At 40.7% G+C, this 72,089-nt stretch overlaps 1 pseudogene; it reads left to right on the plus strand.

Annotated features, from left to right (window-relative positions):
• Positions 1-312: 312 nt before the first annotated feature.
• Positions 313-58,515, plus strand: LOC115912689 (annotated as a pseudogene).
• Positions 58,516-72,089: the final 13,574 nt, after the last annotated feature.

Here is a 72,089-nt window from a genome sequence, read left to right on the forward strand (position 1 = left end):
ATATTCTTGTTTGAGAGGTTGGAATAATGTGAAAAGCAAATACAAGACTGGGAAGCATCTTGTGTCCCTTTGGTTGCCAATCTGGGGTCTGGAAGAAATTTTCTTGCACTAGATATTGGCTGCATTTTAATTTTTCCTTGTGGCTCTGAGCAGGGATCAGGTGGGTCAAATACCACAGATCTCCTGCTCTTTGTTCCAGGAACAGAGTTCATATTGTTACCGTGTAGCTCGTGGTGATGTCCAGAACATGCCGGCTGCTTTCCAGACTGGAAGAAGGGAGCTGTACCTGCTTGGAGAGTTCACTTGTTCCGGATGACAGAGATTGAGAAAGTGTCCAGGAATAGCAGAGCTGTGGAGGAAGGCAGGTTGTGGCCGGCATGATGACCAGCAGTCTAAGCTGCAAAATGTTGAAATAACTGGTGCCACTGTTTACCAAAGGAGAGTTTCAAGAACGTGTGGGACAGACGTCTTTGAGGTGTGGTTTGAGTATAGCCCGTGCTGCTGTGGAAAAGGAAACCTCTGTGTCCTTCCAGCTCTCCGTGGAGCTCTCCAGTGCAAAGCTTTCTAATTGAAAATGCATCCATCAGCTCTGAGTGCTGTTCTTACCCACTGAAGTACTCCTCAGGAATGGTAATTCTAGGTCAGCTAATCCCCCTTGATAGAGTTACAGTGTCATCTGGGCAAAGCGGTCAAGGCCAGGCTCTATGCATTTCAATTTTTTTCCCCTCATTTTCTGTGTTCAGACAGCATAAAGTAATTCCTGATTTTGGGAATTTGGGGTTTCAGCAGCCAGAAGTTTATGTAGAGGAATATAAGCATTATATTCCTCTACATAATGAATCATAAACCAGATAGATTAGCACAATAAATAACAAACTGATCTAGTAAACTAGATTTATTAGTTAACAAAACAACTTAATTGGGATATTTAAGGGAAAGTTGGCTTTTTGTGTAAATCAATATATTCTGTACAGGCTGCAAGGCAAGTGATATATATCCATTTAATAATTTTTTTTGTTTTGCTTTTAATATTTAAGCATAAATCAACTCAAGAGGGAAATTTCAGAAACAAGCAGTTCATCAAGTGTATGGATTGGTCCAGATGGAGTCAGATATTCTAATCAAGCCTTCAGTCAAGGGGAGTTATGTGATTGATACTTGAGAAGAAACTCAACTTGAGGGTATATTAAAGCTTATTCACTCATAAGGCAGGTTTTCTTTAAAGTAATGTAATGCTCCATTCTGACATATCAGAACTAATTGAGACAAATATGCTGGGAAGATCCTGAGTTGCTACCTCTGAAAGGAAGTGGGAAAGGAGTCCTGCTCAAGTAGTCCAGTTGCCTTTCTTTGGTTTAAATCACTGCAGTTTCTCCTTATTTAGATCAGGATTAACATCACACAGACCAGACTGGAGAGAACATACATTCCTTGTTTTCCTGGAAGTGCCCCAGAGGCTGAAGCTATCACATAAACTCATTGCTTTTTAAAAATAAGATTAAGATAAATGAGAACTACTGCAAACTGCATTTTTGTTAAAGGACCTTTTAATGTTTTCTATCTCTGTATGTCTTTTCCTCTGTGTTGCAGATCTGTGCTTCCAGTTGAGGGTGGGAAGCAAGGGATCACATCACTTTTTAAACATGGGACTCATGAAGAATCTGGATGCACATCCCTCTGCATTGCTTTGGCATTTTATTTCATTCTTGGCTGTTGAACAGTGGGTTCTGGGCTTGCCAGTGGCCTGGTTATTCCTATACTTCACTTCAGTCCTGGTTTGTGCTCTCTGTATGAAAGGCCTGTGTCAAGTAGCAACAATCTGAATTGTAGGTTGAAACTTGGCAATAGCAAAGCACCAAGTGTTCAGAGGAAGCTGTACAGGTAGAACAGGATGGGTTGCTTCGAAAGAGATGCTAAATTGAGGAAAAGAATGAAGAAATATCATCTGAGAATAGCTGTGGAAGGGACCATAGCCAAAACTGTGGACTTTCCAAGTTTAGATTGTTTGAATCCTCTGGGGATCCAGAAAGAGTCTCCGCTTCTGGCTCCATCTCTGTAACTGTAGGACTGTGGGTTCAGATCCAGACTTTTCATCTGTTTCTTATGTATGTAATAGCCTGAACTTTAATCTTGGACATAACACCCTGAACTTTGGAGAAAACTGCAGCTGGGTCTTTGTCATAGCTTTTAGAAAGCTGTTGTGGACTAGAGCAAAGTTCTTGCAGTAATGCTGAGAGGCTTAATGTTCAGCAAGCAAGGGGTCATGGCTGGAGAGGGCATAATGCTATTCAAACATATTGGAAAAATATAGAAAGAATTAGTTGTGTGCACAACCTCCTGCCTTTGCTCTACCCCTGTGTATTCACCTCCAGCCCTCCCCAAAAATGTTGTCTAAATCAATTCTTAATATGCAGTGTTTGCTGAAACATGGTGTACTTGGCTGAATAGATATAGACAGTTAAGTCTGTCAGTCAGCACTCGTGTTTTTGACCTGACAACCTGATTTTTATAACCAGTCTAGAACTACATAGAGTTTTAAAAACCATTCCAGAACTTTATCCATCAATAAAATAGATCAGTTGTATGAATAAACAGGAAAAAGTGTAATGGTGCAAGATGATGCTCCTCGAATCACAGAATCATAGAATATCCTAAGCTGGAAGGGAGCCACTGAACTCATGAATGTCCACCTCCTGGGCCTGGACAGGATGCTCCAAGAGTCATACCATGGGCCTGAGAGCATTTTCCAAATGCTTCTTGGACTCTGACAGGTTTGGTGCTCTGACCGCTTCCCTGGAGAGCCTGCTCCAGTGCCCAAACACCCACTGGATGAAAAACATTTTCCTAATATCCAACCTAAACCTCCCCTGACAGCTTCAAGCCATTCCCTTGAGTCCTGTCACTGGTCACACAGAGAGGAGACATCAGTGTCCATCCCTCCTCTTCCCTCTCATAAGGAATTTGCACACTGCAATGAGGTCCCCCCTCAGTCTCCTCTTCTCCAGGCTGAGCAGACCAAGTGACCTTAGCCACTCCTCATCAGGCTTCCTCTTCAGACCCTTCACCACCCTTGTGACCTCCTTTGGATGCTCTGTAAGAGCTTAATGCCTTTTTTACATTGTGGTGCCCAAAACTTCTCACAGCACTCGAGGCGAGGCCGCAGAGCAGAGCAGGACAATCCCCTCCCTTGCCCGGCTGGCAATGCTGTGCCCCTAGGACAGGGTTGGCCCTCCTGGCTGCCAGAGCACTGCTGGCTCATGTTTAACATGCCACCAAGCCCTGGGGCCCTTCCTGCAGTGCTGCTCTCCAGCCCCTTGCTCAGCAAAATGGGATGCTGGAGAATGCGGGCATTGATCCCGCTGCCTCTCGCATGCAAAGCTAGCGCTCTACCATTTGAGCTAATTCCCCCTGTGCACAGGCTATAAAAGAAATAACTATATAATATACATAATAAAAAATGGCTATTGTACGAATAATAATAATAATAATAATAATTCTTGATTTCTGGGAAGTGAATGTACAAATCTCGTTCATTGTCTGACACTTGTGTCTGTATATCTAATTCCTTGCATTTGGGATGGAATGTTGTGTATCATATCAGCAACTACCTGCACAACTGTGCTACATTTTGGCTTAACTCTTCAGTGTAAGTTGGTTTGAGGACTCCTGGGTTCTCTTCACAACTTCATTCTTAGTTTTGTCCAAGTCATTGATACCTATTACTCCTTTTTCCCCATTTATTATATGACTGTAATATTTTACTTGCCAGGTTTATGGAGCGAATGCAGCCTTAATTTTGAGAAATTATATAAGACTAGAGTTCTAGAAGCGTGGCCTTTTAATCTGAAATATCTCAGTGTGTCTTTCTGTGACCTATACTTTTGACTTTTGCTATAAGGTTAATTTTATTGTGCTTGGAAAGCCATGAAGACAGTCATGCTTTTAGTCCTATTTCTTCAGAGTGTGGTAAATCTGGCAACTTCATGCTTGAGATTGGCATAAAGTAAATGGTCATACTAAGGAAGGTTGCTAGAGTTTTTGGTGGGAAAGTAGTTGCTACAGAATCTGAAAAAATTAATCTGGGATGAAAAGAATGTTAAAGCATTTGCAGAAAACATCACCACTGGCAAAAAGATTGTTTTTTTTCCTCTTATATCCAGGTGCAGAGGAGCTTTGTATGGCAGGATGATGGGTTTGATTCTTGTTTCCTTAACTGCTGTTCAAACTAGTGAATAGGGAGCATGGATTGATGCAGGTCTCTGCTGCCATTGGAGCTGCCTCATTTTTCAGAGGTGTTTTAAGACTGACCATCCCCCTCACTGTGATAATGGTAAGTATGTAGAGTTTTCAAGTATTTTTGTGGCCAAGGCTGAGTTGAGCTTTTGCTGCTGCAGCTAAATAAAGCACTGGTACCCTGTGCACATTGAACCAAAGATAAATAAAGTATTGACCTGTCTGTTTCTGGTTTGCCCAAAGAGGGTTTTTTGTTTTATCTGGGAACTTTTACTTGTGGGTTGTGAGTTTGGAAGTAACACTTTGACTGAGAAATCTGACCGTCTCTTGTTGTCATCTTGTTGTGAAGCTCCCATACCTTTGCAGTGATTTTTCATGGGCATCTCCTCACAGCACTGACCCCTTCTTCACAGTACAGCCAACAAACTCCAGCTCTCTCCTCACCCAGCTAACCCACTCTTTTGTAGCACTCGTCTTCTTATTGGACACAGCTGTGGCCTACTAAGATCAGGCCTGTTCCTAATCTTTGGTAATTAGTACAGCTGCAACTCCTCAGGTGTGAGACTACCTTCTGCGCTATCTTTATTTTCTTATATTCTATCCCTCCACAGTCTCTTTTCCTATTTTTAATTTTTTTGAGGTTACAGAAATGATAATGCCATCAGTGGTTTACAAAGAAGAAAAGGGGTTTCTGCTGGGTTACAAAACAGCTGTAGGTCACACTGCTTGCCTTGTGAACTCACTTCTGTAGGGGATGAGGGTCTTGTACAATTCATCTTTTAAAATGCTGGGGTTGAGTATGGCCTTGTGGATGGAGTAAGGATTTACAGGATAGGCAAGTGATCTAATGGGAAAACTCACAGGTCTCTCTGGTCAAGTTATGCCTCATAGATTTCAAAATTTTGGGATTCTTTTGGAACACATTTCACATTTCTGTTTCCCCCTCCTTTTGTAACAGAACATCTTGAGCCCATGCTACAATACTTTCCAGGCAAACTTCTGAAAGCTGAAGTATTTGCAAATAATTTTCTTTTACTTAGAGAGGGTGTTTTTGCTCTCCCTGATTGCAACACCTGGGGACAGCGAGTGGTAAGGCGCAGCTGAAATTCAGCTTAATCAACAGAGAAGTGAAGTTGAGGTCACAAGGGGGAAGTTTTCACCCTTCCAGGTCAGGACATTCAAGGCCTGTGAGTGTCAGTGTGTGTGGAAATTTCACCCATGACTAAACCCAGACTTGGCTGCCCAGCTGGTTTTGCCCAAAAGTATCTCATCGAAATCTTTGCAGATGTCAGAATTCACACGGAGTGACTAAGCCTGGATTTTCCCTCCTAGTGTGCTGTTGCACAGTGTTTGATAAAGGGGCTCTTCATTGGCACTCACACCAAGGGTTCCATGTTAGTCTTAGGTTGTGTAAATTCTGTAGGAAGCATTTCTTTTTCTTATATTCTAGCTTGAGAGGTGTTATGTGTGCAAGAAACCCTCTCTATTGTGAAATAATAATTAGATTGATTATGGAAGAAGTCCTCCTTCAGTGTCCTCTTGCTGCTTTAGCACTTACTTATCCATTAAGTAATTAAGTAAAAATGAACTCTGCTATTTCTGCCTCTGGTATTGCTGTTATGCATATCTTGGAAGTCACTGGGTGAATTGTTGGCCAACTAAGTCTGTAAGACTTGAAGAGGGGAAAGTTGATGCCTGCATACTAGATGTAAGTTTTCTGAGAGCCCAAATTATGACTAAATGTAATGTCTTTTCCAAAGTAGGCCTGGATTTTCTTGTAATGCCTCAGTACAATTTAAGTATAACTTGTAAACCATTAATTTACAGTCTTTCTGCAGGTATAAGTCTTTAGGGGCAAAAGCAGTTGATTGACATTTTCCTTACCTGATGAGGCTGTGCTCTGCCACGGAGAAACGAGAGGTGATCATATGCCAGGACACGTGCTGCTCTTCGATGCCAGGAACTGCTGTCCATTCAGCTCTCATACAGAGGAAATTCCTACATTTTCTTTCCTTCAGTTTCTCCCTACCTTCTCCACTACCTGTATTTGTTCTCTAAGTGCTTCTGCACATGCACATGCAGCGTATGCAAAGCAATATCTGGAAACTCTTAAGAACTGTAGGGAACCGAGTTGAAAAGGCCCTAGAAAAATGAGGAGGATTGCGTTGCAGTGCGTTCTGAATTCCCCTAGGTGTCATGTTCTAACCCTTCTGAGCCTCTCTCTGCACAGGCAGATTCTGTTTCAATTTATGTTCATCCAAGATAAATAGCTGCATTGCTTGAGGAAATATTAATTTTTGAGGAAAAAAAAGGTCTTGGACATGACAATGCAAACACATAATTAAAAGGTTGTGCCCTCAAACCATAAAATGCACATATTTTTCCTATATTGTCTGATGGGTTCAAAAAGAATTGGAAATGTTTGTTTTGGCTTTTCACAGCCTTCCATTTGGAAACAGTTATGAATGTGGGACTTGTAGTGAACAGGTTTGTAAGATGCCTTTTTCCTTTTTTCCCCTCATGGCAGACCCCACAGGCATCTGCCCACCTCTTCTTTCTTGGCTGCCTGTTTCTACCCCCCATGCTGACACTTGACCCTCATCCTCAGCTTTGTGTGGTAAAGGGTAGATGTGGTGACATTTTTTTTGGCAAGTACAAGGAACAGCCTTATGACTTGCCTTCCCACAGACTTCTGTTTCCCATGTCTTTTTAAGTGTCATGTGTCCTGGGCTTGCAGGCCTCAGGGTGCTCTAGACGTGGAAGAGGAATGGCATCTTTCTACAGTGTGTTTGCTCTCTGGCTAATCCTGTATTCTTACCATTCCTTTTATTTTTGCTTCTCAATAAAAATGTCTCACAAGTGTTAACGAGGAAAGGTGGCTCTGGGCTAGCCTAGTATCAGTGTCTGTGTCCAGTGCTGTTGATGTGCCTATGTGCAAGCTGAGAGAAGTTTCATCTGCACCAATTTGGATCCTTTGTCCTATGAGCTGTTTTTCCTTCTATTACACATGATAGAAAGCAACCCTGACTGTCTCCCCTTTCTTGCCTTTCTGTTCAAACAGAATTAAAGCAGCATATCACTTTATTGGCCAAATTTATTTCTTCAATAAATCTCTTCTGATGGATATGGGAAATGCAATTAATTCTGAAAAGGTTAAGACTCTAAACCCTTCTTTGAGTGTGAAACACTGGAATATCAGACTTTTGACAGATGCAGACTAAAGGAGAAAAGAGACTATTTCTTAGGATTTGGAAGTGGAAGTGCAATGTCATTATATAAATCAAAGGGAAATCTCCTCAGGGGATTAACTCTCCCAAGAGAGGCTCTGTCCCAGAGTTTCCTCTGGGAATGGTGGGTGTGGCTGCTGTGAATAAACAGGCTGTGCAAACAGGCATGATGTTGGTACTGAAATATGAAATATACTGATCATCTGATGGGGCTTCAGACCATTATGAAAAGCTGCTTGTTAATGTCTGTCTGAGTCTGCAATATGGCAGAAATAAAAAGCTTTTTTGTAAAATCATCTGGTTCTTAAGGCAGCAATGAAGGCTCAGAAATGAGGTTTGTTCATGCTTTCTGTTGTTTGACACCCAAATTAAAACAAGATAATAAACTACATTGCTATAAGTGACCACTGTCCTAGAGTTAGGAAATTTGATATGTCTTTGTTATACACATTCCATTAGTAATGAAAATGAACTTTTCTTTTTTGTAATTTGAATACCTCATTTGTAATATGTACTTCTGACATGTTCCACAGTATTGCCACAGGTCATCTGGACTAAGTGTGATGAAATAGCTCTGGTAGCACGTAGTAACAACTAAATCCTTACCTCTTCCCTCTCTGTATATTCCTTCAGTACTTCTAATTTCGGCAAAATGTACTTACCTGAAATTATAGACCGGATGGATTGTTGGAAATTTCAGGGTTACCCTTCTCAGTTCCTCTGAGAGAGACTCAAGAAGCTTTAGTCCTCCTTTCACAATAAATTTAAGAGGGGCATTGTTTTATGGGTGTGACTTGAGGATACAACACAGACAGCCACCCAATCCAGGTAACTAGAGGGAAGTTATAACAAAATCAGAATGGTAATATAAGATGTTAGAAAAATAAGCACAAAACTTCTAAAATGCATGTCAAATCTGCCTGGTACCAGTACAGGTTTTTAATCAGACAGCTGCTCAGTGGTTGTAGGATGCAAGATGCTTCATTTGAACCCTTTGCAGTGATGATGATGCAAGCAGGAGGGATGTTTTTGAAAATGCTGGCACAAATATAAGTTCCGAGTCTTTCCTTCTTGAGATGAGTAAGGTAATAGTGCATAGCTGATAGTGCATAGCTGATGTTTGAAGACCAAACAGTGAAAACAATCTCTGGCTGCTAAGCAGACCATCAGGAAGCCAAGAATCCTCATTGACTTAAATCAAGTTTCTCTTGAGGGAGTCCAGATCTAATGGTTGAGAGCTCTATTCTACAGGCAAAGATGGATAAATTGTACATTAACTGGGTATGAAAATAGTGATATGTATCAGGCTTGGATTAAATGTGAATATTAATTGGGTGTAAATTCTCTGGTTTCTTCTTGACAAATGGGATGCTAGAAAAAGTCTGTATAGATGTGCCTTTGAGCCTCGTTGTGGGTCTCTTCCAACTTGGGATATTCAGTGATTCCTCATTACAGTGAAACAGTGTGCCTGTTAGCCTTGAGCAGCCCCTACCTCCATTTGGGTGAGGGCTGTTTCTGCCGCCTTGACCTCCTGTTTTTCCCTCTTCCTCTCTGCTCCTTGGGCTGGAAAGTAGGGATGAAAGCAGCTCACAGTGTGAAACGGTTTGTCCCTCCTTGGTTTATAAGTGCCTGCTGGTGCTTGCTGTGCTGTGTAGGCAATGAGGAGAGCCTGCAAAGGGAGCTGGGGGTTACTGCAGGAGCTGCTCTGGCAGAGCTGGCCAGACTTGGGGGTGCAAAAAGTTTTCAATGCAAACTATGTCTTATGTGAGACTTGTTAATGCACTGGCTGCCTTAGAACTTGCTATGGTAAGGGGAAGGCCAAAGTCAGGTTGGATGGGGCTTTGAGCAACCCGGTCTAGTTGAAGGTGTCCCTGTCCATGGCAAGTGGTTTGGAACTGGATGATCTTTAAGATCCATTCCAACCCAAATTATTTTATTATTCCATGAAGAAAACAATAAAAATACTCTTCAAACAGCTGACTTTAGAGTTAACTAGAGTGCAGGTGCCTTTCTGTAATATATAGTTTTCACCTGCTTGGTCTTAAGCTTGGTTTTTTTTTTTTTTTTGGTAAATTATTCAATGGCTAAAGTGAGTGCTGGCACAAAGCTGGGCTTCTGTACCAGTGCCCTTATGTTGCAAATGGAGCAGCAGCTGACCCTGCAGTGGTGGGGCTCAGGAGCTGTGGCACAGCTGTGCTGTGAGATCAGAAAATGGAGACCATTCAATTTTGATCCAGGACAGGTTTCCAGGGCAGGTCTTATGGCATGAGGAATTACAGGAAACAGGATATTTTGCAAGATGTCAAATTAAATTTTGTTTTAATTGGTCCTTTTGGTATTAAAAGAAACCTCAGATTTTTTTTTTACAAAACCTTGGACATTTCATCAGAAAGCTGAACATCTGAAAAACCCAAACTAAAAGAAAAATTTAAAAAAATTACTTGTCTTGTTCAAACTTTGTTGTTCCACATTAACATTTTTCTTTAAGGAATGAAATATTTGCCTTGAAACACCAAAGAAACTCTCTTGGTATGTTCAAGAAGGAGGCCCAATACATGGTGCATCGTGGGAGATGTAGTTTAATCTGAGAGGCCAAGCCAAATCCAATTTTAAAATTCTCAAGAGATGAAAATATAGCATTCCAAATGAAAGCTTCTTGGGTTGTAACCTGAAAAATACTGCTCTGTAGGGATGATAAACAATTTGTCAGATCACTGGAACATTTGATAAAAGATGTATGCTTGTAGGGAAAGTGAAATGAACTCTTTTTTTCTTTCTGGATGGCAGCCTTGTGAACCCAGCCCAAAAAGGTCAGAACAAGTCCCCTCTGAATCCTTCATTCATCATCTGTATAGAAGAACTGCACCTATGGGACAGTTGGTTAGCCTGCAGGTAATTCCCAAACTAGAAGAGAGTCCAGCTTTCTCTCTAATATAGCTGTGTCAGCTTTGGTACCAGGTTTTATCAGTAAAATAAACAGACATGACTGAATTGTACATGGACTCAATTGGCACTGAAAGTTCTGTTGTGCATCTGAAATATTGAAATTGAGATTGCATCTCTCTTTTAAATACACACATTGGAAATGAAGTTGTAATTTGAGAAGATAACATTTTTATATAGTCATTTTTCTGGCTCTAGCTATCAGTAGCTTTAAAAGTATTTTATAAATAAAGGGTTGAAGTGTATTATAACATGAAATGGTACATTTGGGACATGTAACACAAACCTTAATGAAAGTTCACAAGAATTTAACATGCAAAAGTTATTTTTAATTCACAGTATCTTATCTGTTTTCAGTTCTTTTGAATTACAAAATGCAATTGGGATGTCTTAAGTACTAATTCTTTGCCAAATTTAATTTGTTTCCATATTAAAGGTATTTCCCAGTTACACTGACATGAAAAGCATCTGAAACCATTAAATTTTGCTATATTTTCAACTTTAAAACCTTCATAATGCTGCCAAGAGTGGGTTTTTTTTACAAATTTTGAGAAAATTATTTTTCTCTGGGACAAAAGTTACCATAATATTTTTTTTCCTGGCCTGATGGGTTCATAATAATTTTGAATGAAATTCCCCAAGTAACTGGGTGCTCTAATGAATGAGGGCTTGGGGCCAGAGATCCCCATTTGATTATTGGGCCCTGCTGAAACAGGAGCAAGTGGTTACAGAACACAGCAACTGCTGGGCTGGACACGGTGGGATGGAGGCTCCTACCCTGGGTCCTGAGAGAGGTAAATCCCTAAGGAAGCACCCTGGTCCTCACTTGGGCAGAGCAACATGTTTTGCTGCCACAGTTTCTACATGTCCTCTGTGTTTTTGGAAGAGAGAGGAATAAGGCTGGGTTCAGGACACACATGGTGGTGGCAGTGAACGTGGGTGGAAGGTGTACCGCTGTCATGAACAAGAGTGAATGGAGATGGGCATCAAGGGGAAGCTGTGAAGGCATGTGGAAAAGTAGAAGCATTGAGGAAAAGAGGAGCATAAATGGTGTCCAGTGGGACCTGTCCTAATGACAGCTCTTCTCTCATTATGAAATACCAAAGAGTGATGATGGAAAAACTCTTGAGTGCCTGATGGATGTGGTAGAGGAAAGCTTGCAGAGCCAAACCTGAGCTCTTTTCTTACATCTCTAAAACAAAACCCCACTAACACCCATACTGGCAGTGGCCAACCAGGTTGTTATCCATTGGTGAGTAGTGCAGCAGCAGGTGATATCTGCAGTCCCTGGTTCAACATGTGCACAGCAGTGCCTGACTTCAGAAAGGACAAAGTTGCACAGACTGTGGAGATAAATTGAGTTGTGTTGTCTGGTGCTTCAAATCATGTAGCAAATGGTTGACATCAGGTCACTCTAGTTATACTGCTCCCATTTCACCCTGTTCCTCAGTCTGACCCTTGTTTAAAGAAAAGATAATTTATTTGGAAGGCTTGAGTCATATTTTTCCCTTTCTCCCACTTGTTTAGCAGAGTGTATGCAATACTCAGGAGGCAAGAGAGGAAGACAAGGGAGAACTGGCTGTAACAAATGACTGCATCCTCACAGCACACTTTGGCAGCACAGACCTTGGGAGATTTCTGATTGTGCCTTCCTGTGACTTACTCAAGATGGAAGGGCGTGAAAGGGACATGGTGTTCCTGGAGCAGACATGGAGAGAAAATGATAGGGAGCACACTCTGTCAGGGGAGGCATTGCTGTGTGAGAATGCAGTAGAGGCTCATGACAGGTCATGTTGTGCTACATAGGGGCAGATCAGAGAAGATTTTGACCCTTGTTTTAGAATGAGTACACATGTGCATGCTCTGGATCAGGGAGCATTTTTTTGCAGTGCTGGCTAACGAGGCATGTGCTACAGAGTCCTCACCGAAAGGGCAGGAAGGCATATGTGCCCACCCAACAGGCAAGTTCAAATTGTCTCCTCCTTAGCTGCTTTAAAATAGTTCAAAAATAGATGCCTTAAATGCTGTTACTCCAGCAGGATTACTCAATAGTGAATTTAGCTTTGGATTCTCTCCATGGCCACAGTCTTAATTTTAACTCCTCATGAAAGAATGCCACAAGGCTGCTTTTCCATCTGATTTTGGTGGGGAAAGGAAAATCTTTTGCAGAACCTGGGACAAATGAGTAGTAGTCAAGAATTTTCACATTGTCTTTCCTTAAAAAAGGCAGAGGAAATGCATAATTATTTGGAAAATAATTTGGCAGGTTCTTTCCAGTGCTAGGCTGTTTAATGCATCAGCCCGTCACACTTAAACAGTTTAGGGATCACTTACCATATTTTGATTACACCTGAGATGGTTCACAGAAGTTGTTTTGACAGGGCCTAGCTTTCTGTTACTGAGCTGCCTGATATTTTTTCTAATGAAGAGATTAAACCCTAGTAAAACAATTTTTCAAAATCTTCAAGCCTGCAGATATTCCTAACAGGGTAAGCATTTGCTCTCCTTCCACTGCCTATTGTGAGGAGCCCAGTGTGTTTAAATGGTATGTTTTACACTTTTTCAGACTGCAACCTTTTTACAAAGAAGAAGAGATGCAGAATAGTGTGGTACAGACTCTAGCCTTGTTCAAAATAATCCCAAAATAATTGGAGTAACCAGGTGTAATCAGCAAACACCTAGTGTTCAATACACTAGGTCCTACTATTTTCTGTTGAATTTACTCCAACTAGGGGAAGAGCACTGTGTGTTTTTTGGCAGTAGCTTTTCTGGAAAATGAAATAAGTGAAACTATTCTCACAGAGAAGGGGATGGGGAATGGTTTCAGGACCTCAGATTTTGTAATGCAGTTCTTTTAGAAACTGGCAGTGAATGAATATCTAGGCTCATTTTAGACAACAGCAGGATTTTGTAAGTTTTGTTATTTAAGGTCTAATCTCCCACTGAAGTTAAAGTTGAAATTGGTTTCTCAGCCTGGGGTGTACAGAGTTTATCAAAAAGCCTCAGTAAAAACCTTGCATAGTCTGCAGCTGTCTGTTGTCAAGTGTCTCTTTCTTCTCCAGCCTTTTCTACACCTCAGGAGCTGGGAACATTCAGAATTCTGGCATTCTGAAGATGTTGGTTTTAGCTTCACTTAAATACAACAGAGATTCACTGCAGTTGTCTACTTTATTTAAAAAAATGCTCATGAATCATAATTAAAAGCATTCTGCAATACTGCGAGTTAAAGTACCATGTTGCTTAGCTGGGTTATTATACAGTTCAGAGCTTGTTTTGAGAAGATTTAATATGCGAGCCTACTGAATGTTTGGGCATATTCAGCAACACACATACACAATGCTGATCTTTTTATTAATAGAAAGTTCACTTGACACAACACACACCAGTGTTACCTTTCTGAAACAGATTTAGATGGCTTTGAAACCTCCTTTCACGGTTTCATGTCTGCTGTGTACATAGGGTGAAGAGCCAGCTTACAGAAAAAAAGCACTGATAGATGTCTTTCCAGGGGATCTTGGCAAGAGTCACTGCTATCACCAATATTGTTTCTGGTATCACTTGCATCCATTGCTGCAACCTGTCAAAACAGGTGTATTTATAGGCCTTGAGGGACTGAAGCAAGAAATCAAACATTTGCATAGCATTTTCCATCAAGTTCCCAAGGACTGAGACTCAAAGGATTTTGATATGTTTCCAGGGATTACTTAGCTTCACTGACTATTTCTATGTTCTCTTTTGCAGTCAATGTCCCGCTTCTAGGTCTTAGAAAAAAAAGAATTCTCTCTTCTACCAAAGAAATCATCAACAAAATGCTGGTTGGCTTCAGAAACACTCACAAAAATATTTAAATTCACATCAGAGAAAACTGGCATGAGAGCTTACTTAACACTACAAATTAAGTTAAATTAAGGAGTAGTGCACCAGTGTGATTAATTAGAACTATTTTGCTTAAAAAGTATGTGCCTTGCACTGAGATATTTTTTGTGCTCTGTCTTGGCAGCAGTTAAGCTCTAGGGTACGAGAGGCTGCCTACTCCTTGTAATGGCTTGGAATAGTTAATGGTGTTGAGTTCTGGAAGAGGAAGAATCCCACTAATTGTGCAATCCTCCTGGCATGGGGGTTTGGCAGGACATCCTCACAGTGAACCTACGCTGGGTGTGCCGCCCTTTGTAGAGTGTGATGCACAGCTTTGTGTGCCTCAGGCTGCAAAGAAATAATCATTTTCAGCAGGGTGAGGGAACTTGAGTGCATAACTTTTCAGGGCTAGCATGACAATCGTGACTTTTCAGGAGATTTATGTTGACTGTAATGCAGCATCCCACTTTTCCAAAAATTTTTAGCGGTGATGGTGGTGAGTGATAAGAAGACAGTAAAGCAAATTGAGTTAATGAATGTAGTCCTAAGACTATAAAGGATTTCTTTAAAGGTGAAGTGCACAGGAAAGGAATATTTTTCACTTTGTTTTAAAGAGAGAGATTAATTCAAGTTCAGGAAGGGAGTATTCAGTTGTATCGATATGTGAAGAAGGTGCCTCTTTTGGCATAATCCCAGATGGAAATAGTGGATCATGATAACAGCATTTTAATTCATGGTTTGTCAGGACATTATTAAGTGGCAATTAAAGTGACTCAAGTGTTCCAACACACAGGTTGCTGAGGGCCAGCAGATGATAAGACCAAGATTAAAGAAATTGAAATGCAGATCTACATTGTCTGTGAAATGGTTGTGAAAATACAAGTAACTTAGTCCTGTTTGATGTTACTTCCATAAACTCCTCAAGAAAGCTTCATGTGCAGCTCTTTTACTTCTGTGACTAGGGAATTGTAGTCTCCTTCCATTCTTTACATCAAATGATTAGCTTGCAGCCGTGCTCGTATTTGCTCCAGGAGAAGAATGATCAAAAGTTTTCTGCTGGCTACAAGCCCTCCACCCTTTGGAAATGTTCTCTTGACTGTGAACAATTTTTTCTTGGTGTCTTTTAAAAATAGGAGCAAAAATTTCCAAGGAGGGAAGTTCTGGTTGTACACGTGAGAACTGAAAGGTGCTTTCCAGGGGGAGTGCCTACTCTTCCACAAAATCTGGGAGAAGACTGGGAAACTGTGCCCAGAGGAAGAGTATTGTGCCAGCTGCAGCCTCAACTCCAAAACTATTTGGTTTGGCTGATACTACCAAAACTTCAAGTCCCTTCCCATCCACCCCCTTTTTAAACTTGCTCCCATACGTACTGTCTTGTACCTTTGTCCTGCAGCTACTTGTTTTTTCTTTTTCCTAAATGTTTTTGTAATTCCAAGTCTTTTGGTTTAGCGTAACCTTGTGAAAAATGACGAAATTATTTCTTCTGGGTTGTTTACTTCTTCCAAGGATGATGATTTTTATGTTATCTGAAGGAAGAGGATTTTGCCTTTTCTTTGTTCAGTTGGCCAGATAGCTCTTCTATTTGAACAAATCTTGAAAAATTAATTAAAATACAAAATAAATATTTTTTCTTTCTTTGATGGGCCCTCCCTTGTGCATTTGTCCTTGTAAGCTGAAAGTAGCAAGAGAGATCTCCAGCTAAGCGGGTTTTCAGTAGAAGAAAATTGATTTGCACTGTGTAGCTAGCTGATGATTTTTTCCTTTTATATTATTGGAAATATCAAGGGTTCAGGGAATATTCACTGTGTCAGCAGCCTTGCATCTAATGAGGTTGTTTGGACTCTGCTCTCTGAGCCAGAGTAAAATCTTTGAAACATATTAGTCACAATTTAACTGAAACTGGGGGAGGTTTTTAACAGTGAGCTTTAAGTAAACTGCATCTTTTTGAATTTCCTGGGCAGCTGCTTTTCTCTCTTTGATGTACTGTGCCTGGTGATGCTGTTAATGAAATGCATAATTATGTGTTACATAATAAAACAGAGCTAACATGAAGGTGCCTAATAGATTATAATGATGTGGAGGCCTGAGAAACTAAAGACTATTGGGGGCTGTTGAAAAGTTCCTCTGGTGACAAAGATGATGTCTAAAGAGGTTTGAATAACTGTGCTGATAAATTAATTGTGGTCTCTTTGTGTGTTAATGACATTTTTCAGGATTTTGTATATAGAGAGATTATTGAAAAAAAAAAGTACAATTTACTAGGCTGCTGATGTATGAAGTGTCAGCACTGAGTGCTTCCAGTGCCTATTAGAGCTGCTGGCTTTGCACAGACGGGTGCCCTAGGCAAAGACATTTTTGGCACAGCCTGTCTCACCCATAGGATCAAAAGAAACAAAAAAAAATAAATCTGGCAATATGCACAGAGAGTAAATTGCATCCTAAAGAGCAGCCCCTAGAATGCAGTCTTGGAATGAATATTGATAAATGAAACATCCCGCATCATGGCTGAAGAGTTGTAGGTGTTATGTGACTGCCCCCAACTTCCCTCCCTCCTTTCTCTGCTTTTGTCACCTACATTTTCTTACTCCCTCTGTAATAATCTGTATAACTTGTTCCTTTGAGAGAATCTTTAGGAACTGGTTTGTACACATAGGTATTTTTTAAAGGAGAGGGTGTGTATAAGCTTCCAGTCCTGGACCACATGGGCTCCTGATGATGCTGGGCTGTGGCTGGCCTTGCTTGGCTGCTGCTCTGGGCTCACAAGGGTCTGTCTGCTGGGAGAATTTGCATGCAGGGAGCTCCAGTGTGGATTTACAGCCTGCTAGTTACTTGGCACTAATTCCCATGGGTGGATGATTCTAGTACCTACTAAGAGTGCTTTTGTGCAGGTTAGCTTCAAGAGTGCTTTTGTGTGAGTTAGGCAGGCTCCTTTTTGAAGGTGAAATATGCTGTTTTTCACTTCCCAAGCACCAGAGGTACCCAAATGGGCAGTCAGTGCTGAGTAGCTAATATGCAGTAAATTCACACCCAGGCTCACTGAGCATGAACTTCCTCATGCAGCTGAATCCCGAGGCTCTGCACTTTGTCTCTCTCAGCAGGGAGCAGATGGCCCTTCTCTAAACAGGGAATACCAATAAAGCCTTATGAAGAGCACAGATATTGTGTGCATGAAGATTCGTGCCTGTCCATGTGCTTATATGAGATGACTTGAATTTATCACAGTTCTTGGGTTAACTTCTGCACCCGTGATTTTTGTTAAGATACTTTAAGGTGAACTTTGCTGCTAAACTGCCATCATCCTTGTCATTAGTCGACACTTTTAGTTGCAGGTTTTGATTTCTTCCTTATTCATCAGAACCAAGACACCATACTTGTTATATGAATGACTGCATCTTTCATGTGTGAATCTTTCTTTGTTGCAATTCTCTTTCCCAGAATCTATTTGAACTCCAATTAATGGCTTTCTCTAGGTCTCTAAGTACTAGGATGTGAAATCAAGTCAATTTTTAGATAAAACTTTGCTTTAGGCTGGGATTCATAAATAAGTTGATCTATAATTTCTGTACAACTTCACTTTATCTTAAGATCACACAATGGGTTAAATTTTCATGTTAAGTTTTCTTGAAATTTTAGAAATTATTTTATCTGTTTTTATGCTTATGCTTCAAATATATCATTGATTTCTAAGTCATCTGCATGTTTTCTTTATGGTTTTCCTCCAGTATTACCTATATCCAAGAAAATTTTGCATCACAGAAATTGCCTCTCCAACTTCCATCTACAGTGAGAGTTCTGAACAACTCCACCAGTATTATTGTGGCCAAAGTTTAAATTTACTTACGTACAAAAGATATTGCTCAAAATGCTTTTAACATGTCTTTTTAGAAATGACCTCAGCCATCCTAGCTTGCCAAAGATAGACAGCATTTCTGCTCGACAGGCATTAACCCCTGGAGGAAGTGAAGTCCAATGCTGAATGCAGAGGCACTTGCTCTGAGCATTCAGGGTGCTGTTGTGGAGAGGAGCCATCCAGATCCCAGCACTCAGGAAGGCTGCAGGGCTGAAGAAAATCAGCACAAACCTCAGGGTTTCTCAATCGCAGATGTAAAATGCTGCCGAATGTTTCTGACAGTAAAGGAGGAGGGTCTGGGCCAGGTCAGCTTGACTGTTCTTGCTAGAGGATAGAAGGGTAGGAGGAAGGGATAAAGTGGGATGAAAACCAAGAAGAGGTGGGTGGTGAGCCAGGCTCTGGTTGTTGATGTTCTGAAGGTATTCTGTATAAGTTAAAACAATCACTTGAAAGTATTTTTTAGAGTTTAAGTTTCAAGAGTTTTTATATTTAGAGTATCAGAGTGCTTTTATAGCTTTTTATAGTAATTTTTACTGTTGGTTTTATTCCAGAAGAGTTTCCTGTAGCATGATACTTAAAAAAACCTTAAAAGGAATCCACAATAAGGATACTCCATTTGTGTGAATGAGTTGCAGCAGATACGATGAAGCAATTCTTAAAATCCCACAGTTGCTGTTTTCCTTTCAACTGACGTGTTCCTGTTTTTAAATAAAACAGTTGAATGCTAGGTTTAAAGAGAAATTCAAAGAATGCTGTGGTGTTATTGGAAATCTCTGGCTATGTCCAGGCAGAAAGGACAGTTGCATGACTCTGTTGTACATGGCTGACCATGCCATATGAGTCCTTTGTTGGGTTATGCTGTAAATCATCCTGAATGTTATCTTTTCAAACCCAGAACACAGACAGAAGGAGGGTGAAAATTTAAGTCTGGATAAATTTCCTACAGCTTATCATGCAGAAATGTGTTTATTTGCATTCTTTGAATGTAGATATTTGAAGTGCTTAACAATCTTTAACTGATGAGGTCTATTAAATGGCCATGTGCTGTAATTAACTTTGTCTGAATTGGAGAAAAGTTCCTGGGCAAAAGCCTCTTAGTCTTATGAGGAAAGGTTGCATATTTAGTCCCAGGGTAATTGCTTATAAATATACCTGTTTAATGGGATGCAATGATAGAGGAAATAGTGGGATGTGAAAGGAGATGGCAATTGTTACTTAAAAGCCTTAGTAAGGTATTGTAAAGACAATATTTCTGTGCAGTGGTTTTAACCATGAAAAATATTTGACTTAATTTTGAGTGTGAGACCCACTTCATTGTGAGTCTAAACAACATTAATTACATTCACATTACTCTCTATTTTGTGTAGGAGGATTCACTCTGAATCCTTTATTCAAAGGCAGTTGTACTGGTGTGCTTTAAGTCGCTTCCCCCACAGCTGTTAGACATTTGCAGTAGCAGGTCAGGTGAACCTGGTCTACCTTTGTGCTTGGTTATAGTGGTTGCATGCAACCATGGAGGCAAAACCAACCAGCTCAAGGGCAATAAAGTATAAAAACATACTACATACCTCATCACTCTTCTGAACATACATTCACTACACAAGGAGAAAGGACAAGTACGCTTAGAAGAGGTGTTTAGGGTGAGATACCATAATTTCTGCACATGATTTTCTACAAGCAGAACTTCATGCCAATTCACAGGTTTGTGATTGCGGGGACAGGGATGCCTGCACCATGCCTTATACTGCCCAAAATTGCTCTGCATGGTAACTGATGCTCCTGCTGCTTGGTCTCCTGAGCTGGACCTCTGTTGGAAGCTACTTCATCCCTTTCCTGGCATCCTTCAAGACAACGTTTGTACAGGGAACTTGTTCTGTCAGGAAGCAGAAGTAAGGGAAAACAAGTTTATATATCCTGAGCTCAGCAAGAAAGAAAAAATATTTGAATTTGTTTGCTTTTTAAAATATTTGTCACAATGCCAAGATATTTTAAACAATCTGGCCACTTCATCTCTACTTACTATCCTTTTCTACATCTGAATTATCACAAGCCACCTGAAATATGGGAATCAGATGTGAATTTTAATGTAAGAGTCATGCTTCAAGCTAACAGGGATGGGAGGGGGAGCTGTCACTGCATCAGCCAAGATTCTCTGGTGGAAGTGTTGATTGATAACCTATACCTGGGAAAGGAGGGGAGCACCCTTCCCCTTTCAGCAGACTGAGTTACTTTCCATTCCCTTATGAAAGAAGTAGCTAGTCCTGTGTAACCATTGCCTTCATCTCTAGGTATATGAAAAAAATGCAAAGTCCTTTGCTCCATTTTTTCCTTAGGTAGTGCTCACAAATGATCCAATTCTTCCCACTGGTAGTGCTGGCTGTCATGCTGTTCAACATGTCCCTGTAGGGTTCCCTCATGAAGCTGAAATGCATTCCCTACTTGGATGTGGAACCTTTTGTTCATGACAGGAGAAAATGGTGAGGTGTCTCATGTTGCTGATCTGTAATTTTTCTGTGTCATGTTTTCCACAGAGGCTGTGTGGCTTCTCTGAGACTTGGAGCTTAGAGAGAAAAAGGGGAAAATGGAGACCCTGATCCTGAACAAGGTCCCCATGGTGTGATATGCTGTACAAAGAGAATGAAAGGCTCCTTCTCTCTTCAGGCTTGTGGTAGGTTTTGAATTACCACTGCCCCTGGAGTCCTGAGAGCAGGAAGTGCTCCATAGTGCCCAGCGGGATGCTGTTCATTAATGGTCCAACTGAGAATCCAGAGGAGGTTTTCACAGACCATTGTCACTGTTTCTTGTGAGCAAGAGCTGTAGAACAGAGGAACAACAGCAGAGTGTGGTGGAGTGTGGTTTGACTTCTGGATGACTGGTCTGGGCTTCCTGTATGTCGGGTACCATAAGATGTACACTTTCAGGTGGTGATTCCTGCCGTCCAAGGACAGCAATTAAAGGGAGGTAAGAAGAATTGTTTTTTGGAAGTGCTTGCATTAACTAAAGACTAAATGAATAGCTTGGGAAAAAAGTTGCATCTTATATTTTTTTTAATCTACATAAATCCATTAAGTCCTGTGTATCTTTCAGTGTATGAACCAATATCCAAATCTTCATTTTTTCATGGAATTGATGCCAGGTAATAAGTACTGTTTCCTCTCCTTAGTGTAGGTGCTGGATTTGTACTTATCCTAGCTAGTGACAACTCTGTACTACTCTCTTCTATAAAATAATTAGCAGAAATGCTGATTCTTTGAGATGTTCTCTAGAAATTAATTAGGTATATATCCACAGCCAAAGCTATTTGCAGGGCACTTCACTTTTCTCCCAATACTGAGGTCTATTGGGCAATCTTTTAGCTTCAAATGACCCTCTAGAAAAATAAAATGTTGGTGACTCACTCTGTTCACATTTTCTTCCAAATGTAGCCATGTCTGAAAGGTTTTAACAAGCACATTGAATGCTGGGTATAATCTAACTGTGTTTATCATGAGAGGAAAAATTGCCAGCAATGCAGTAGGAGGAAATAAAAACAATCTGTGACATTATGGATGACTTCTATATGTACCACAGCAGATAAAACAGAGGGGAAGAAGCCATAAAGTTTCCCATGGTATTCCAATTAGATGACAAGCCCATGGAAAGAATTATAACTGCTTTCCTGGTTCAGAATGAGGTCCTATTCACTTGAAGGACATATATATATACATTTATATATATATAAAATTTCATTTTACTCCCACTCCTTCTTTTTTTTCCTCTCCAAGCACATTAAAGAAGGTTTCTGGACAACCTGATCACAGACTATACCAATACTCTAAAGCAAAATACATAGCATCACAACTTGGTAAGGATTTTATAGCTAGACACTTTACAGACTGCCAAGTTTTAGCCTAAATCCTCTTAGACATAGTCTGAATAGGCAGATATATATCTCAAATAGCAGATGTAGTTGCTAAGCTGCTCTCCATCATATTTAGAAAGTCATGACAGCCAGGTAAAGTCTTCAGTGACTAGAAAAAGGGAAACTTCATACCCATTTTTAAGAAGGATAAAAAGGCAGACCCCAGCAACTATCGTAGACAGAGGGATTGTAAGCTCAGCAAGTTTGTGGATGACAAAAAGCTGAGTAGTGCTGTTCATCTGCTTGAGGGAAAAGATGTCATCCACAGGGGCCTTGTCAGGCTTGAGGAGTGGGCCACTGTGGAGCTCATGAAGTTCAATAAAGTCCTGCATCTGTGCTGGGGCAATCTCTGGCACCAGAACAGACAAGGTAATGAATGGATTGAGAGCAGCCCTGCAGACTTGAGGATACTGGTTGACAAAAAAATCAGATATGAGCTGGCAATGTGTAATTGCAGCCCAGAAAACCAATTGTAACCTGGACTATGTAAAAAGAAATGTGACCAGCAGGTTTACTCTGCTCTTGTGAGACCCCACCCGGCACATTGCATCCAGCTCTGGAACCCTCAGGACATGGATCTCTTGGAGCAGGTCCAGAGAAGGTCCACAAAAAGGATCAGATGGCTGGTACCTCTGTCCTCTGAAGAAAGGCTGAAAGAGTTGTGGTTGTTCAGTCTGGAAAAAAGAAAGCTCTGGGGACACCTTGTTGCAGCTTTTTAATGCTTAAAGGGACTTACAGGAAAAAAGGAGAAAGACTTTTTATCAGGGCCTGCAGTGATATGAGAAGGGCCAACAGTTTTAAACTAGAAGAGAATAGGTTTGGATTGGACATAAGGAAGATATTTATTATGATGAGAACACCTCATCCCTGGCAGTGTCCAAGCCCAGGTTGGATGGAGCAACCTGGTCTAGTGGAAGGTGTCCCATGCCCCATGGCATGGGGTTGGAACTAGATGACCTTTAAGGGCTCTTGTAGCCCAAACCATTCTATATCATTCTATGTCCCTGGTCTCCCCAGCATACTTGGATGCTCTGTTACCTTGTTATCCTCTCAAACAAATGATGCTTCACCATTCAGCCACCTTAGACCTCTGGGATTTGGATTGATCCCCAGCTCTCTTGTATCTTGGGCATCCCAAACCCTGAATAGCGACTCAAGGGATTTCTGGTCTGCCTCTTAAAGTAAAAAATATAACAATTGAAACAAATTATGAGGTCTACCATTAAGTCTTTGTAAGAATTCCAAGCCTTAGATCTTGTTACTTCACCTAGCATGGGGAATCCACATATAAGGATAAGACAGTAAAAAACATTAGTCTCTTTACATGTTACCTTATCTCTCTTTGCTCATTGCTTCTGAGCATCCTTGAAACTTTAGCAGAAGTTCTGGAGCAGAAATTCCACAGAAAGGTGTCTGGCAATGATCTTTTCTTTCCATGTGTTTTCCCCGTGGACCAAGATTTCTCTTTCTTTTTTCTCTCTGATTGATCCTGCAGCTAACAAGATGCTGTGGGAGCCTGCCTATTTGCTTCTTTAGTTTATCAGTGACCACACAGTTTATGTAAGGCTCTGCTGTTTTTAAGTTCCACTTATTTGCTACACTTTAGTAGCATTTTAATTAGTATGTTAATCTTCAAACGCCTATACCCGGATGTGATTTTGCAGAGACTGTACTTTTCCTCTGGTTGTGTCAGCTTGGTTGAGGGTTTGCTGCTCTGGGAAAGCGTGGGTGACACAGTTACATTTGTGCCAGATTCTGCATCTTCTTTGTTCAGTATTATTCTGAAAGGTCACAAGATGTATAAACTGCGCATTGCTGGATTCCCCAAATCAAAACAGGGACAGGGGTCAGCTATGTAGGAACTGGTAGCTAGCATGTATTTATAAACAGGTGATAAATTATATTTGTGTATGCAGAGTGAAAGATTCAGATAACTAACAGCTTGCTTAAATGCCACATCAATTTGGATCCTTCTTCAATGGAAACTGAAAAACCTTTGGTAAACAGCCCCTGGTTGGTAGCAGAGAGGAAAAGTGACAGACTCAAGAGAACATGTGATTTTAGGTTCTCAGCACTGGTACTGTCAAAGTGTGGATCTTTTAGTTCTTCATCAGTGTTAAGGATGATAAGACCTTCTGTGTTTGATCATCTTGTTGATTCCTCTTACATGTCTGGATTAAATCCCTAGGGAGAAAATATGTTACACACTGAATGGAGAAGCAAAAACAGCCCTTAGATGAGCAAGGTGGGGGGCAGCACTAAGGTCCAGCTTCACAAAGGAATGTGACTCCTAACTGCTGCAGAAGTCAGTGGGTGCATTGAGAAGCTACATTATCTGCATGCTAACTGTGAAGACATCTCTGTAAATACTGTTTTGTACAAAACTGGTGGAAGTGAGACCTGGATCTTCAGTGGTATTTCACTGCCTAATTTGTATTTAGGCACTGTCATCTCTGGATGCTCTAGTTCCTATGGAGCAGGGAGGCTTAAGATTTGTTTTCTTAATACTCATTATATTTTTGGAACCTCACTGATCACCCTGCCTGTTTTATTCTGTGCTCTGGGTGATAAGGCTCCAAACACAGCTGTATCTAGTGCAGGGCTGCTACAGTGCACTATGATTTCCAGCTACATTGCACACCACTGTAAACACCCCCCTTATAAAATCTGGTTCACTGGAACACTCAAAGCTGCTGGCTGCCAGGGAATGTTCCTTAATGAGGGTAAGGAGTACTTGAACACATCTATGACTTGGCAACCCTTCCTGCTTTTTATAAGCTACTATACACTTCAGAGAGAAAATATCTTAGAGGCTACTTTTTAATGGGACAAGTTTACTTAAGAGCTGAGTGGAGTTGGTGCCAGTAGTTCTGTTTTGTTCTAGCTTAATATTAGCCTTGTCAAAGTTCTTATAGCGTCTCCTGGGTGTTTCTGTATTGCATACCATATAAAGTTGGTTTTGGGAGCCAAGAATTTTGGCTGGAATATATATTATAGTGGTCTCATTATATTTTTCTAAAGTGTATCAGAGGTGGCCCTATATTAAAGATCCACGGAGCAAGGCTGATTTTTTTTTCTTTCCCCCTTCTGGTTTTGCCTTAGCCCACACTGCAGACATTGGATCCAGAATTTGAGCCAACCCAAGTCTGAGGGTTATTTGGGATCCAAGGTCTTGGTTTGGCCTGTAATAAAATTTGGGTAATTAGTGATTTTTTTTTTTTAGATGATACCTTAGATTTTGAAAATCACCAGACTTTTAGGAGGGTGCTTTTGGTTTGGGCCTGCACTAGCAACTACTACACGAAAAGATTCCTTTCTCATCCTGCTGACATAAGTATTCACTCAGACAGCTTGCCAACATGGTGCAACATGTGGTGCATCCTGCCATGTCTCTCTGAGAAGACGTGTGTTTTATGACTACTTGGTGCTTTCTTACTGACAGACATCATTAGGTGGTGGACTTGGCAAAGTTTTTGCATCAGAGGGCATCCAGCCCATCTTTTCTAGAGTGTTTGTGTGGGAAGCTGGATCCTTTTCTGGCTGCACAAAGGAAAAAGGGAGCTGCTGTAACAAGGCCATGCTTTGTCTTGTGAGAATCCTGGCTACCACAGAAAAGATGGAGAGAATGTGTTGAGATGTGGGTGAGATTTGTTAAAATTATGTTTGGGCTTTAAGCCTATGTCAGGTTTAAGAAAACATGGCAAGGAACCATTTTTATTCCTTTTTTTTGCCTATTCTCCTGTGCTGGGTTTTGAGTTTGGTGTGATCCCATTACCCAAAAAGCCGCTGTATGAGCCATAAACAGTGGAATTGAACCCCTGACAAAAATACTTCTGGCAGAACCAGGTGCTGCTTCATGTGCATGGCCGAGCAGCAGTGCAGCCTTGCCTTGGTTTCAGTGTGGTGCAGTTGGTGGTGCCCATGTGGGATGGGTGAAAGGATCCATTGCTCCCTCCTGTACCTACAGCAGCTCTCTGTGGGACAGTCCAGCGTGTCTCCCTTCATGATCCTCTTAACCTGGCCAGGGGCTGATGCCAGGTTGCTTCACTGTACACCAGCTTCCCAGATGTCCTGGATTGAAAAGCAAATTCTATTCTATTTGCCATCTGTACGGCAGCTGTCTTCTGTTAAGTGGGCAGTTTTCCTTATCTCTTCCACAATCACTCCTCCCTTGGGAGGGGACATCTGTTGATAACAGGCTATTGAATGTCACTGCAGGACTGATAAGAACTACAGCATCCCATTGTGAGATGCTCCACCCAGAGGGAGGAGCCAAGCATTCCTACCCAGATATAATCTTGAGGTTCTGGAACACCAACACAGCTTTCTCCACTGGATTTCCCAGAGGAACAGCTGCCTCTTCCACTGGATCTTCAGAGGAAGCCTACACCCTTCTACAGGATCCCTGCTCCAACAGAACCACACCTGACACTCCAGGAGGACTGCAGCCACAATTCCAATTGGACTGCTACCAGCACCCTGACCAACAGGGTATCAGGTTGTATTCTGACTCTGTCAGTGTTGTTTTAGTTTACTGCATTGTTTATTTTATCTTTTTATTTTCTTCCCTAATAAAGAACTGTTATTCCTGCTCCCATATTTTTGCCTGAGAGCCCCCCTTAATTTCAAATTTATAACGATTTGGAGGGAGGGGGTTTACATTTTTCCATTTCAGGAGAGCCTCCTGCCTTTCTTAGCAGACACCTGTCTTTCCAAACCAAGACACCAGGTTATCCAGAACTGTTCCTAAAAGCAACAAAACAAAGTGAGGAGTTGATGCACATGAATCTGTGTGAAGAATGTTAATCTGAACATGAATGGAAGGCAAACTTCCAGCTGGGCAGAGTTACTGGTGTATATTAACCCAAATATTTATGTTCTGGAAACATGCTTTTCTGACAGGTGGTGGTAAACAAGGCTACTTTGCTCTGTAGTTTTCAGGAGACCTGATTTTCTCTCTTCATAGGAGTTTTGGAAAAAACCCCAAAACTCAGTGACACTGAATGAGCTACCAAGATGAACTAATGAGCCTTTTCAACCTTAATCCTCAGAGAACAGAGACACTGTTTTCTACTGTTAAATTTCACCCCAAATTTCAAATTTTTCATGAAGTTGTTTCAGTGTCCAAATCCATTAGGAAAAAAAGTCACATGCAAACAGTTTAATTGTATTATGTGAATATTCAAAGGAGACAGGGAGAGGAAGGCTATATGGAGGGAGTTCTTTTTTCAGGCCTGCTCCATTTTCTCACGTTGCTTTGGCCAAACCAATTAATTTTTCAAAATTCTCAGTTACAGAGGGGAAAACAATGCCTCCGTGTCTCATGTGGCTTTCAGTGTCCCTTGTCTCTGCCAAGTATTGTCCATTTCTTAAACAAAATTCTTTTGTTTAAGAAATTGGCCTTATGTAAAGACAAGATTTCTTGTGAACTCTAGATGATTTTTCACCTGACATCATTTTGACTATTTAATGAAGTTACTACCTAAAGGTAGTACATGAATCAAAGTTATTTTATCTATTTAGATTGGTGAAACCATAAAAAGAAGCCCAAGACTCCAGTTGCATTACTGTTTATTTTTAGAGTAGACTCTGAACAAATGAAACAAATTGCCTTTCCCATGCTAGAGTAAATACCAACAGATATAACTCTTCCTCTTATCTAAAATAAACCTTTCCCAGTCTTAGCCATTCCCTTTCCTAAAATGTCCAGGATGAGAGCTGGCACTGTGCCCTCCAGGTTTGGAGCTGCAGGCTTCCACAGAGTGGTGGGTGAGGAGCAAGTGTGGAGCTGGCTGAAGTCAGGGATTGGAAGGGCTGGAGGGATTTGATTGGAAGGGCTGGAGGCTGAGTTAGAGCACACTACTGACCTACTGCCCTTGGAAGTGCACTGGTAGTTACTGCAGTGCTCATAACCGAGGATATACAATAGAAGTTACGAATACAGGGATAGTGAAGACGAGCCAACAATCCGTCGGATTGAAATCCTTGAAGGACCTCGTAAATACTTTCATGTTTACACAGGGCCTGTATATTTTCACAATTACCTTTCCATGAGCCCAAAATGTTTTAACACTGGAATGTTTTCAGGCTTTAAGAAGTTATATTTTCTGATATGTCTGAAAACTGCAGGCTCAGCTTCTCTATTGGCCCATTTTTTTCTCATGAACAATTAAAGCTGGATTCCTTTTTACCCCCAAATATGCAGAATGTAAATGGTGAGTTTTACCAAAGTTATGTATTGATTATGATCACAGTGTAGTAAGAAGAAAATTATTTTAAGGGAATTCAAATTCCCATTTACAAGAGAATGTTGTACCATAAATTGGCAAAAAGATGCATCTACAGTATTTGCCTCTATTATAATTAAGAAGTGATAAGAAAAATGACTTTTCTGTAGAGAGATTTTTGAGAGAAACAAACCTATAAGGAGTTTGAAAGGTTTGATGCAATTCTTTAAAACCTCAGGGTGAAAGTTTGGAGGCATGAAGACATAGATCAAGTTTAGGGAATTTTGCAGCAGCTGAGTGTTCCTCTGGTTTCTGTCACAAGGTGCTTCTCTTTTCTGTCCAAAACAAGGCTCCTGTTAGAGTGTGAATGAGACTGTCATGGAGCTGGCACACCTGCCGCATGTATTAGACAAGCAGTGACAATGGATTGGTACTTAATATGAGGCTCTGGCTCTTGCTGTGAGGTCCATTGTGAATCGGCCGTAAGGTCTCCGTAGTGAGTGTAACACAGATCCCTTTTGGCTCATGGACAAGACTTTCTGCCTGATGTTGAGAGAGGGATAACAAATCCACAGTGACTTTTGGTGGTGTTTTCTATTTCTGGGGAGTCCTGAGAAACCAAAAGAAGTGACTTCTGCACAATTTCTGCAGAAGGAAAGGCGCTGAAGCAGCATCTGGAACTAATAACCTGTGTTTCACAGCTCACTGGTGGGCAGCAAGGGAGCTGCTCCGGCTCCAACAGGCCCTTACATAAAACCTGCACACAGTGATTTTCAGCTGTGGGAAATCTGAAACGGCTTCTGCTGGCCCAGGGAGGAGGAGACTGCCTGACTCCCTGTTGGTTCACCTGGGACAACAGGCTCCCTGCAAGGGCATCACCGCAGCCTTCAGATGTGGTAGTATGCAGGTGGAGCATGCACATACACACACACACACACAGAGGAAAATCATATCCAGCCATCAAATGGGGTATTCCACTAATTGGAAAGTCTGTTCTGGTGTCTGACCACCATTTGGCAGATACGGACAGTTTCCACTTAAAGGCAGCCAACCTCGCCAGAAAGCCAGCTGTGCGGCTGATCTCATGAAGATGTCATTGAACAACCCTTTGAACTCCTTCAAGAAATGGTGGGTCTGATTCGAGGCAGGCTGGAATCCCCTGGGGGTCTTTGCTGGATGTGGGAATACAGACATCCATTGACGTAATAGTTACACCTCAGCGTTCCTGAGTTGCATGTAAGGATATCATCTTCATTCTGGCACCAGGGACTCCTTCCACGTTCACCTTAAGCTGAAACAGAGTCTCTTTGGTGTTCATAGGTCACTTTTTCTGTTTCTGTGAGTGTTGCTACATCTTCATAAATATTGGTAGGTTGTCATAATGGTTGCCATGATGAAAAAACTTATTTATTAAAAAAGAAGAAACAGATGGCACAAAATACTTCAATGAATTTCAGCATGTTTGAGAAATGAAATACCTGTTTTAGAAATATCAGTTTTGAGAAGGTGGTAAATGCTATCTCACACAATTGTGAGTACACTGAGTGTATACAGAGTGAAAGCAGAAGTAAGGCAAAAATAAAAAGATATAGAATGGAGTAGTTTTATGAAAAGCATTAAAGAGATGAGCATAGATTTATTAGCTGCTGCCATTTCAATACATGGAGTTCTAACAGTAGGTGAATGGGACACAAAAGCCATGTTAGACAGAAAAAGCCTCAGGAAGCTGAATCCTGGCATTGGGGAGAAAGGAGGAAGGAGAAAGATAAAGCAAGTCACACACACAAAAATTCTGTTCCCAGAATTGTAGGTGCATATATCGACCACATTTCACTATAAATAAACTACCAGGTGCAGAGACAGCCACTTATTTCCCAGAAGAGCAGAAAGTAATAGCAGCATCCAGGGCACTATTTTTAACACATTCTGCACTTGTAGTGGAGAATTACTTGCAGTGGGATGACTTACTTGCTGTAAGTCATAATTGAGGTAAAAACATGTGCTGCATGTGAATGGTATGCAAAAAGCAGGGGGATTAGTTAAAGGAAATTTTTTTTAAATTATGAAAGTTTGTAGAAATTTGTAGCTCAAAGTGTTTTTATGAAAAATTATTTATGGTTCCTAATGTGAAAGAGCTATCAGAGGGATATAGTTTTTTTAGAAAAGGGAATGCTGGAGTTGGAGGGGTTAAATGCCTTTCCCATGGAAGTTGATTGTACAGCTGGAAGGAGAAGTGCTTTTGCTTGAAATTCTGGTTAAAAATGTCAACCCCTGTATTTACTGGACTGGGAACAGGGTGTAATCTGTATCTCTAGGTAACTAATGTTGTGTTTTAATAACCTGACTACACTTTTCCACTACAAAGTGTCTGATTTTCGGAGGGATTGAGAAATTTGAAATATTTGTTATATTTTTTTCCATCTGTGTTACTTTAGTTTACTTTTTTTTGTAATCTATTAGACCTAAATCTTGATACCCATTTTGACTAAAACATCAGCTGATAATCTGTGCCTGTGATTATTAAAACAGATACAGCTGTCACTGTCCATTCCCAAACATTTTAAAGCCAGAATTTTTAATATACTAGTCGGTGCCTTCTTGGATCAGGGAGAGTGGAAAAACTAAGGTGGCTGGTGCAGTACATGAGGGTGGAGGCCCTGAATGAAGCTTTTATAAAAACTGTCTCATAGGAGATTTCCTCTCTTCTTTCCAGTTTGGATTAGGTTTTTTGGCATACGTTTGCAAGAAACTCATCATGTCTTTGCATTCAAACTGCAAAAGCCAGCTTAGTACTTTGTGAATTTCCCTTGGAAATTGCTCTGCAATACTTCATCCAGAGAAGATGCATTTCCCTGTTTGTTTGGTTATAAGCAAGTTCACAAGGCATTTATTTTAGTGCTCAATTTACTTGCTTCTCTCACTTCTCTCTGCTCCATTCCTATGGAAGTTTGTTTGAAATATTTCTTTGAATTTAGATAGCTTGTACTGGTGTCTTTTTGAGAAATTACTTTCTTTGCCTCTCGCTGGTTATAATGCCAGGGCAGATGGATTTAACACAAGCTTAACCCTTTTGTTTTTGGAAAAGATTAGTACAGGCTTAGATAATAACCTGGAAAATACAAGGATAGCTGAATCACTGCCATTCTTAATACAGTAATAATCAGCAATGTGTTCTACGGTTAGCCCACTGGACATCGAGATAGCTAATCTGACACTGGATCCTTCTGTCTGTGGACACTTACATTCATACATGTTCTCTCTTGAGCTGGCTCTGCGTTACTTGCAGGGCTCCCTCTCTCCTGACCATTCAGCTGAGCAGCCTTGGCAGGAGGGTGTTTGCTCCTGGCCCCCCGAGAGCCTGGGTACTGCAGCATCCCCCGTGTCTTGGAGATCCCAGGTGAGGGCTCATAATCAATCCCCACAGCTGAGGTGAGAACTCATTTTGGATTCTCTGATGTTTCTACCAAAAGTGGGTTTTTACAGGTCATGTCTGCTGGATGCCACTCTTCAGTGGCTGCAGTGCGGCACCTTCTGTTGGACTTGCAGAGCTGGTGAGACAAGATGTGTGCCAGACAGCTGCTTGTTGGAAATGAGACATTTCCACACCTGCTACTAATCACATGGATAAATGCCCAGTTCTGGACAGAAACACCAAATGAGTTTAGATGCATTCAGGTTTGGGTGGAAGCAGTGAGCAGGCACTGTCAATAGCTCTGAATATTTAGATGCCTGTACTCCCCTAAATACTGACATGGCTAATGAAGGCTGCTAATTACAATTTGTAATTTGTTTTTGGACTTGTAGGGTGAAAACTTAGTCAAGAACTATTACTTTTATATTTTACCTATGGCTTTGCAGGTGGTGAATTGAGGCTGTAATAGTTTTATAGTTCAAGCATGTGGATCCACTTCCATGATCCTTTACCTGTTTATCCCTGGGTCACACGCACATCCTAATTCATTTATTTGTAGCTAAATGCCTTTGCATAAACAACTGCATCTATACAAAGTGGGTAGATGCTGCTGTTCTTCTAACTTAGCAGTATTTTATACTGATGGTGCTGGTGGGAAAAACTTCATAAGAATGAAGGAGAAAAAAAAGATAAAGGAACAGAAAAGCAAACTTTTGGAAAAAAATCTCCAAACACTCAACATTTTCCCAATCTTTCCCACCTCTCATCCTCCTTGTCCCAATCCATCTCTTTTCCAAAACACAGAGACCCTTTTATCTCTGACCTTTTTTCCTTTTTGTTCTGCAATTTTTCAAGCATTAGAGAGAGACAATTTACCAGCTGATTATGAGACCTTGTGGAAATCCATTTTTCTTTAGTGTACAGTAGTTAAACACATATAACTCTCAAATCCTCTCTGGGAAATAAGTGACAGGGAGACATTCAGCTAACCCAAACAACACATTTCACAGTAAGTGCTGTTCTACCAAAGGGCCTTTAGACTGAGTAGCTAAATGTCCCCTCATTTAAGGATATTGAGGGAGCCAGGATCAGGGGATGCTGGGAAGCTTGTTGTCTTACAGTCAATGTAAATATTTGTAGATATTTTGAAGGGAGTCTGAACCCTGAAAAACTTCTGGCTCCTGAATTAGCCATAAGGATTTCTCACTTGGCTTAGTGCTCAACTAAAATAGAGACAGCAAGGAGTCGTAGGCCTGGTCTGCCGTGCAAAGTTCCACTGAAGAGTGATTTTCAATAGAGCTAATTAAACAAAAGCACATCATAGCATGCATGCACTTACATCAAAGCACACAGCGATTTTATAGATTTAATTTAACTTTAAATCAGCTTAAATGTGTCTATTTCATGGGCTAGCACTGAGTGGAGCAAATAAATTTTAAATTTAATTAAAGTGGTGTTCTTTTCCAGTGTAAGGAGGTCTTATAGGTTTTTCTGTTTCCCTTTATTGATCTCAATGGTATTCTATGAACATGCTAAAAAACCCTTTATTTTTCACACACCTTACTTGAAAAACTACTGAATTCAGTCATCTGCACATGACTAACATTTTTGCAGTACATATGTACTATTCTGTTACCTAGTGAGATCCATATTGGCATGTAATTTTTGGATAAGCTTTTTCATAGTTTGTTTTCACTAAATGTCTTGTTGAAAAGAAAATTGGTGGGCCTGTGACAAGTATGTAGAAATCTTTTTTATTACTTTTAAGGCAAGAAAAAAAAGAATGTGTGTTCAAATGTAAGCAATTTCCTGTAATGTTGTGAGTTTGTTCATAATGGGGTAACTTTAAAGGTGATAGATAGTAAGAAAGCTAATATAAATAAATAAACTGTATTTATAATGTAGTAGCAGCTACAGGTAATCATAGCAGTGTGGCTTGCTCAATACTAGAATGAATATTCTGTTTCTCCAGCAAAATGAAATGTATAAAAAAAAGAAAAGAACTTTCTAGTCGCAGAAAATGCATGAATAGTGGAGACTAGAACAGAATAACTCTAATACTTGTCAATGTCCATAACACAGGTAAGTAATTTTAACATCCTCCAACCTGAGAAGTTCCCCTTAGCTAATGAGCCTGTTCTCTTCATTGCTCAAACTTCTGACCATACTCAGACAAAAAACCACCACAAGTATTAAGCAACCCCCAAAACATTCTCCTGAGAACTATTTATACAAGATGCAGTGGTCAGTCAGGGCAGTAAAACAGTGGTTTACAAGAAGCCCAAATAAAATCTAGCGCTGTCCTGAGCAGGATGGCCTGTGGCGAGTCAATGGGTAAACATTCTCAGTGCAGAAAGAAAAAAAAGGGAGAAACAGCGTAAAACAGATGAAGGAAAGTCTGTGAATAAATCCAAGCAAGCACTATTGCCTGTGTTCTCATGCACCTTAATCCTTGTCATGTGTTTGAATGAGGATTATGCTTCTCTCCCACCCACCTTTAAGTCCTTTTAATAATCTGAAACTTACATAAAATATGGAATAAATCTACTTGAAGAAAAGCTCTCTTGTACTGCAGGTTGTCTGAGGAAACCTCTGTGTTATGATTAGATCTGTTATGGTTAGATCCTTAACAATTTATTTCAGTGGGAAAACTTCCATTGGATTTAATAGCAACAGGGTCTGAACTACATTTTCATGCATCATTTCAAGACAGTTTGCCATTCAGGAATACTGGCTTCTTACCAAATGACTTTTTTAGTTAGATCATAAGGCAGATTGTCTTCATTCCATGTTATATCCAGTCCCATGGATGTGGTCTTGAAAGCAACCTGAAACTTGGATATCATAACTTTGGTGAAATAGCCTTAGTACTTTAACACATTATGCTTCTATAGTGAGTTATGTTTTGGGAGAAAATGTTCTCTCATGTCTTATAAAAGAAAAATTTACGCTGGATCTATTTTTGCAGTGTGGCTGCAGCTCTGTGTCTCTCTTTGACGTAAATTTATTAAAGTAAGACAGGCCTACTTGATAAAATCCAAATATAAGTACCCTGCATTATTCCATAAAAAGGCATTTTCAGCATGGTAAGTGAAATGTCCTTGATTGAAACTGCCTTTCAAAACCAAGGCCTTTGTTGCATCAACACAAGCGTGCAGCAGCAGTGACACTCACCAGCTGAGCAAAGTGTCCTTTGGGAGGCTTTTGGGCAAGCTTGTGGTTGTGAAGGTTAGCAAGGTTTTTGACACTGTTTTGCACCATATTCTTGTATCATATGTGTTCGGCCTAGAGGCTGAACAGCCAGATGGTAAAATAGCTGGTGGTGTGGTTTGCCTTAGAGGGTGCTGATTAATGGGACATGCACTGCCTGGAGGCCTAACAAGGGGAGCACTGCAGGGTCTATCACTAGAAATGTTTAACTGTTCCATAAATGACTTTGAGGAGACAGTGGAGTGTGCCTTCAACAGAACTGCAGGCGTTGACAAACTGGAATGGTCAGGGCTGGACAACTCATGCTGTGAGGCTGCACAACTGGGGCTTGTTTATCCTGGAGATGAGGTGGCTTTGGAGGCCCCTAACAGTGTGTGCCTTCCTCCTCACCCCCATAGTTATGGGGTTGAGTCCCCTCCTCCTCACCCCCATAGTTATGGGGGGCCATTGGGCATGTGGAGCCATGGTCTCCACCACGGGGCATGGTGGATGAGGAAAAATGGCACCAGTTGAAATGAGATGTTCACACTGGATATGAGGAAATACCTTCCCACCATGAGGACACCGGGGTAGTGGCACAGGCTGCTCGAGGTGGTTGCACAGCCTTCATCCTTTGGAAGTCTTTAAGAGCTGACAGGAGAAATGTACATCGTTTCAGCTCATGGTGGAGCCCACGTTCAGCAGGAGGCTGGTCCAGAGAACTGCTGAGATCCTTTCTGACTTGAACAATCTCTGATTCTTAGGATCCTACAGGTGCAACTACAGTTTGGCTTGGTGCCTACCTGAGAAACAATATATTGGTAAAGGCTTTCTTTAGCCAATTCTTTTAAAAGATGCCTTGGCCTTGTAACAGTCTTTCATGAAACAACTCTTTTGCCTGCTTGTTTCCTACACCGCCAAAGCAAAGTTATTCTTTACAGCAACAGAATGAAGACTTTATGAAGGAAATGTCACTGAAGATGAGCAATGAATCAGCACAGTCCTCAGTGTGCTCTTACCTCTGCAAAAGCTCACTGATGACAATGTAAGGGGTATCGTGGATGTAGGCAATACACACACTTCATAATCCCAGACAAAACCAAGATCACAGAAGCATATAATGAGATATCTCTCACATTTTTAGAAGTGGTTGATTTGACAAAACAGAAGGATATTTCATAGGTTTCTACAATAACGTGGAATATTTGCTTTCCGTGCAACAGAGAAAAATTGTGAAGTTGAGAAGACTGAAAGTCTACACTCTCATTTCTTCTAAGAAATACACTCTAAAAATTGCGGGAATGAAACAGTATTCACACTGCTCTTATTTTAAAACCATTTAGGGTTTGTACATAGTCATGTGATTCAGGAAGTAGCTATTATCATTAATAATGTTTTCACATTGTGTTCACTGTGCTAGATCTATCATATTCCTAGACAAAGCTTAAGGCAGGCAAATATAGATTTTTATCTGGCCTATGGAAATGGAAAACAGTCAGAGGATGAGCAGGAATCTACTCATTTAGGAACAATGAAATTCCTTTGGTGGAGCGCTTTACACAACAAGCAGCCACAGTGGCACAATTCAGACAGCAGTTTGTCAGCATCTATGGTTCCCTTTGAGTTTCACCACTTCATTAATTGGTAGAACTCAATGAGGTTAAAAATGAAAAAACACATCTCTTGGGGATTTAAAAATTTTGTTTATTCTCCACCCAGCCACTTTGATTTACAAGGTAAATTGCTTCTCATTTTAACTCAGAAACAAAATGCAGTTCAGAGATGTTTATTTTTTCCATAAATTTGTGATCTTGGTCCCTTGAAATGTGGCTCTATAATAAGATGATGTTCCAAGTTTATATTGCCTGCAGTCTGTTTCATATGACTGGGGATGGGTATGACGTGTTTTGATGCACATAAGACTATTTTTTTGGGATTCATTAAATCCATCCCAGTTTAGAAGAAGAAACTTACCTCAGCTTTGTAGGTGCCATGTATGAAGTGCATTGTCTTCTCAGCTCATTTACTCTTAGACAGGTGGTCATATAACAAACCATCAGAATAACTGGCTTGAAAAAACAGCCTCATGTCTGTCAGGAGGGAGGACAATAATTAAGAGCATATGGAAAGAGTTACTTTTACCACAGGGATGAAAGGTACCCCGGTAAAACAGGATGTGGGCAAATGTATGCTCCCGTTGTCTCTGTCTGTGGTTTGTGTCAGCCTGTTTCTGACCAGGAGGTGCTGGCTTATGGTGTGTCCAGATGATAGTCAGAATAATTAATGTTTTTTTTTTTTTTTTGAAAATAGAAACTATTAAACAAACTTATAACTAGAGCAGTTACTTGATTTCAGTTTTAAGATTCTGGCCTACTATAATTCCATAGAAATTACTCTTAAATTTTGCAGAAAGTATCTTTATTTTCCATTTCACCCAACTGTCAGAAATAGGGGTACACATGTTTTTCAATTTTGTATGTTTGTATTTCCTGAAACTTTGCCTAGAACCTGAAAATTATTAGAAAATACTGGAAGAGTCCATATATGATTTGTGAACTATCTTTGAAAGGGCAATTTTTTAAGCTGCTACCGCTGCAAAAAGCCAACTCTATTGTAATGATAAGCGTAAGCATGAATTTCTCCAAAGCACTTAACTTTAATCTATTTGATATCATCCAGAATTCCAGAGGATTTCAGCTCAGATTAAAAATCTTTTTTTTACCATGAAAAGTCATGCAAATTGATAAGTGGTCTTACGACATCCTGCCTAGGATGACCAAGGCATGCATATGGTAGAGTTTATCATGTATCTCACACAAAGCAAGGCAATGCTTGATAAGCACTTTTATTGGGTAATTACATTTTTTTTTATGTTTGCAAATAAAGCAGATTGATTTCCATCTTGAAGTAATTTACTAACACATTATAAACTCGTCAAACGCTAACGTGGTGCAGCATGCCATTTCCTGTTTACTAAGTAATCCTTTGGCCGTCTGCTTTGTGTCTTTCAGGTTGAACCTGGAGCTGTTCTCTGCCAGGGACGTCATGGAGCCTGGCGTCAGAGCCCTCCACCTGAAGGAAAATATTGCCTCCTTGGCTTGACTTCTTGCAAATACAAGCCACAGCCAATTCCCAGAGGTTTGCAGGCCCAAGCCAGAACGTGCAGAGGTGTTCCAGGGAACTATTAAAAGGTAAAAATGGTATCAAATTGATGTCATGCGATGTTTCTGGCTGCTTATCAGATGATTTCTTTTTTTTTTTCTTTAAGCATCTGTTTGTGAAGATTATTTGGGATGTATATGAAACATCTTACTTTCTTTAGCATGAAAAGCAGGTGTCCTTTAATGAAAGGACCCAGGTCCTTTCTAGCACAAGGTCATCTATTGCATCAGGAATTTATGGAAACAGCAACAATGAAATGATCTTATGGGAACAGCACCAAAAGGGAAAAATGCCCTTTGGAGCCATAAAGGTTCACTGAAACAGTAATTTAAAAGGATTTGAATCCAGTTACTCATGACATTTCCCATGCCAATTCAAAGCTGGCCCGCTCTTTCTTCACTTTTTTTTCCATTTTATTAGTGTATGCTTTTACAGGAAATGAGTTAACATAAATCATATTACAGACAAGATAAGCAACAAAGTCACTGGAAGTAACATGCTAGGGTAAACAAGAATCAGACTAAAGGAATCCTTGCCATATGGGGCACTCTCAAAAGGCATATAAAATCTTCTGATAAATGAAGTATTTGCAGTACTGTATTTCATATGACAGCAAGAGTGAATTCATCCTTTTAGGAAGGGATATTAAGACTGTCCTTTGAGTGGTGGGTCATGAGTGGGAGAGTCAGTGACTTAATTTCCACTTTGAGTATCCTAGAGAAAAGGAGAAGATGCATATGCACCTCCTACTGCATTGGAGTTCACACAGCAAAGCCCTATGAATTCTGCTTCCAACACATGTAATAAAAACAGATGGCCAATTTTGTTTTGTAATTTGTAATATTATAATTTTTCATAGTTTTCATGGTTTCTTTTTGTCCTAAATGGCTGTAGTACTCTATGTCTTTTTTTTGTACAGAATTTCTTTTTTATCCACTTCTGTTTTACCACCTTAACTGCATGGCACTTGGAGCTACCTGTGAGCAGACAAGGATAAAGGTATTTTTTTCTGTCAACATGATTCTGGAAAAAACTATCTGTGCATCGTTGGTGGAGATTAGATTAGGACTTGCCCATTTGCCTACTTAATAACAATTTTTCAAGGATGAACTACCAGCAGCTGAGTGAATATTTAGTAAAAATTTTGAATTTGCTTCAGTGACAAGTGAAACAGTTTGTATAAACCTTTTAAGAAGACAAATATCTTCTTGCAATGAGAATTGTACAGTGGGAATTCTTTGAGTTTTAGGGACCTGGAGGAGTGATGACATCAATAAGTGCAGTATTGTATACTTGTGTATGATACATATGCTTGCTTCCTCACAGTCATATTATCATAAACATAATTAATGCAAAATGTGCTAAGGCCCTAAAACCTAAATTTCTGAGTGGTAGTCTGCAGTGTGTACCAGTCTGAAGATATTATAGAACATAAACTAGTGTGCTTTTTTAATTCTCAGCTGTTCACAGCAATAAAACTAGAAAGCACACTAGCAACAGCTACAGCTGAAGTTCCTTTAAAATTTCACTTTACAGGCCCAGGCTGCTGAGGCATATGCGGAGCTCATGTAAATACTGTCGTGCTTTATAATGCAGAGCAATGTGGTGTAAGAGGAAGCAAGAAGGGGGAAAGGAAGGCTGATACTAGGACACTCTAAAGAGAGGTGCCTGTAGAGAAAAGCTGATGCTTCCTGAAAATTCTGGTGGGCTTGTGGTTTTCTGTCCTCAGAGCTCTTTGGTGATACATTCTGTTGGAACTTTTTCAAAGGGATGAAGGAAGAACTTTGTTTCCCTGTCACTTTCAGCATAAATGAACTGCTGTCAGACTGTTTTGAATAAAACCAAGATAATATTAAAAATGGTTGACAAAGAAGAATCAAATAGCTTTTTTGGCTGGTTGGTACCTCACTCCAGTGAAACACATACAGAGAGTTTGTCTGGGAGCAAGAATTGTGTTCTGGGTGCTGTGACAACACCCCTTCTTGCCCCAGTGTTTGCCCAGTGGTTTGAGGACTTTCATGATGAATTCTAAATGCCTTGTTCCCAGCAGGGACCACAGGTGACTTTGTTGTTCTGCTGTTCTCACCAACACTGGGAAAGGAATGTTCTGCAGACATCCTCTTCAACAAATCTCCAGTAATGTGATGTGTCATGGAATTTGTGTATTCATGACCAGAAGCAGTTAGGGTTTAGGTTTTCCATCTTACTCATAAAATTACAGCTCTTGCAGCACGTAACTCTCAAGGCCAAGATGACAAATGCTGTGAACTCCTTAAAGGAGAAGGGTGCTGTTAAACCTCTTACCCTTATGAGACCCAACGAAATCCCACACAGACTGGACGTGACCAGAACAGAAAAGTGATACGTTATCTACCCATCTTGTACATCAATAATGTTAAAGTGGAGGATGTGTGGCTTGCCTGACATATCTTAAAAAGGCGGCTTGAGGAAGATGTAAAAAAAAATTGCCATGATGTTTTTGTTGAGAGTTGCCTTGGATGTAATTATTGATTCTCAAATATGGTTGTTGAGTTTTTTCCTCTCTTGAACAAAAATGTTGTTATTAGGTTAAAAAGAATGGAGTAACAAACTAATGAAGGGAAAGAAACAAACAATCTGCCAAGCTTGCATGAAGGCAGCGGCAGCTCATAATTTTAAATTATGTTTCTCATTTATATGTTTTTTTGTACCATTTTTTCCTCATTAAATAAGCATGGACAAAACACTGTATATTTGGTCCAAATGTAAAAGTACCTGGCCACACTTGGAAACTGTAGCAATGAGAGTTGCTGTATATGGATGAAGTGTTGTTATGTTTCATAACACATATGAGTGATTCTGACCCTTTGAAGAAAAAAGGTCAATGCCAGTTCCTACAAAAGCAAGGATGGTGGCCAAGCAATGTTGGCTGGAATTTGCATGGGCCTACAAATTCACCTTAGTGTTGGCCTGTAGCAAACACGTAGATATTCCAATTTTATTAAAGAAAATCACAGACGTGCCTTCCCCTCTCCCCCAAATCTTCCAGATCTGCCTAGCTGGGCTAGATTTTTCTCCTGCTCTTTGTGATCTGGATGGTTACCCACTGGGGATCAAGATGAGATCACCAAACATGGTTTTCCATGGGTGACCTAAATCTGAAACTGTTATCTTCCCCAGCTGAACAAGCAGTGGAAAATAAAAACAAAAGCAACTACTAAAGAAAACTTCTTGGCCTTAAAATTGTTAAAGAGGAAGCAAGCTGTAGCTGAGAAGCAAGTTTCCAAAACAAAGATCTCCTTAGAGTAATACATTTGACACTTTGCCACAGTAAGAGCTCTGTGCATGCCTGGGAAACCCTTGCAGAGTTCAGTTTGAGGAACGTGCGGCCACATATTCTTCAAACTGAGCTCTGCAAGGGTTTCCCAGGCATGCACAGAACTTGGTGGTGAACTTGATGCATTGATGGTTGATCGATTTATTGTGTGCAGCGCAGAGGGCTGAGGAACTGGCTGGCCCCCTTCATTTCTCCCACAGTAGTAATGACACTTGCACATCAGAACAAAACAGGCTATTCTTTCACGCTGCAGCTGAAATGCCTCCCCTGTTGCCCCCCAGTGACTGTAGCTGAGCTGAGCTGTTTATGAATGTGTTAGCCCTGAGTCTGCTGAGAGCTATAAATGTCATGCCCTCAATGACATGCCCTCCTGGCTAGGTGGAATTCATTCTTCAGTGACCTGAGGATAGGACCACTGCCTTCCTTCCCAGGCCGTTTCTGCCAGAGAAACAGCATGAGGCTGTAAATGCATATTGAGGAATTGTTGGGAGGTCCCTTGGCTCTCTTTTGTCTTGGCTGCTCTAGATTGTGGCTCCAGATTCTCCTCCAGTGGGAAAAGATAGAGTTATGCTTCTGCCTAATTTCTGTGAGACCAAATCTGAAAAAAGAGCTATTTTTTCATTTCCACATATGTTACAATGTACTGGTGCAGGGCCATTGTGGGGCAATGAAGTGGTTCTTTGACATGATGAAGAGATTAGACATATCATCACTTGTGTTTTGCTGCTCCATCTTCTTTGCCAGAGGTTACTTCACAATGTAAAGCACAGTAAAACCAGAAGACATGGAGGATTTGAGAAAAAAGGCTGTAGGTAATGAATTTCTTTTCCCTGTCTGTGGACACATCTGGGATATAATGTGGAGGGTGATGATACTCCATGGTCAGCAGCAACACCTTTGCTGCCATGATTTGCATCCTCTGATTGCTTCCCTCTACAGGCATGTGTAATGGATGACAATGTGTTCTCTACCTAGGTGCTTTTTTCCTGGGATGCTATTTATTCCTTGTTTTATGCAAATTTCCTGTGTATTTGTGACAGATGAATACCATGTTCATTCCAGGGACTGTTCTGATGTTGGTGGCCTTTTTTGCCTGTCTTCACTTTTGCCAAGGAAAATTAGGGAGCAGCTTTTCTGTACTGTGGTTAAATCCTCCTGGTGTCCGTTGAAGTAAAGCAGGTGCATGCTGGAGTCTTGTTAGACCAGGAGCTGTCCCCTCTGTGTCCTTTGAGGAAAAATGGTGAAGAGAGTCAAGAGCTGGAATGCTGCCCAGCAATCTTAATTTCTGCCTTGAACACAGCTGCGAGACAATTTTCCTGGACAAAATACGAGGTTGACAAATACCACTGAGTAGCCTGTTTGGGAATTTTACCATAACAAATAAGCCATTCTGTTCACGCCTGAGGCTCTCAGATCTGTACCATACGTACCTCTCCTCCTGTTAGGCTGAGGGCTGGATTCCCTGTGTTTGCCTCTGTATTCTTACCTACACAGCTGTTAGCTATTACTCTGCATTCTGTTTGTCTGTCTTTAAGATGAAGGAAATTTTTTTTTGCTTTATTTAATTTGACTGGGATAAAGTAATTATGCAGAAACCACGATATCTCTGATGGTAAGCAGACTGTACAGAATATAACTGTCTAAGCAGAAATGGGTAAAACTTGGTTTTGTGCTACTTCTGTAGAGGGATGTGACATTTTTTGGCATTGTGTCTGCATTTTTGTGTGTATTTTTTCACCTAGGAAATCCCATCTCTTCTGACCCATCAAGTTTACTGGAACTTCAGCATTTGTGGTTGATTGAAATAGGTACTTTGAAGCCAAAAAGAAATTTAAATAAAATATTGAAGGTAAAGTTGTCAAAAATCCTTGTACTTTACCATGCTTGTTCCACCTGTTTTATCACAGTTGGATGCCCCACCCCTGGAACCGCAATTAAGGTAAGGTTGGATGGGTCTTTGACCACCTTGGTCTATGGGAGATGTCCATGCCTATGCAGGGCTAGAACTGGATTATCTCTAAGATCTCTTGCAATCCAAACCATTCTATGGTTTTATGATTGTATGTTATGGATATGCTATGCAAGAGTGTATTGACTTGTGTGATTACCTTACTTAGGTTTGTTTGATACAAACGAAGTGTTTACAATACTTAATTTTTAGGACAAAGTTGGGAATCTAAGATCCTTTCAAAAGATAAAATATATCCAAAAGCTGTGGTCTACATGTAGCTAAAATATTACTAGAGGCTGGACTTGCAGAAACGCCTACTGACTGAAAACATGGCTTCCCATCCAAAGACATTTCAAAAGTTTTAATACCCTGGAAACCAGATTCAATCCATCTTAAAATAAAACTTAATTACCTCTGAAGGTCTTGTTCTGAAAGGTGAGTTAAAGTCTGCTGCTCTGTATAATCACACAAATATGTTTTGTACGCTTTCCTTAAAAATGTCCAGCTGGCCTGAGCCGAGCTGCACAGGCCTGCAGAGCACTGCATTGCCGCTGGGATGCTCCCAGCAAACCCAGCGGGACTCCAGCACTCTTGTAGATCTGGATGTGGAAACTGACTTCAGTGGGGCTGGAAGCGCTGGCAAGAATGCTGAGAGCTACATCTTTCCACTTCAGAAACTCAAGGGAGATATTAAACATCCGCTTGATCAGCAGCAAACTCCCTGCTCCAATTCTTGCTCAAAGGATGTCATGTCTAATGGAGCTGAGCTGCCAGAAAGCTGCACCTGAGTGAGGAGGATTTCTGCCTCACTCTGGTTAGTCCCCGGTCCAGATCCAGAAGAACTGCCAGAGGAGGGAGCCAAACTTAATTTCTGTATTTATTTATATTTCTAAATCTTGGCAATATTTATTTTGCTGCTGTTCTTTGCTGCGCTCTTGCACTTTCTGCTTCCTTTGTGGTAGGAGGAAGCCAGGTACAGAGCAGTGTGTGCTCATGAGCTACTTCTACTCAATGGTCCTGCTTTAGATTCCCTGCTTGTGAGGTGGTATGGGAAGGGAGTTACTCTGCTCTCCTCAATCAGAAGACATAGTAGAGCAGCTGTTCCCAGTAACAATAATGACACTATTGCTGAGACAAACATTTTCACAATGATGCATGGGAACGCTAAATCCAAACCACATTGTTTAGCTAATGCATGCTTTCGCTCTGCTAAAGGGGAATGTCACATAACTGAAAGTAAATTGAAGAGATCAGAGTTTAGAAAATATGACAAAGTTGAAAACTTAAAGCTGTAATACACAGTAACATCCTTTAGCAGTGAAATCAATGATCCAAAGTGGTGTGTGCATGTGTATTTTATGGCAGTTTATTAGGTATGACTCCCCTCTGGCCAGTCCAGTGAACAGACACTGTTGTGAGTCAGGAATGCTTTCTGCCAAGCACTTCAGTGAAACTGAGTATAGCATATAGATCTCCTTTCCCACAGAACATATCAGGCATTGCAACATATCATAGATATGTCAGACTCTAGGTATGGTTTCTGGCATTTCTCTTTAATCTGCACTCCCAGCTGGGACTAATGAAACACTGCTCTCAAGGCTTGTGCATGCACATGGTTCAGAGAGTCCTCACACACTGTTTTAATAAGGTAATACTTTTATTTTCGTTAGCAAGAGAAGAGGTACTTGCCTTCAGTAGTGATGCAGTGCAACAGCTTAGAGAAAAAAAAGTTAAAGATGAATGGAGACCTGAGACATTTAATTCATAAACTAATTACTGCGCTAGATATCTACCTTAATATTGTGACAGCCTTGCTGCTGGCACTTTCATAATAACTGATATGGGTTTGAAAGATCGTTGGAGAGCCTTTTCCTTCTGGCACTGTTGTGGAGAGATTGCTAAGTTTAGATCACAAGAATGCAAAGTTACTCAATCAAACACAGAAGTCTGCTAAGTTCATGCAATAAATGGAGATAAAAATGGGGTTTTGTTTCTTACCAGAGGATCACAGTCAACTTCCCCCCTTCCTTTTCACTGTGCCTTTGCTGTATGTTCTGGGCAACAGTGATTCTACCAGGTCTGATCAAAGCTAGAAACACCTTTGGCAGTGGTTTGAAGGCTTCATCTGAACTCAGCAAAGAAGAAAAAAGGAGAGGGGAAGCACATTAAGGACTTGAAAACTATTCTTAGGTGTGCAGACTAGGGAGCTGACAGCAATATCTGACAGCAATACCAAAGTGCCTGTGTGATTACTTGGTTTTCATGTTAGAGAGTAGAGTCTCTCAGCACATTGATTGTTTTTACTGTCCAGCCTCCTGCTTTTGAAGAGCTGCTCTAGTTAATTTCAATGATACACTATACAGTAATCTTGCCTATGTAAATGAATGGAATTCAGTACTCTCAACAAAAGCCCTGGATGTTATGATCCTCCCATGCATTGTCAGGGTCCTGGGCACTGTAGCTCATGAATAACACAGATGGAGGAAGGTTTATAGAGTCTGTGGCAGTGGTTTTATTTCATATCCAAAGTGTGAAAAGTTTCTTCCAAAGAACAACATTATATGATACTTTTAAAATAAGTAGGCCTGCTTGGCCTTACAAATAATTGTGCAGGTGCTGCAGGACTTTGTGATGGAGCCCTTTGCAGGAAAAACTGGAGGGTTGCAGAGGCTGTGTGCTAACCCAAAAAGCCAAATTAAAAACGTATGCAGCCACACTGCAGCATGTGGGTGGCTTTTAGGCAAGTGCAGAGGGTTGTTAAATGTCGAAATCAAATATAGGCATGGGGAAAACTGGTGTGTGAATGGAAAGACCGATCACATGCTTGTCCTGCTGTTTAAATGTGTGGTAGGCTTCTCTGAAATTCAAAGTCTGCCTAGCAGCAAGCCAGCTTCCAGCTTGTAGGGAAATACAAATCTGATTTTAAGTCCACGCACATTTCTAAAATCTAACCTTTCTGCAGGTCTGAAAAATAAAGTTTGTATTTACAATTTATTAACAGCTGCCTTTGCATTTTCATATTGAGGTTGTGGACTTGCTGTCTGCTCATTCACCCTGATGATGCTGCCTATAAAACCTGACAAGTGGCAACTTAAGTAATGAGTATTAACTTCAAAACATAGCCCTGACATAGACGAAATCTCTGTATTGTAGATTTGAAAACTGAGGTACAGAGATTAAATATTTGCTCAGTATCCTTTGAAAAGCTGTAGCATAGACAGAATTTGATCTTTGCTCTGGAAAACCTCAGCCTAGTACTTGATAGTGACCTTTTAATCATTTTTTAGGTAAGATGCCAAAAATTCATGCAACGCTCCCTCTTCATTTGAAGAACGAAATATTAAGTAAACAGTAATGATTTAGTCTGCCTAACCTGAAACAACCCTGTAACCCTGAGATTTTATTGTGTAAGATGAAGACTTGGTTGATTTAAAACAGTTCCTGATATGTGATGACCTAGTCCTTATCTACTGTCCAGGTCACCATATGCAGAATACTCTTTTTTACAAGTTTAAAAAAACATAACACTATTTCAAGTCAGGCAAATGATTGCATTGAATATTGGCCAGAAAACCAGATAAAATCAGCTATAAAAAAAAAACAAAACCAGGTACTTTCGGTGGATTAAGGCAGGAGAAATAAGCCTACAACTTTCTAAAGTAAATGAAAAAATGATGCTTCATGTTCTTTAATCCTCCCTCCTCCCCTTGTTCCTTTGTGTAGCTATTTTTTCTCTTCTGTTTAGGAGAGTCCTGCCCTGAATGCTTTTGCCAGTTGCATCACCTTCTCATGTTCCTTCTGTTCATTTGCAGCTACTTTGGAGCTGTAGTTGCTTTTATGTCACTCACCCAATATTTAGAATTTGTAGTTTCCTCAGATAATTGGCCATCTTGACAAGAAGAGTGACACAATCAGCTGTCAGATACTTTTCATTCCTGACTTCCATGCCAAAACTGACATGTGGATATTGGAATAATAATGTGTTATCTTAATTAGGTGTATCTTCATGATACATGCTTTGTAACAGATAGAGCACATGAAACTACTGCAATGCCTTGCCAGGGTATCTTTGAAATGAGATTCCCTACTTAAGAGTTTTCTTCCTTCTTAAATAAATAAAGAGTAAACGAACAATTGCAGAGTCCAAGTCTGAATCTTAGCACTTCCTGTTAAACCTCACAAAATAGTGCAAGAAACATGTTTGGTCTGCTTTCTAAGGCTTGATGATGTGATAGGAAGGATGTTGTATGTAACATCAAAGAATAATGTTGTTATACCTCTGAAGCCTGACTTCTGGAAGTCCAAGTGAAATAATGTATGCTCATTTTTCTCCATAATATGGCAGTTTTTAATAGGCTTGGAATCTTATCAGAAATGTTCCAACGATTTCCTTCATTGTGTTTGTGTGTGCTTTTTTCTTGACTATCCAAATTTCTCTCACACTTTTCCAAGTTTTGTTAAGTGACTCCCTGCTGGGTTTAGTTAAGAGCGGTGCTGAGCAAATTGCAAGCTGCCAAAACCAGCCAACAAACCACTGGTGATGAACAAATGTTTCTGCTCTTTCAGCTCATGGTGAATGTTACTGTTTCCTTAATTCCAGCATCATGTACAAGTGGAAAATGGTGCAGTCTGGACTACAGACCTGAACAGTGTTTTGAACCTGAGCAACAGAGTCTGGCTGAGGATCAGGGTGGATCATAACTTTCACACTTGCTGTCTATATATGTTAGGATTAAAGTCTTGGGAGTATTCCTGGCCCAGTGATCTCTCTTGAAGTAGACTTCTTGGAGCTGTGCATGGTGATCTCGGAGCACAATTTAGATCTGTGTATTTATGTCTCTTAGAATGATTACAGAGCTTTTTTGTGAAAAACTGTGGAATATGAACCTTTAGAGAGTCTTGCAGAGATAAGTGTGCAATGCACAAAAGGTAATTCATAGGGAATGACTGGATTAGTTTCTTCTCCATACCCTCTGCTGCAGTGAATATATTCTGAATATATTGTGTTTTTCTCCATTTCCTCCTCCAAACGTAGTCTGAGTGGAAGAGGTCCTGCCTGTTGTAGCGTGCCTCATTAGTGTGTTCTCATCATTGTCCTCAAAACCAAGTCCATTAATTGTCTATGCTACATGTCCATATGATGGCATGCATGTGGTAGGAGGCTTAGGGAAGATCAGTGATTTTCCCAGGAGGGGAGATGTGAGCCCAGAGCAAATTGTTTGCTCAGCCATTAGCTTTGCTGCAGATTATTTTAGTAATCTGAAAGAGATTTTATTAAAACCAAAGCCAGTCAGATATTAAATTGAGACAAATAAAGTTTCAATGGTTATGAAGAATACCCAGTTCCTTCTTGTCCTGTGAATGGGATGTGCTTTAAAGGTGGGAGCAGGTGACAGACTCCTAGTATTTCTGGCTGTGCCACTAATTTCCTTCAGAAATAATGTTTTTCCACAAGTTATACACATACAGGCATACTTATTTATAAAAATTCCTTTGAGAACCTTACATGAGAGACCAAAGCCATTGAAAGAATGCAGATTTCAAGATTACACAGAGAAACAACTGGCCATTTCAGGAGAAAGGGGTCTTCTCTCCAATGTTAACTTGCAGGAGCTGGAAGCGATAGTTTCCTTCAAATGTGTGTTCCAGATCTGCACAAAAATGGAGAGGTAGATTCTCACAAAATATCTTCCTTTAAATGGCATTTCATAATAAAGGACTTGAACCTAGTTCTTCCATATCCAGTCTCTAGGATCTTTTGGATCACGCAGGCATGTTTTCTTAGAATCATAGAGTCATGGAATCATTAAAATGGCTAAAGACCTCAGTGTAAGCCCTCTGCTGTGGAGTGCTAATAACACCTTGAAGCAGACTAATCTTTCCTAGGAGACATTTATGTTAAAACTAGTAAATCCCTATAACATGTTTTGGTTTGAATAAAACAGTATTTTTGGATACAGAAATACTCAAGTTAAAAAATTCCCAGCTTATACTTGGTGTTCCAATCATAAAAGCCACTTGGTATGTTGTTTATATTTTTTCTGATGCCCTAATGAAGATTAGGTGTCTGCTCTCCTCTGAGTTCATCAAGCACATAATTTAGCAGTGTGTTGCACAACTTTGTACTACTGTATTAACTCCTAGCTCCTAGCTGTAATCACAGAATAAGGCTAGCATGAAGTTAAGTATGCTACAAACAAAAAAGATCTGTGGTGGTCTCCAAGGTATCTGCTATCAAAATGTAAGTTAAAAGTTGAGAAGTGGATAGTATGAATGGAGAGTGTGTGTGTGTGTGTGTGTGTGTGTGTGTGTGTGAGTGTAGCAAACAAATACTAAGATAAAAATAACAATTTTATGTATCTTGCTTGTCAAAGCCTTATCTGTGTAATGCAGAAAGCTAGAACTCTGAAGAAAGGTTTGAAATTATAAATTAATTTATAAAAATATCCATTTTAACATTACTAAGCCAGCAATAATATTAGATGTCTTAATGAACTCTAGAGTGCAGTACTGTGAGTGAAGGTTTCACTGATGATTTAAAATAGGACATAATATTTTGGCAGATCTTGTTTTAATGTAGCTTTTACTTAAGAAGGACGAGGGAAGCAACAACAGTCTACCTACTCGCATCTAGATAATTGTATTTGCTTATTACAGGTATTGTCTTGTCGGGTGCAAACTACACTGTCTGCACTCAACAAGACCAGCTCAGTTCATGAGCTGGTCCTGCCAAGGACAAGGTCAAGGAGAGGTCAAGAAGAACATGTAGGATAGGTGACGTCTTTTAATATGCCAAACCTAAATCTCTGTGATGCTGCTATTACTAATGGATGTTTAGGAAAGCCAAATGTGTGGTCAGCCTGCTAATACTTTAGAATCAGAGAATATCTCAAGTTGGAAGGGACCCATAAGTAACGCTCCTGATGCAGCTTCATTCCATTTCCCTGTGTCCTACCACTGGTCACCAGAGAGCAGATCAGCACCTCCCACTCCACTACTGTCCTTGGGGAAGTTGTAGACTATGACAGATCCATCCCTTAGCCTTCTTTTCTCCAAGAACAAAAGAAGCAGCTTCAGCCACTGCCCTACGTTTTTGTCCTTGAGGCCTTTTACCATACTGGTTGACCACCCCTGAACACACTTTAATAGTTTGATGTCCTTCTTATATCAAGAACCCAAACCTACACACAGGACTTGTGGTGTCATCATGACGCTAGAGCATTGTGTACTTGCTGTTTAAAATTTGCACATTATAATGAATGTAGTTGTCTGCTCTAACTCTGGGTTAAGGCTGTGCATACTGCTGGAGAAAAAGCGCATCTCCGAACTGGAGACAAATGATGAGTCTTTCTCCCCATCTCATCTGCTCTCCTATGAGAAGGTAACCTCCCTTCTTTCAGTCCTTTCCTTGTTTAATAAGCATATTTGGGTGATTTAGGATGAGTGCTCCATGAATGAAGAGATTATGTAACATATGTGGTTAAGATAAAGAAGTGATCAGGTTCAACTTAAATTTAAGGATGACCAGAGAACTTTCAGGGACATATCTCATAAACTATAATGTCACTCAGAGTCTGGAAGTTGTGCAAGACTGCTGGCAAAGAATTTCTTTGCTCAGATAGGCCATTCCACTCTTCTCTTTCTCGACTTCTCTATGGATAGCAGAATTGTTATAATATTTAATTCACTATGGGATAGCACCTCTCTGAATGATGAGTGTTTATAAAAGCTTTCAAACTTGAAAAGCATGTAGCATTCTTCCCCTTGACAGATGACCAAAGGATTTTTAGGAATAGCAAACATTAAGCGTAGTGGAAGAAAATCATGAGTTTCTAAGGCAAGACTAGTAATGTAGTTTAAGGAATTTATACAGGCCCAACTGGAAAGTCATCATGTGTTACTGAAACTTGGTCTGCACATGGGAATGTGGCTGGCAAAATAATGTTAAGAAGGATCAGGGCAGTTATGTATGATGAGGTGCCAGTACTCAAATAGATATTCCTATGGAAAATGGCTGAAGCTCAGCTGATGGCTGATACCAGTTTTGCTGCATATTTCTGCACTATGCTATCATGTAATTACCACTTAGTGCGTGTATTTTAACAGCATGTAAAACCTCACTCCTAAGCCAATACAATTGACATTGTCTTAATAGAGATGCAATTACAGTAAAGGGAAACAAAAATTTGTAACCGAAGAGCGCTCTAATTTCAATTGCTAATTTAAGTCTTACTGGCAAAAGAATTTATAAAGTTTGGACAAGTTCTGCTGGTGTAGCTCTGCTAGAAGTCTTTTTGTTAGGAGTCAAACTAGGAGTCTTTTGAACCTCTAATGTGCTGCACAGAAGGAAAGAGAAATGCATTCTTGCCTTTTCCAGATAACAGTGGAGAAGCTGCCCAGTCTGTCGCGCCCAACCATGCTGCTGAATCGCTATGCTACAGATCCCTGGTATCAGCAACTCTTCATCAATCTGGTAAGACTGAAGCCAAGTCTAAAAACAAACATTTCCTCCATGAACAATATGTTTGTTATATTTTCTCATTTGTTTATGATGGCTGTGTCAGCCGCACTGATTTACATAAACACTGCCAATCCTGGGACGTTACATTCTCAACAAAAGTAGCTGAGTACAAACAGCATTCCGAAGTTTTAATTCATATTGTATAAACATAACAGATGTTGATAAAATGAGCCAAAAAGAAAACACAACAAAGGAGACCATTTCAAGGGGGCTTTTGATTAAAATACATTCCAGATTGACAAAATGATACAATGTTAATGGAATAGATCATTTAAATGTCATTATTTGGCTCTTATAGTCCTATAAAGCAAATATAAAGCAACACTTTTGAGATTTAAACTCCATTACAGTACAGTGCCTATACATCAACTTATAAATAAAACTATATTTCTTTTCCCTTTCCTTTTTTTTAATCCCTGCTATGACATCACCACATTTATTTCCTAAATACTGTACTAAAATACTGGGTCCAAAAGCAATAATAAGTTTGGTATACAGAGTAGGGCCTAAAATAAATATATTATAAACAAAATAAATGCAGTTTCTGCCTCAGTGAATTTCCAGTCATTGAAACTGAGATGGGCGACACTGAGAAATCCAGGTCAGAGGCCTAATTCAGTTGGATTTTTCTTTAAAAAGATATAAAATCTGCTCCTGTTAATTCATGTGTAAAGATGATGAGACTTCATTTGAGATCCATCTGGTCTAAATCCCTTGCTTTGAGAATAGCTAGAAGGATAGAAAATTTACAAACCTGCAATGCTCCTAATATGCATTATCTAGTTTAGTTTGAGAGTTTTTTGTTTAATAGATGGGAAAACTGAGGTAGAGGGAGGACACATGGTTTTCCAAAGTTCAAGAGGAGGTCATACATGGAAATAGAAGCCAGCTCAAACTGAGACCCAGTCCAGTGCTCATGCCTTTGGGCCACACAACCTCTTTATTATGGGAAACCTATAGAACTCAATTACATTTCATACTGATGCGATCCCTGAAGCAACAAAGTTTAGTATCCCTTTCAACAACTTGTTATTATCACTCATGAAAGCTATTTTTCTGATATCCACATAAATATCCATTGTAAATTTCCTGGGTGCAATGATTTTCTGTGCTTTCCACAGCAAGATTACATGCAGTATAGAAAAAGGAAACCTCTTTACTTTTAGTTGGTTTTCTTCCTTATGTCTTTAAATGCCTGGTTTGTTCTGTAAATGACAGAGGGAGAAGAGATGTGCCCCTCTATGTTGTCCATTTATTTATGTTGTTTTATCATGTCTTTGTTCCAATCTTCCTCTGTCTCCAGAAGCATAGCATTGGTAAGCACAATACACCTTCTTTGACAGAACTGGCCAAGTCACAGGAATGATACTGTAGAATTATGGGGAAAATAAAGTCTTAGTGAACAACTACACACTCTATATAGAACAGCTTGGTTGACAATAAAATGATCTTTAGCTCTGTTCCTATCAAGAAACCATTAAAGCCCTCACAGTTTTCAGTCACCAGAGTTTAGTACTGGTAGGCCCACTTCTCATACCCATGTGATTGTTTCTCTTCCTTGCAACCTATGTTTCTACATGAATTGATTTTTATAAGCGTGTACTACAAAATATTATAGGATGTCATAAATGGTTATGTAATGAGATAGCAGCAATAAAAAAATTTAAAACTTAATAAAAATTGGGGTCACTGACTATTTTCAAGCAAATCGTAGACCAGAAAAGCCTTAGACTTAGAAAGTGGACCTCAACTTTGCTTTTCCAGTCTGTGAAATTTGAGTGCATTCCAGTCATAATAATTTATTTAGATTGAACTTTATGGTTTACCAAAAAATAAACTGATTCTTTTACTATGGTATTTCCTGATGTTTTAGGTATAATTGAGGATGTGGAGCAGGGAGAGAATCCATGTTCTTATTGAATCCTGTAGAACCTGCAGAACCAAGTGTTTGGAGTGATCAGCAGGAAGGACTTGATGCCTTTCCTGCTGCAGGAGAGGCTCAGGCTCCAGCTGGCACCACAGAGCCCTGATGGCAGTGAGCAGCCTCTGGATTCAAGGCCATGCATGCCTTCTTAGGCTTTGTCACTTGTTTTGAAGCCCATATTCTTCTTCAGGAAAACATAATCAGGGCTTTTCCACTTGATTCCTTCCAGAGAAGACATGCTTAAAAGGTGTAGTATCTTGACATGAGACATTGTAGCCCCAGAGCTGTGTCCCTTCAGCTGCTTGGTGACTGCAAAATTCGCTAATTTAAATGCTTGTGAGACAACATGAGAATTCACATGTTTATGGAAGACATGTAAAATAAGATGTGAAAGACGGATGTCAAGAATGCTTTTGTCATGCTGTGTCTATGTCTCGGAAAATATCATAACTATCAGCAGCAGCTGTGTTGGCAAATGCTTTCAGTGAAGACTAAATCTTCAGTCTCTGAGTATCTGCCTATTAAAAATGAAAATCTTTTAGATTTCCTCCAATGATTTTGATGTTTAAATTTGTTCTGTTAAATACCAGAGGGATTCCCACATTTTTGGACATTAAAACCAAACATGTATGAAGGAAGCCACCACTATTAACGTTATAATGAATACCAAGGAAAACTAGTAATAATTTATTGGTTATAAAAACTTGCCTAAATTCCTGAAAGGGAATTTCTGGTATTTGAATCATGCAGCTCTGACTTTCCTATAAGTCAAAGATTTGTTGGATGTTCTCTAGTTTTCCCTTTAGGAATTTTTCTTTAATATTAATAATGTTGTTTCTGTAGCACCACAGAGAAAGCATAGCACTTTTAAACTGAAGAGTCCAGTCAAGGCATAATACTGGCAGTCCAGACATGCTTAAAGTCACAAGAGACAGGCTCTTTAAATGGTCATTTAAAATACGTCAGATGCAGGAAAAGAAATGCTCAGCAAATCATCCATCTAAGCTATATGGACATGGATGTTTGTTTAGATCTGCTATAGTTCATAATCTTTTGCTCATTAGTACACTAGCAGGGTCATTGTCACTACTGAGCCATGCCTCACCTACCTGGAAAATGCCAAATTCTTCTTGAAGGAGTTAGGGTTTGTGTGATAGCAGAATTATCTAGAAATCCCCGGTGATTTTCTCTTAAGGCAGTGAGAATCTCTTCTCTTGATAACCAAATCTGCTCTTGGGAACATGGTGTGACCTGTGCAGGGCTGGGAGTTGGAATCGATGAACCTTGTGGGTACCTTCCAACTGAACTTATTCTGTGTGACTCTGGGATTCTGAAATCCAAGTAACCTTGCCATGAATTTGCATTTTTGGTTCAAAGCCCATTGCTGATTTCCTTTTCCTTGATTTATTGAGTACAGAGAGTATCACCTTTCTAAGACCTGAGTAATGTAATTTTTTTTGCTTACCATGTCTGTGGCTAAATGACTCAGTGCAAATTGTAGTTGGGGTGTAGTTTGCAGAGTATGAGAGCTTGAGATAGCCAGGATAACAGTAACTTGTTACACAACTTTGAACTGGTCACTAAAATGCTTGGCACATCGTTCACCCTGCCTTTAAATTCGTAACAGTGATGTGAATCCACCACAGGGTACTGTGAAGAGTATATGTGCAAAATATGTTATAGGAATATAAACTATTTATAAGAATATTTTGGGCTGACCAGTTGTAAAAATCATAGTGGGGTTGCCTTTTTTTTCCCTGCCCCTTTTAGTACAAGTGTAATTTCTAAGCAAAAGTTCACACAATTTACATGGAACTTCTCATAACTGTGTCGGGTGGGGCATGGCATGCTGCATTTTTCCATACATTATGTATCTAGTTTCATTGCTAGATGAGGGTTTCTTTGTTTGGTTCGTTTGTTTTGGGTTTAGGTTTTTTTTTTTTTTTTTTAATGTATGTGTGTTTTTGAAGACATACAAAAGAGAATTCCTCCCAGGACTGAAAGGAGTCACTCCTTTATATTCTGGACTCCAGTGACAAACTCATCACAAAAGATAATAGCCTAACACATAAAGGAAAGTGAAAACAGATGAAAATGGTAGGATTTTTTTTCATTAATATGTCATTCTCATGATCTTTCTATAGAACAGGTATTTAAGGAATCACAGTAACATGTAGTCATATCATTTGACTCTTGGGCACAAGATACTTTTTTCTTTTTGTCTGCTTTAGTGTATGGTAAACTTCTGCTATTTCTTCATATATTTTGAACTAAAAGCTAGATACAGCAAAGAGGTTATTTTATATAAGATACAGTTTATAAATTTTCACAGTTTTTTAACCTAAACTTCAGTGACAAAGGGCTTCACAACAAAACTCAAGTCTTTGGCATTATTTTTGGCTTTTCCTACATATCTATATGTTTCATCTCACTCTCAATGATGTTTTCCTAACAATTCTTTCCCTCTTTAACTGAAATGTATCTTAAAGCACAGGCAGACTGAACTTCAGATCTAGGATTGAAGTACAGTTGTGCAAAAGTCCCAATTCAATTAGGAAAATTGCCTGCACATTAGAAACACTAAATCATCTATGAATTACATATTCTTATGAGTGAATGTAAACTGTTGTCAGAAGCTTTTTCTAGCATGCAGCTTTAATGTATGGCTTTACAGGTATCCTGCAATGTCCATTATGGAACATTGTGTTTTTCCTGTCATGTGATACTTACATACTTTAGAGTTAATTGCCCAGTGTTTCTAAACAGCCTGGTTTATCACACTGGAGAACCTTTCAACATTGTTTCACAACTGATTCCTTCTCACATTTTTTAAATGGGATTTTGTCCTTTAATCACATTTATTTGCTGACTATGAACAGAAAAACCAAAAGGAGGGAAAACAGATTAAGAAATTCTTTGTATCTACTTTATATAAAAATGATGACTTAAAGGATTCAGGGACTAGCATTGCTAAAGGTACTGGTAATATGATATGGTCTATCATACCTCAAGGCTCAGATAGCCTTGAGCCAAAAATTTAAATGCTAATGGAAATGTAGCTCTGCTCTGCAAGGGTAGTGCCTGGAAAATCACTGATGAGGAAGTGCTGCAAAATGTTACTGTTGTCTCTGCTGCCCCTTTTCACATAGCTTCAGCTAACAGAGCTGTCAGTGTACCACTGGTGATCATGAAATCACTTAATGAAATGAAGTGTAACCAGCTCTCTACTAAAATAGTGCTTAATTAAGTGTGACCATCAAGTGATGGGAACCATAGTAGTATACAAGGGAATGCTTGTTCATTCCTGAAAGGCCTATTAAAGCAAGAGGAAATATGTGATCAGCACAGTTGTCTGAATGTCTAACACGGTATGGCATGGGAATGCCAGCATCAGAGTTCAAACACATGAGGAGTTACAAACCAGAATTATTTACACTACGTGATTGTAATCAATGCCTAGACACTTCTGAGGAGCCAAAGCAATGAAATGGTTCAGTAACTTGCAGTATCTCATTAAACTGGTGAATTTTGCCCGGCTGAGATCATAGATCACAGACTCAACGTTCTGACACTGAGGCTACTCCTTACTCCCTGACAGCAGAGAAATGGGGAAGAATTACCAGCTTCTGCATATTTTATTTTGAAGGGTTACAGAAAGGAATTTGTAATTTGTGCAGTTTATATTTGCAAAGATCTCTGTAGATATGAAGTACCACAGCTTCTGCTGTGGTGTTGCTATAATTGCCCCGCATATCTATGCTGGAGATGAGATGTGGGATATGAAGCAGCCTATTGAGGACTGGAAAATGAGTCTGTGGCAGAGCTAAAAGAACTTCAGACTCCTGACTTCTTTTCTTCTCAGTATTAATCTCTTTCTTGCAAAATAAGCTAGCACCAATAGAAGGCATGGCAAGCTGTGCAACTCCCATGTCCTCTCACACTTGGGCAGTTTTGCCACACAGAAGTGTTTCTAGTGGGATAGGGCTGTCCCTGGCATACAGAGCAAAGCCACCCATGCAGCAGGGAGGACTGTAAGGATTGCCCCTGCAGAGCAGGCACTGCAGTCCTAAGTTCTCTCTCTCTCTCTCATTGAGAATGCGTCCTGGAAGTCTCCCTAAGACATGCTGGGCTAGCACAGCAAAGGATGGCTTACTGTGAAAGTATGAGATGTAAAAAATAAGTAAACAAGAGTTGATATCTCTGGTATGTGTGTATATGTATAGATGTGAACATGTGCATATATGCAGGTAAAAATTTAACCCTTTTTAAAACTATCATTCGCAATTTAGGAGGCAGGCAAAGCACTGTCTCAAAGGATGAGGACACACATTTCCTTTGAGGAAAAAAAAGAGCAGTAAGCAAATGATGTGTATCTGGAGCTTGATTATCCTACAATTATACAGGCTACTACCTAGAGAAACCTTTTTAATCCTTCAAGGGTAAGCACTAGGATAGAGATTAGTGTTGGTGCAAGTTAAGGGCTGAGAGCATGGCACAGAGGTATAACAGACAGAATCAAGGGCCCAAGAGAGCAGTGTCTTGCAGGATATACAAATAAAAAGTATTACTTTTCTCATATGACAACCACAGCATAGAATATAAACATTGTTCACAAAAATGACACGATATTTTTTAATCAGCCTGGGCAGGTTGTGTCTCTGACAAGGATCTTTCTTACATCTTGTCTTTAAGGTGATGAATATCTGAAAACATCAGCTCTTTGAACCTAGAAAGCTGAGTTTCACAGAATCACAGAAGAATTTACATTAGAAGGGTTCTCTGGGGTTCATCTACTCCATCCCCCTCCTCCAAAGAGGTCCAGCTACATCAGATAACTCAGGCTATTCAAGCCCTTTACACCCTCAAAGATGGAAAAAGCAATCCGCTACTCCAGTATTTGACCATCTTTATGGTAATTTTTTTTTCTTATACTCAATTCGAATTTCTCATGCCACATCTCAAGTCCACTGCCTATTACTAGACACATGCAAGCAAATCTGACTCTGTCTTATCTGTAGCCTAAGGACATGTAGTTTCCACAGTCAGGTCTTCTCTGAGCCTCCTCTTGTCCAAGCTGAATTGAATTATCTCTCTAAGCATTTCCTCAAGCCTGTGCTCCAGCCCCCTGACCAGTCTGGTGGCCTGCTGCTGGATTTCCTCCAGTATGTCAATGTTTTTGCTGTACTGGAGACTTCATCCACAAACTGACTCGTGCAGGCATCATGTTAATCTTCTCTATCATTCAAGTTTTAGCATACATTCTGCCAACAAAAGCATGATTTCATTAGAAGATAAGCCAGAACATTGATTATTTTTAAAGGAAGAAACATGGGGGCAGCAGAAATGTAAGGTTTTTAACCCATTGCTACCTTCCCCTTTAGTAAGCAATATTCTTATATTCTGGTCTTTTTCTCACAATTTTCAGTGGCTTCCTGCACTGACAGGAAGTCTTCACAATCCCCTCTCAGCATCCTGAGAGAAACATTTATGCAACTTGGGCCCTTGGTTGTGATATCTTCTCTGTTTCTCAGAGCTCTCCTTTCTGTTTCTGCTGAAGGCCCCTACTCCTTGTGTGTTTCACCACTCTGTCAAGATTTGTTCTTCACTCCAGAAATGTTTTCCCCAAGAAGTTGCTCAACTGCTCTTGGAAAAGCACAATTTCCTCCTCCTTCCCAAAGATGCCCCCTGAGTACAGCCACATTGTTGTCTGCTGTCTCCTGAAAGGAACATAATGTCTATTAGCACAGAGTAGTTTCAAATGAAGAAATTAAGAATTATACACTCAACATGTTAACAGAAACATCCACAACATTGTTATAAAAAGTTATTCATTAGGGTCTGGCTGTGATTTTGGAAATTACTCAGGGTGGTTTTATAACAGTTAAAATCCGTAAGGTGCTGTTTGTGAGGCTTTGGGGTTTGGATATATTTTTCCACGACTCTACATTTGTCAGGAAGAACATACAGCTCTTTGACAGTAGGACTTGGGTGGGCAGATGGCTGCTGGATGCTGTAATAGGAGGCTGGCAGGACACAGAATGATAAACTTACTTGTCAACAGCCTTTCTGGCTTTCTTAGGACAGACTGAGCTTTGTACCTCTGCAGCTTGTTTCCCATGTAGTTCCTGGTAATTTTTTTGGTATGGGTTAATTGATTTTGCATTTGCTTGCTGCTTTTATTATGTCTGCCCAACATGGAACCCTTCTCAGCACAGAAGCTCATTTTGTATCTATTATTCCCTGCTTTTTTATGTTGCTTCCATCAGCCAGAAAGAATTCTTCTTAAATTGTTTGCATGTTGGTGGCAACAGAGATGGAAGACCAAAGAAAATAAAGAAAAGACCCACAGTAAATGTTGAAAATGGGATCCATCCAGTGTGTGGCATGGAAAATAAGGCTGCAAGCACCACTAGGGAGATCTCCAGTTGGGTGACCACAGCATTGCAAGTCAGAAGAGTATACAGAGAACCTCAAGAGGAAACAGATCTATGGCTCCATCTGCATTTGGTAAGGCTCTTTCTCTGAAAAGCAAGCTACTGGCATAGGGGGAGGCCAGATCAAGGCAATCTGCAGTGCCCTTTTGGCCCCTATGTCTGCATTTCCTTCCTACGAGTCCAAATTATTGTCTAGGATTGGTGGTCACTAAAGTTTCCCAGGGCATGGATTTGGGATATTGCTAAGATAGGTGCATGGACCAGGCTGCTAAAACTATTCTTGCACACTGCAGGCCAGATGCCTTTGATATCCCATTGGTTCATAGTTCATTTGTGGCTCCCTCTTCAGTATTCGGAGCATTTGCTCTTTCTCTCTCATACAGCACCTTTTTATTTCCTATTAGTTGTGTGTCAGTTGCAAAGTTGTTGTATTAACAGCATTTTTCCATGTTATTTTCTCTCCATATTTCTGCTCCCTTCCCTTTCCTCTTCCCCTTTTGTTTTCTGTTGGACATTATTTCTTCACTTTTGCTACTGACTGCTTTGCATAAAAATACATTTATTTACAGAAATTCTGGAAATTTTGCTCACTTTGCTTCACAGCCAAGATATCTGGATAGAAAATGAATCACTTTTTATTTCCCCTTGTCTTCCCTTGTTCCAGGGTAATTTTTCCACACTAGTGCAAAGCTTTGAGTGCTCCTGCTTTTCTTTTTAAAACAGAGGGCTCTGAATTGCCATTGCCTGGCACTGCAGGCATGGTCAGAGTGATTGCATTTCTTGCTCATTCACTGGGCTCAGAATACATCTTGTTAAGGCTACTCAAGGCAAGCTCATAGTTTGCTGGGGGTGAGACATACCCCAGCGAATGTCACCTTTTCTATTAGAGTTTTGTAGATGAATTAAGCTGAGTAGAGCCGCATAAAAGGTCTCTGCAGAAATAAACAGAGCAGATCAGGGGCTAAGTGCAGTTTTCCCATGTGATTTATATATTTTAAGATTAGGCCTGGCATTTTGCAAAATGCTGTTTGAAGTTGTTAATTAGGTTTGCCTGAACAGACCAAAACAGACACAACTAATTGGTTGAGATTATAGCTATAAGATTGTGACCTCTCACAGTGAAATCTCTCAATGTATGTTCTTGTTTAGGTCTGCTCTTCTGTGGTTTTTTTGGAGGAGGCAGATAAAACTGCACTGTATCACTGAGATAGTAAGGAATACTTTGGGGAGTATCATCCCTATCTCAAATCTGCTGTTGTTTATGGGAGGTTTCTTTACTGAATACCTGTCTTCATTCTACTTCTATTTTTGACAGGAGGAGCACTACCAGGTGACTTACACCTGTCTTCGTTTTACTTCTGTTTTTGACAGGAGGAGCCCTAACAGGTGACTTTTCAACTTTTTATGAATAAAGCCCAGTAGGCTTTTTACAGCATCAGTTAGTACAAAATATTTTAATCAAGTCTCATAGTCCATGCAGTTACTGGCAAACCTGATTCATTTTATGAATAATTTTACTTGGATCTTAGTGAGAAAAATGTTCTTATTAACAGTATGAGCAACAAATTTCCAGACAAAAACATGGAGGAGGGAGAGTATGTATAGACACAGTCTGGGGGGGGGATGTGACTTCATCGCACTTCACACGATAAGAGGGTTCACTTCAGGAGCTGGTAACGGGATGGAGACTTGAAAGGCCAGGCTACAGGAAATGGGGATGGTGAGTCAGGAAATGGCAGCCTTCCCTCCGAGTCATCCTTGAACCACTGCCCTGGTGTGCTCAGAGTGGGAACTGGATTAGTAGAGATGCTGTTCGTTCAGAAGAAATTTCAAACTTGGGTCATGACCATTTGGTGTTGTCAATTGTTATGCGCAGTTTCTCCTTAAGAGCATGGATTTCAGCTCCCCCATCTGCTCTGATCCTTAGCATGGGTGGCTGCCTGTGCTCTGTAGCTGTCCCTCTCCACAGTGGCAGATATTCCATGTCTCCTGCCTAGCCTGGCTCTCTGTCCTGGTGATTCAAGTCCTGTTATGCACCCACCTTGCTTCTTTCAAAGTCACTGCATGGCTGGTGACCCAGGGGTGTCTTGCAGGGCTACTAAACAGTTGGATTTTCTTGCTAAATACACATTACTCTGTAACACTCCATCAGCTTACCAGAAGCAGAAAAGCTACCTGTTAGGGGGCCACTAGAAGGTTGCAGGGGCGCTCACTAGAAGGGTACGTGGGGAGAATTCCTTTGCCAATATCTCTAAGTATCTAAAGAGGGGGGTCAAGCAGATGGAGCCACGCTCCTCTTGGTGGTGCCGAGCAATAGGACAAGAGGCAATGGGCAGAAACTGAGGCACAGGAAGTTCCACCTGAATTTGAGGAAGAGCTTTACTGTGCAGTGACCGAGCACTGGAACAGACTTCCCAGAGAGGCTGTGGAGTCTGCCTCACTGGATATATTCCAGAACCATCTGGATGTAATTCTGTGCCATGTGTTCTAGGAAGACCCTGCATGAGCAGGGAGTTTGGACCGGATCTGGTCCCTTCCAAGTTGATCCATTCTGTGACTGTGTGACTCTGTGCCTGGCCGGGCAGGCAGGAGCCAGGCTGAGGCCGCCGGTCAGATCGCAGCTGGAAACAGGCACCTCAGCTGGAACGCGCGCCGCGCTCGCACCTCTCAGCTCCCGCTGTTAATTGACAGCACGGGTTACGCTTTGTACCGAATTACGGCCCAGAGGAGCCCGATAGCAGCCGGGGCTGGCGGGAGACCCCCGAGCGAAGCGCGCCGACGGGGCGGAAAGGCGCCACCTGCTCCCGCCCCCCGCTCCCGGCAGACGCCCGCCCGCCGCCTCCCGGCGCCTGGGCCGCGGCCCCCGCGGGGCCCGGAGCTGCTGCCGGCCGCCCGCGGCGGCGCCGGGCGGGCCCCTCCGGCGGAGGCGGCGGCGGCAGCGCCGGCAGCGGCCGCAAGATGCCGCCCTGCCCAACGCCTTGGCGGCCGCGGCTGCCGCCCCGGGCCCTGCGCGGCCGCCCGCGGAGCGCCCTCCCCGCCGCCTGGGCCGGGCCGGGCCCGGCCGCTGCCGTGCCGCCTTCCCGGGGCGCAGGGCGCCGCGTCGCGCCGGCCCCCGCCGTGCTCCGCGGGAGGCACCGTGTCCAGCTCCACTCACAGAACCTGGGAATTGTTAGGGTTGGAAGGCGCCTCTGGAGGGCATCGAACCCCCCCTGCCAAGGCAGCGTCCCCTAGAGCAGGTGACACGGGAAGGTGTCCAGGTGGGTTTTGGATGAGCCAGAGAAGCAAACTCCATGACTTCCCTGGGCAGCCCGTTCCAGTGCTCTGCTGCCCTAAATGTAAAGAAGTTCACAGAAACACAGAATATGCTGAGTTGGAAGGGACCCACAAGGACCATCGAGTCCAATCCCTGTCCCTGCACAGCACTGTCCCCAAGAGTTACACCATGTGCCTAAAAGTGTTGTCCAGTCGTTTCTTGAACTGTGTCAGGCTGGTACTGTGACCACTTCCCTGAGGAGGCTATTCCAATGCCCAAACTCTCTGCTGCAGTTTATGGCCATTGTTCCTCATCCTGTCATTGCACACTGCCAAAAAGAGTCTGGCACCATCCTCTTTGCATCTGCCTTTGAGATATTTATATGCATTAATGAGATCCCTTCTCAGTCTTCTCTGAACTGAACGGACCAGCTCCCACAGCTCTCCTCATAAGAGAGATGCACCAGACCCCTCATCATCTTGGTGAAATGGTTCTACTGGGCTGCAGACAGGTTGGGGGGTGGCTGCTAGTGAGGCTGGGTGAGGCCACTAAATTCAAGCACTCTGGCACTGGCCAGGATTCAGCAGGCTTCATCAGAGAGAGCAGACCCATTGACACTGGGGTTATCTTACAGTGACAGAAGGATAGGTGCCCATAACTGAAACCCAAGTGCTCTGTTCATTAAAGGTGATGATCTCAAATGATTTTTCTTCAAGACGAACCAAAACCAAACAGCAAGTAACTTGGATGTTGAATTTCAGTAGCAGTTGACTGTGTTGCCCTTTTGAACCTTGTGTGATTCGGTTTTCCCTCAATGAGCATTCTCTTTAAAAGAACTAGTTCATTGACTGCATGGTTTTTGGGAGCAAAACTGCCTGAAGAACACAGCCCTGTGCTTTAACAGCCACTTACTGTGTGCATTCATTGGGGAAAAAGTTTAGAGCAGTTAGACCACACTTCCAGACTGGGTCTCAAGGAAGCCAAGGCCATTGAGATTTTGGGATTATTCATATTTCAAAGCCAGTTTGAAATACAAAATTGTTTTGAGGCTAAAGGAATGTAAACAATTGTCACATGTAGTTGTTGGGGATTTTTTATGAGAGAGGTTTGTATTACTTAAAAATTGCTTACAATTGCTAATTTAGCATCTGCGTGGAATGCCACATTGTCGGGACTGCTGTATTTGCAATCAGAGCAGATAGCAGAAGCACAAGCACTTCCTGCACAGCTTCTTGGCTGTGACCTGGACTGACCCCATGAACAGCAAGTCAGGGTGAGCAGTGTTGGGCTTGGATGCTTTCTTCCGTTATTGCTGGTGTGTTAAACCCTGCAAAACTGCTTGGCTACTCTGCTGAGCTTGCCACGTATTTCCAGCTACACTGTAAACATCTGTCTGCCAACTGACTGAAGCCACTGTGTTCATTTTGTGTGGGCTACTGAACAGCTGTCAGATGGGAATGACTTGGGTTATCCCATGTCTTAACCAATGTTCTAGGTTCAAGGGCTTCTTAATGCCTTTATCCTTGCCTGACTTACCTGCTTTTTGACTAGATCCTTCTGAGCTATATGTTTTCAGTCCCTTAGTAGGCCTCTGAATAATCCCCAAGAATGTGCTGGATGTCATTCTCCTACAGAGCTCAAGTAGATTAGACAGGAGCATTGAGTTCATTGGATCACTGTGGATCCACTCAGTTCTAACCAGTAGAGTCCCGTCTCTTAGAGACTTTGTGATACTAGTTTTGACAGGATGCATTATGCTGTTCAAGATTTTGTCTGAAAACCATAAAACTATGAAAAGAGGATTTTCAAGACGGTGGTACAAGCAACTGTAATGGCAAATGAGCTGAGATCTCTGAGAATTTTATTCTATCATCATGGACATGTGTGTTGCTTTCAAGGTGACAGGGTGTGGCTGAGGATACCTATGCAATGAAACGTGCTATAGACTTGGAAGTGTTTGGTTTGGAAAAAGAGTGCTTTTTGCAAATGTTAGAATGCATTTAGCACTCACCAGGCCTTCTGAAGTTAAATGAGAATTTCAAAACACTTGATCCTGCAAATTATCCATGTATATGAAGGAGCCTAGGAATGTTCATGCTGAAGTTAGAGAAACAGCTTCATTGAAGAGATCCTCATACAGATGGTTAGGCTTCAGGACATGAAATTTGGGATTTATTTGGCTGAATACCTGAGAAGGCATTGTTAACTTCTGTGACTCATCCAGACTGTCTGAACTTCTCAGTTGAAAAAAGGAAGCAATGAGCAGGTTAAAATATGGCAGAGCTTCCTGTCTTGCCTTGAACAGAAGGAGTTTAGAAAGACTTTTTCATATTCTGCTGATCCAAGTTGAGTTCAGTGACTGGGCAAAAAGAGGAGAGAAAATGCTGGTTGTGGGATGCCATTCTTGCCAAACCTTTTCAGCCTCCAAGGAATGCTTTTTTTGGCAGAATGTTAAGCAGTGCTTTTTGGACTGCTTTTTATTTGGGGAGGCTGATGGGAAAGATGCTCCTCCCCAGGCACTGAACCATAAATATTTGACTTTTATACACCCAAAATTCCTGTGAGTAGGCATGGAATAAGTGACAAAAACCCCAAGCTTTTACCAAACCAGTGGAATTCATTTCAGCTTTGCCAGGTGTTTGGCTGTAAGACTGTGAGGTCCTATATTTAACAGCTCATATACTTTGCCAATAATATGTGAAGTGTTTCATTATCTTATACACTGTAGTTGGCACACAGCAGTTTGCAGACAAAGAGCGATGGTTTATGATATTTGTGGATTCCATGCACAGTTGTAGGCATGAAATGATGTGTAGTGTATGATAAGGCAAATATATAAGAATGAAAGAGTTCACATAGCAAATATAAGATACTTTCAAGTTTCTGATAACGAAAATGATAAAGTGCTAAGTAACATCAGTACTTTGATTTTTGTCTCCTTTTATAATTGCTCAAAATAAAAAACAAATAAGAGGCATGCCTTCAGCTCACCCAAGCTGTTCAAGGAGTACTTGGGGCAGATTAAGAGCTAATTAATTCTGAGACTGCAAAATATCCAGATCTTTTTAGGATATTCATCCTAAAGGCCAAATTTTTCACAAATTAAAGCTTGATTTAGATGGACAAGCTTATGGGACCAGCTGCATACAACTGCATATTCACCCCATTTCCCAGTATCCAGTGAAGTATTTTGATCAGTATTGAAATAATTACTGCAAGATTCTGGTTGTAGTTTTATGGATTTTATTTTTCCCTGTGATGTTTTCACTGTTAGCTGAGTTTTAATCTTCCCAGAAAAAAGAAATCAAACAACTTGAAACTTTAACTACTTCTACTTTGATTGAGCAAATCTTTAATGTGTTGCTTTGCAGCATAGCAGTGTATTTAAGTGTGCACTTTTTTATGTATAATAAATGTTGTGCTGAGGTAGGGTCCAGGGATGAAAGGCAACTGCCTATTTACACCAGCAACTCCCCAGGCATGGGAATCTTGTGTGTTGCAAGAGTGGCGACGTTTTCTGTGGCAGAGCTTGCAGCAGCCTGTGTGGTCTGCCCTGCTGGCCTTAGCAGCCCGTCTGAACTGGCAGGGGCCAGCAGCCCGGGAGACCTTGGTGGCTGGGTGAGCCCTGCACCAGCCCACCACAGAGACACAGGGCTGCTCCCCAGCTGCAGTGAGCAGGGCAGCTCAGAGAGATCTGCTCTGTCTCACCAGCTGTAGTGCAGAAAAGAACAATTCTGGGTGTCCAGAAGAGCAAGGAGGTGAAAGTTTGACTATGAAAGGCAGAACAGTGAGCTTCTTGCTTTCATGTCTTCTTCAAGGACTTTGGCAGGACTTTGGTATGTTTTGTGGTGGTTCTGCTGCTGCTTAGGACCTATGACAGATGCACTTTTTCTTAGAGAGCTAGTGAACCTTTCCATGTGAACAAGAAAACATGTCATTTGTCTGATGCTGAATTTCCATATTTTTATTATTCCCCGCTTTGAGGTGTCTCAGAAGTACAGAAGGTGATTTAAATGAAATTTTATTGTCACTTCTAGTGAATTTTCTGTGCTGTAAACACTGAAAGAAAAACTCAAAGGCAGTCCCATCCCTCGTGGGACTGGAGTCTGTTATTAGTCATCTGACCAAGAAATGAGAACAAGATAAGAGTAGCATTATTTATATGTATCTAAATTAGTAGATTATCAGCAACTGTATGAAATTTAACAAAGACAAGTGACAGATTGTCCACCTGGGAGAAGGCAACCCTGGATGGAGAATGAGATGCTGGAGAGCAGCACCGCAGAAAGGTACCTGGGGGTCCTGGTTGGTGGAAGGTGGAATGTGAGCCAGCAGTGCCCTGGCAGCCAGGAGGGCCAGCTCTGTCCTGGGGCCATCAGGCACAGCATCACCAGCCAGGCAAGAGAGGGGATTGTCCTGCTCTGCTCTGCCCTGGGGTGGCCTCACCTTGAGTTCTGGGGGCAGTTTTGGGGGCCACAATGTGAAAAAAGATTTAAAGCTATTGGAGACATCAAAAGGAGGTCTGTGAAGATAGTGAAGGGTCTGGAGGGGCAGCCATACAGGAGCAGCTGAGGTGACTTGGTCTGCTTAGCCTGAAGAAGCGGAGGGGAGACCTCACTGCAGTCTGAAACTTCCTTGTGAGAGGAAGCAGAGGGGCAGGTGCCGATCTCTTCTCTCTGTGTGACCAGTGCCAGGACTTGAGGACATGGCTGGAAGCTGAGTCAGGGGCAGGTAGGCTGGCTATCAGGAAAGGGTTCTTCACCCAGAGGGTGTTTGGGCACTGGAACAGGCTCCCCAGGGGAAGTGGTCTCAGCATCAAGCCTGACAGAGTTGAAGAAGTGTTTGGACAATACTCTCAGGCACATGATCTGATTCTTGGGCTTATGCTGTTCAAGGACAGGAGTTGGACTTCCATGATCCTTGTGCTTTTCTTCTGACTCAGGATATTCTATGATTTTATGATAACACCTGCTTAGATGTAGGTGGTCACTAAAATTGCATATTAGAAGTTGTCTGAATTCAGTGGTTTCTTATTATCAGGGAAATAGGGAGTTCTAAGACATGCACATTTCTTTTTGTGTTTAAAGGAAGCAAAACCCAAGAAGATTTCAAAAAGCACAAATGTTTTGAGGAAAATGATAGAAATAAAGCTTATCACTGAATCCATTTTATTATGCTGACACTTTTGTGTCTAGTTTCACCTCTAGCGACTATACAGATATAGTTCATATTCCTGACAGGACAGTTGTGAAGCCCTTTTTCTGGGACTGATGATGTAAGAGAAGATCACAGGATTCTGATTCCTGTATCAACTTTCTGCATTTGCTGCTTAAGCTCCCTTTTGAGGAAACTACCTTATTTGGAGAAAATAGCATACACAGATCCAGATTCAGTAATGTTTTCTGGCTGATATGGCAAAACACAGTTTTTATTCTCCCAGCTTCCACAGGGGAGTTCACTATTTTTGATTTTATCTCACTTGTCTGGACTCTCCCTACAGTGGACAGACAGAAGCTTTCCACAGACATAAAAAATGATCCCCAGTTTGACTGTGGAAATCTGTGTTTCAAACAGGCATTAATTTAGAGAGGACTTTAGAGTGCCTTAACTATTAGTCTGTCATCTATTTTTTGCATGTTGGGCAGAAAATAATTCAGTATTGTCTAGCTTTTAGTAATAATATATCATGATTAAGATGTTTATGTAGGATAAGGATAGCAGAAGAATTCTGAGAAGGCTTGCTGAACCTTACATTTCTGAGTGAACTAACCGCAAAAGTGAATCAGTTACTGATATGCTTTGAACAAGGTGGGAAAGCCAAATTAAATCTGTTTGGGCCATATGCTCTAAATAGCCTTTGAAAATATAAGCATGAGGTAAATTATTATTATCGTTAGTGAACTGGTGTTTTAATTTTGAACTACATCTTAAATGAGAGAAATGTCAGATGATTATTTTCTAGCAGTAGTCATCTGTATGAAATTTCATTAAAATACTTGTGAATAATTTAAAAAATAAAAGCACTGACATTTTATCAAATCTTTGCCTAAGACATGAAGATCTGGTGGGATATGCAGTTTTCATGAAATAGGCCAGAATACCATCTGCCTAAAGCATAAACCTGTTTATGCAGACAAGGAAACTACGGTTTAAGATTACAGGAATTTGCAATGTAATTTCAATATTTGTTCATCTTTTCTCAAAGACGTCCATGTGTGTAGAAGTAATAAGGCATGTCCTTGTTTTAGTGCACATCATTTTAGGTCTAGGAGTGCAGAGTGTGAAAGTAAGTTTTTCTTATGTTGCATTTTAATCAGGATAAAATGACAGTTTTAGAGTTGCAGAGTGCATGTAACAAGATAAGCAGTGCTGCTTCAGCACAAATTGCATGTATTGTTAGAAAGAGGTATGTACTTAGAAAGCAAATGACAGCCCTGAAGTTATGGTGGAATTGTAAATCATTGGTGTATACTGGTTATCTTTTAGATCATTCTTACAACCTTGGCACACATGGTTTACGCTCAAGAATTTAATTTCCTTATTTTTATATTTTTGCACTCGTTAAAATCTGCCATATATCCGAGAAGGAGTATAGTCGAAAGAATTTTGTAAAACTTAGTTTCTTGACAGCAGAAATTATTAGAAAAACAAACATTTGTATCAACATTTTATTTGCACTAATGCCCTCTCCATATATTGTCACAGCTCTCCACTGTTGTTGTTGGGAATTGTATATGCAGAACTCAAGCAGAATTAAGCTTTCATGAGCAGATAATTAACAGATAAATATATTATCTCTATGTTTTGTAAATTAGATGTTGTTCTTAAAGAGTGGTTTCAGAAGTCCTGGTTTTCTTTTTTTCTTTTTAGCAAAATTTCATGTTCTTATGTGTTTTTTTTTTTAACTGAGTTTATAGTTTTTGAAAATGCCAGCATGCTTTATGGTGACTGGTGATTTTTATTTAAACTGATTCTACACATTGCCTTGAAATATTCTTATATGTCAATGTAGCTTGGAAATATGATCCATTTCTTGAAGTGTAGCTAATAATGCTCTGGACTCTTACTATTGTAATGGTGTTAATTCTTCCCAGTCTCTGTTTTGCTGGTCTGGCTTGCACAAAGAGTTTAAAAAGGCCAGGAACCTAAGACCACCGGCATTGCAGGGAAATAACATCTGAAAATTCCCAATCCTACAGTCTGCCCTCCTGCTGCTGAAGAGCAATAACAGACTTGATTTGGGTTTATTTGTGGATGCCTATTTAATAAAAAACAACAAATCAAAGACATAAATCAGTGCAGATCTTATTGGACATTTTATCTGCTTTGTTTTGTTGGTTGCTGTAGCATGACTGATAGAGAAGGAGACACACATGCTACTGAGAACATGTGTAACATTATTTTGTCTGTTGTGGTACATTTCTGTCATTTTGCTTATATACTCAACACTTTCTCCCACCTTATTTTACTTTTTTCCTCCCAAATCTGCAGATTTTATAGTCATCGGTTCTTCTTAGTTCCCACCCCTCCGCCTCCTTTGGGTCAATCTTGCAGTTCCTATTCAGTCCTTACTTCGGAAAAAAACTTTCATAATTTCAACAGGTGGTCTCCTGGAACCACCTCTTGGGTTTTGCCATATTGAGTATGATGTCTTTTAGAGAACTGAAGCTGAAATCACTGTGCTTGTTTGTCCAGGTACAACGTGAAAATTGTACATCAATATCTTTATCACCATCAGGATATCCAGAACAACTCTTTGAGTTTGCTCTGTTACTGAAGTCTCATTGAACTACATGCATGATGAGAAGAGCAGTAAAGGGAGATGGCAAAGTCCATGCCCTCCTTTGTGAGGCCAAAGAAGGAGGCACAGCAAGGTAATTTGGGACAGAGTCAAACAAGCCCACTATTGTTTTTTTTTTCTTTTGTGTTGCATCAGCAGGTGAAAGGTGCCTTCTTTATTCAAATGATGTAACGTGGAGATGTCCTTTGCACATGTACCCATAATGCATGCGCTGTAGGTTTGGGAGAAATGAGATCCTGTGTTTGCTTTTATTTCCAGAATCTGCTAAGTCGCCAGGTTCATTACTAGTTTCCTTGAATGCAGAACCATTTCTGTTTTGCAGGTGTTTTGCTAAAATTATGTTTCATTGTAAAGAACAGGTCTTATCCTGTTTGTATTTTTTAAATCCTACATTCACTGGTGTAATCACATAAGCAATTAATAATAGCCAAACAGTTAACAGTAAAACAAGATGTTTTTGATTTGGGTTTAAGTCGTTGAAGAGTCCTTTGCTGAGCCATACAAAATGCTTCAATTGTGTGATTGTTCTAATCATTGCTAATGAAGTTGACACACCCATGATGTTGTTTTTGGCTTTAATACCTAAAGGACTTAGTGAAGCAGCTGGAGGGTTTGGTTGTGTTCCACATCTCACAGTGTCGTGGGACACTGGGACAGTAGTTGCTTCAGGGAAGCAAGAGAAAATCAACACTGGAATCATCAGTGTTCATCTTCACTCCCACTTCGATTCTGTTCTGGTTTCTTTTAGCTCCTCAATGCAGCAGCAGGAGACCATCATAATTCAGTCTGTGCAGAAAAAAAAATGAAATACTAAAAATGGCTTGATCTCCATTTTTTAAGTATGTATCTGAGGAAAAAAGGTGATACTTTAGGGCTCTTTGGTTAAGTGG

The sequence above is a fragment of the Camarhynchus parvulus genome, chromosome 2, assembly GCF_901933205.1.
Source record: "Camarhynchus parvulus chromosome 2, STF_HiC, whole genome shotgun sequence".
Lineage (NCBI taxonomy): Eukaryota > Metazoa > Chordata > Aves > Passeriformes > Thraupidae > Camarhynchus > Camarhynchus parvulus.